At 41.4% G+C, this 72,089-nt stretch overlaps 2 protein-coding genes across 10 annotated transcripts in view; both read left to right on the top strand.

The window, feature by feature from the left end:
- Window positions 1–10,468, top strand: part of LOC125378560 (phosducin-like protein 3) — an 11,378-nt gene extending 910 nt beyond the window's left edge. The window contains exons 2-6 of the mRNA XM_048393993.1: window positions 3,375–3,504; window positions 4,790–4,880; window positions 6,149–6,292; window positions 7,903–8,111; window positions 9,153–10,468. Coding sequence (XP_048249950.1) covers window positions 3,375–3,504; window positions 4,790–4,880; window positions 6,149–6,292; window positions 7,903–8,111; window positions 9,153–9,289 — 711 coding nt within the window. The 3' untranslated portion in view covers window positions 9,290–10,468. The remainder of the gene's footprint in view (window positions 1–3,374; window positions 3,505–4,789; window positions 4,881–6,148; window positions 6,293–7,902; window positions 8,112–9,152) is intronic.
- Window positions 10,469–20,103: 9,635 nt separating this feature from the next.
- Window positions 20,104–69,869, top strand: LOC125378529 (calpain-3-like). Of its 9 annotated transcripts, XM_048393976.1 has the most exons (13): window positions 34,497–34,762; window positions 35,911–35,932; window positions 41,119–41,147; window positions 47,446–47,675; window positions 59,123–59,312; window positions 60,640–60,793; window positions 61,177–61,396; window positions 62,026–62,097; window positions 66,203–66,294; window positions 66,895–67,778; window positions 68,354–68,568; window positions 68,663–68,880; window positions 69,111–69,869. In XM_048393976.1, exons 4-13 carry the CDS (start codon window positions 47,469–47,471, stop codon window positions 69,121–69,123), a joined length of 2,265 nt encoding a protein of 754 aa, XP_048249933.1. In that variant the 5' UTR covers window positions 34,497–34,762; window positions 35,911–35,932; window positions 41,119–41,147; window positions 47,446–47,468; the 3' UTR covers window positions 69,124–69,869. The 9 variants fall into 9 exon arrangements, 8 of the variants coding, with proteins under 8 accessions (XP_048249924.1, XP_048249920.1, XP_048249933.1 ...); XM_048393967.1 differs by lacking the exons at window positions 34,497–34,762; window positions 35,911–35,932 and adding an exon at window positions 20,104–20,350; XM_048393963.1 differs by lacking the exons at window positions 34,497–34,762; window positions 35,911–35,932; window positions 41,119–41,147 and adding an exon at window positions 20,104–20,350.
- The last annotated feature ends 2,220 nt before the right edge of the window (window positions 69,870–72,089 follow it).

The following is a 72,089-nucleotide window of genomic DNA, read 5'->3' as shown; positions in this document are numbered from 1 at the left end:
TCAACAACAGTTGTCTAATCTAGACTTGCTTTAGCCAAGATTGAAAATTGTGAGAGAAAGGACCAATTTATTATGTAATTGACTCTCTCTGAATTTGATGGGCTTTTCACACATCCCACTCGCACATCTTGTAAGCTGTTCTCATAAACAAGCACTGTGTTCACAATATAGATTGATAATAAGAATGACCACAAGTCAACGGTAATGAAGTGTATTCTCCTTGTAGTTGACAAGATAGACACAATTTTATGGATAACAACTTCTTTAATACTGTAAAAAGCGAACGTTTCGGTATAGATCCTTATACCGTTGTCTCCTTGTAGTTGTTTACATCTTGTGTGATACAGTTTCCCGCAATATCCAAAGTACACATTATCTCGTTACGTCATATGATGACGTCATGTATCGATGAGTTGTCTGAGTAAACTAGGATGGCTTCCTTCCATGTTCTGTTGTGTTTGGCATGGCACACGAGCGTGCATACTCCCGAGTACAAATTTGTGAATACACGACAGGTAGCATACCACATATATATTACAGGTGCAGGCCTAGCTAAAACGATCAAACTCCTAAGCAGTTACATTTTATAAGGATTTAAAGTAAATACAACTGCCAAGATCAATATTGTTTGAATAATAGGGTTCACTTTTCTCACAAACATACTTCTGCTTGATACATGAACTCTCACTTCCATGAAATGAATAGGAAGAAATGTCCTGTTTGAGACATATTCAAATCACACATGTCAGGTCAATCAGTGATCATGGTGATGACTGTGAAGTTTCCAGGTGTTTTGACTGTAAATATGCCATGGTATTTCCTTATTACAGCATAGCCACATCTGCTGTTACTCTGCTAGGCATGTCATTGCTTGGTTAGCAGTTTATGGTCTTCAAATGATAAGATTAGACAAGCTGGCAGTGGCATGTACAATGTAAACATGTCGACTGTACCCGATACATGTATTTTGTTTATATTAGAGTTGGCATTTCCCCAAAGCGTTTAGGTAGTATTGTACTTGTAGACACATCTTCAATCTTGACTTTTCATATGAGATATCAAAGGATGTTACTATTTGCTCAAAATCTGATTTCTGTCTAATTCAGACTACTGTTTAAACAGACATGTCCTAGGCCTACTTGCAAAAAGTGATCTTAGCGCTAAGATGATCGTAACTCCAATACTTTAACATAGGCTTACGATAGTCTTAGCGCTAAGATCACTTTGTGCAAGTGGACCCTGGTCTCATTCAAATACTGTTTAGACATACCATTGTACACTGACCCCGTGATGACAAGGTCTTGAGTATTATAGTTATTTGGGATATCCTGATTAACTGGGATATTAGAACAGAATCTGGCAACACATGCATGATCATGATGGTATAGCTGTTGCACACTATACAAGCTATGCATTGCCAATATAGCCATCTGTTATCATATGCTTAACATACTATTGTCATTAATAATGTTAATAAATATGTATATAATGTATTATATTATAAGATAAGACTTTATTATCCCAAGGGATATTCCGTGGTCTAGTGGTAGAGCGTCCGCCCAGAGAGCGGAAGGTCTGGGGTTCGATCCCTGGCCGCATCATACCAAAAGACATTAAAAGATGGTACTTGTTGTTACCCTGTCTGGCGCTCGGCATAAAGGGGCTAAAACAAGGACTGGTCAGCTCGGAGTCAGTATACTGTGTCTGAGTAGGGTATTCATGTTAAACTGCGGCATGGTATCTCAGTGAGCTAGCACTCTAAATCGGCATTAGTCTGGACTAGTACAAGCAGCCACACATACACACACACACACGTGTATGCACGTCGCTATATAAGTTCAATAATCTTTGACGCGACGTTAAACCCAATTTCACCTAACCCAAGGGATATTCATATTGCACAGTTGCTGAGCGCTAAAATATGGAAAAAAAAACCTGTATGTTATTAAAATATGTACATAAGAAAATAAGACACTTACTTATAAAACTACAGATAAAAACGTTGTTATATTTAGGTTTTGAGTATGTGTATGTTTACTTTTTGAGAATTGTTTTTGGAGTAATTTATGTCTTAGCCGTTCAAGAAATACTAGATGCCTGCTTAGCCATATCTAGGGCCTGCTCCACAGAGCTGTCTAGCGATAATGTAACGCAGACTTCCATACTTTAACATATTGTACTATAGAAAGTGAGCGAGCGAGTATGGTTTTACGGCGCTTTTAGCAATATTCCAGCAATATCACAGCAGGGGACACCAGAAATGGGCTTCACACATTGTATCCATGTCGGGAGTCGAACCCGGGCCTTCGGCGAGACAAGCGAATGATTTAACAACTAGGCAACCTGACCGCCCATGAACTACAGAAATGTTTTCTGATTTTCCCATAAAAACCGGTAATCATGTATGGTGGTATTATTCCTGATTAAAAAGACCATATCATGTGGGTAACAGGTGTTTCACTCACCGCAGGTATAAGTTGTCCTTGGGGGTTTGATGCCATTCATGGTGATTAATCATACTGGTAAAGGATAGGGCTGAAATGATCCACATAATTCATAACAATATGATATATAATATATTAATACATATTGATAACTAAATCAGGGGTTTATCAAGATCTGCTCAGAGGTTATAATTTGGCTTAAAACCTGTAGTCTGTAAAAATTCCCAAATTGGTATAAACAAATTCCCAGTGAGTGAGTGAGTGAGTGAGTATGGTTTTATGTCGCTTTGGGCAATATTCCAGCAATTTCATGGCGGGGAACACCACAAATGGGCTTTACAAATTGTATCCATGCGGGGAATCAAACCCAGGTCTTTGTTGTGACGAGTGAACACTTTAACCACTAGGCTACCCCACCGCCCCTAACAAATTCCCAATTCATGTTAATATAGTTACAGCAAATATATGGCTTATATTTCACTGATAACTGATAAGAAGAAGTGGCATTATTGTATTAATTGCAATGTTAAAATACCTCTATATTTAAGAATAGAACACATGTTAATTCATAAAATTCCAATTTTGCGAACATAATTATTTTTCCAAATTTGCCTGACAAGGGCTTTGGTTTAGAATACTACGTAAATCCATGTAAATGCACTGCACTGTCTTATTTCAAAATTGTCTAAATTACAAGTATCATCACAGCAAGTGAAATAACATTCAGTAATTTAAGCAATGTAACTTGAAGATAGTGACTCATATGTAGAACCATTGTGTAGCGAGTATTTTCAAGTCAAATAACAAGAAAATGTAATTCTCCAGAATATTCAAGTTCTTAGAACGTGTATGAAACTATTTATCGACTCTCCAACATTTTCATTGCTGAGCATGTGGAGCACCTGTTGTTATGTGATGGTGTTGTTGCAGGACCCAAATGCCGACACTGAGTGGAATGATGTACTTCGAGCTAAGGGCATCATCCCGCCCAAAGAGAAGGAAGTCACCGAGGATGACCTTGTCAACATGGTGGAGCAGACCATCCATGATAAGAGCCAAGGTCAGTACAGTACGGCTCAAAAAGCATGTTTACCTGTAACATTGTTTTATTGGCCTCATCATACCAAAAGATGGTACTTGATGTTGCCCTGCCTGGAGGTTGGCATTATGGGAATAAAACAAGGACTGATCGGCTCTGAGTGGCTATACCAGTCTCGAAAAAGCAGACAGACACATGCATGCATGTCTATATAGCAGTACAATAATCTTGAACGTGATGTTAATCCCCTTTTTACCTTACCTCCAACTTTGTTTAATTTGTGTTCTTTTTACATACCCTTTGAACAAAGGTCGAGTGGCCAAGTTATTGAAGGCACTGCAACATGTTTTGCAGAGTTGCATCCCCTCATCGTAAATTATATTGGTTGATTGCAGGACTTGCAAAGACAGTGCACGGTCATCTTCGCTCTAACAGATATTTTCAAAATCTTTTCATGTTTTAATCAAGGTGCTCACTAGGGCTGGGACGGGTAACTCGGGTACTTGGGTCGGATGGGTACAGAGTAGAACCTGGGTACCAACAGGACTACCCGGACCCATGATTAGTCACATGATATATTGTTTAATGACAAAAAATATCTAGAACTCTATGGTTACGCTGCAAGTTACTAATGTTCGCATTTCTTTTTGACTAAGCACCATTCCTTCTGACCTTTATAGGTTTGAATAAAGATAAAACTTCAGTCAACTTCAGTGTATGCATGACCAGATCGTTTTATGCGTGTATCCAAATACACTTTACCAGGACTACGATCAAACTATTCCCAATCGGACATTTTGTGCCCAACTAGGGTTGGGTAAAAGCGGGGTGGGTACCTGGGTAGTAAATTTGGACTCGTCTCAGCCCTAGTGCCCACGTAATTTGATGCACCCGTTTTTTTACAAGATAGATTTTTTATTATCGATCAGATCGTATTGACTGGGCGCCACCATTTTGTTTGAAGCAGTGCAAGTGATATAAGAAGTGGAATCTGATTGTCAATAGGAGGGACATAGAAGGGACATAACTCGTAATCACCACTGGTGGCGCTACGATTGAGCCCAGAAATTTCAGCCAAGTTCAGCAAGGGTGGAAACTTGACTTTTACAGTCAGTTAACTCCCTTGCCTCGTGAAGATGTTAACTCCCTTGCCTCATGAAGATGCATCCCATAGACGTGTTGCGATACAATGCATATTTCCATTTTTGCCAACAACCCATTCATAAACATGATATACTCAAGTCAGTCCCTCAGCCTCAATTATAACATTGCCTCCTGTAGCCCTCATTGTGCCTTGTTATCTTAGGGAAGGCGTTAGCAGACATGAATCTGGACGAGCTGGATGAAAATGAAGATGACATCGATGAAGAAGAAGAGAGAATGTTTGAAGAATACAAGTGAGTGCTGAGAGTATATGGACACCACGGAAACTGAACGTCCATTAACTGCGATGGTTGTTGGTTAATTAAGATCAACATCACCTTCCTTAATCACCTGGATGGCATGGATTCTGGATCAACAGGGTCCAGAGTACAAGGGTTTCAATGTACATGTATCTAGATTAACAGGGTCCAGAGTATAAGGGTTTTAATGTACATGTATCTAGATTAACAGGGACCAGATTATAAGGGTTACAATGTACATGATGTCTGGATTAACAGGGATCAGAGTGTAAGGGTTTGAGTGTACATGGTTTAGGTATCATATATTTCTTATTGTATTTGAAGTCTGACATTTGACATAGCTGTGATTGTACTTCGGTATGCAGCTTAGGATAACTCAGGCCTATTTCTGAACTCACCAACTGTAGTATTGCAGGAATTGCTATTAGTAGTGTAACACCATACTCACTCACAAGAATGACTCTGACCGTCTCCATGCTCTTGTGGATAGAGCGACTGCCTTAAGAGTGAGTGAGTGAGTTGGGTTTAACGCCGCTTTTAACAGTATTCCAGTTACATCACGGCGTGTCAGTTTAATGTGGGAGGAAAGCCCGAAGCGATGCAGGTCTCAGACGTTAACCAATTCGGTGAAACCCACGAGCAGAGAGTATGGTGCTGACAAATCTAGAAACATAATCGGGGCGAACCGGGATTCGAACCCACAATCATAGGTTTCTGGCGTGTCCAAGGGACGCAACTCTGCACAGCGAATCACTGCGCCTTAGAAGACTGGGCCACCTGTGCCCCCGACTGCCTTAAGAAGGACAGTCAGTGGTTCAACCCCCAGATGGTACTTGTTGTTGGCCTGCCTGGTGCTTGGTATTAAAGGGATATAAAAGGACTGGTCGGATCAGAATAAGTATAATGTGTCTCAGTTGATTATGCAGCATGGTATCTCAGTGGGTTAGCACTATAAACCCAGCCCTTAATGGTTCATTATTGTCTTGAAGGCAATGTTATACACAATGTTAAATACTACCGAAACAAAGAACTTTAAAAAAAATCCAAATGTTGAACAAAATAACAATGTTTTCTCAATTCGCCTACCAGGGGCACCCAGCTTGGCATCATCTGTATATCCATGCTTGTGGCCAGTAGCCGCCTCTGAACAGGTCTTCGTGAAACCAGCATGCAGTAATGGCAGCTCAAAGACACCATCAGCACTGACTCTGGAGGACAACATCAAAGCCTTTGATTCACTTGGTGTTTCTCTCTGCTTCCAGGAGACAAAGAATAGCAGAAATGAAGGCAGCACAGATGAAGAGTAACTATGGCGACGTCTTGGAGATCACAAAAGCTGACTGGGTGAAGGAAGTAAACAAGGCGGGCGAGGGTGTGTGGGTGGTGGTGCACGTGTACCAAGATGGGTAAGATACATTTCTTCCCATGTGGAGGGTGGTGCAAGTGTAATAACTAGAGCTGAGACGATACACAAACAGCGCGATCCGATACGTATCACGATACCTTGCTCAGAGTCAGATACATATTGCGATACTTGCATACATGTGCTCTTATCTGTGGTGCGTAAGACAGGACGGCCAAATACCTGACACTAACGATTTACAGTTGGCAGTGTTAAGTATAGCGCAGTGGATGAAAATATTTACGTTTTTACTACTCATTTTCACTAGTAATTAGTGTTTGGTGTAACATGTTTTAAAGAATACATTTGAGGTAAGAATTGATCATTTTCATTTAGTGTGCCATTGTGATCGATACTTGTATGATCAGACGTAAAACACCATCTTCCCGAGGCAAGGGAGTTAACTGACTTTAAAAGTCCAGTTTCCACCCTTGCCGAACTAGGCTGGTATTATGGAGTTACATTTTGGCTGGACTAACGAGTCTATGCATAGTCCAATCAAAATGGCGCACTGAAATCGAAATCGGGTTCGTAAACTGTCGTGCAGATTTCGGTAGATTGCAGGATTTGCAAAGCATGTGCACCGTCAACTCGTTGTCAGCAGATATTTTCCAAATCTTTTCATGTTTTTAATCAAGGTGCTCACGTGATTTGCTGCATTTCGCGACGTAAGACCCGTTTTATTACAATATAGATCTTGATTATCGATCAGATCGTCCTGACTGGACACCGCCATTTTGTTTGAAGCAAATGCAAGTGATATGAGAGATGGAATCTGATTGGTCAACAGGAGAGGCTTAGAAGGGACATAACTGGTAATAGCCACTGGTGGCGCTGCGATCGAGCCCTGTAATTCCAGCCTAGTTCGGCAAGGGTGGAAACAGGACTTTTATAGTCAGTCAACTCTCTTGCCTCGGAAAGATGTTAAAACACGCGATCCACCAATGCATCAGTGTATTGTCCCACTACTAGTAATAACCATACACGTGCATGCACGTCGCTATATAAGTGCAATAATCTTGGACGCGACGTTAAACCCAATTTCACCTTCACCTCACTAGTAATAACCAGCAACACCAGAGTCACAGCAACACCAATAGGTCACAGATCTAGTTATGAAATGCATTTTAATCTTTAAGTCTGTTCTCTTTGCTTCATCTTATGATTTCATTTGATAAAATATATGGCATATATATCTGTTGTTTTTGTGTATGTAGAACACTTATCGATAAAAATGAAAACGTTAGATAAATCATACATTTGGCCACACAAAACCAATTCAAGCCCTTGTCAAACACTGGGTAAGCTGTAAGTTTTACACTTATCCTATCTCCCACTTAGCATTTCTTCTTCGATCCTATGTGGAAACGTGCTTGAACAAAGTTTCCAGCTTCTAAAAAACAATTCACCCGAACACATCCCAGTTTAGCCATTATCATGCACCCAACAACTGGGATTACCCATGTAATCTGTGCGTAGTGACCTTACACAACCTGATCCTAAGATCGCTCTGTGGAACAAAGCCCAGTACTTGTTAGGATAGCGTAAGGAGTGAGCATAGTGGCTGTAAGGAATTCACTAATACAAATGTTCAATACCTGTTTTGATTTTCAGCATCCCTTTGTGTAAGCTGGTGAATCAACATTTATCAAACCTAGCCAGAAAGTTCCCAGCAACCAAGTTTGTGAAAGGCGTGTCTTCAGTCTGCATCCCTAACTACCCTGACAAGAACCTGCCAACCGTCTTCATCTATTGTAACGACGACCTCAAGAAGCAGTTTGTGGGGCCGATAGCATTCGGGGGGATGAACCTAAAACAGGATGGTGAGATTGACAACTGTGACTATTCTTGTGTCTTTTTTAAAAGAAATCCATAATCATTTTGCAAAAACAATGATCAAGTTGTGATATTTATTAAGCTGTGCAAAGCTGTGTCCCTAAGGCATGCCAGAAACCTAGGTTTGAATCCCAGATTTGCCCTGGTTATGTTTCTAGGTTTGTCAGTACCATAACTCTGTTATGGGTTTCACTGAAGTGATAAAGATCTAAGACCCGCATCACTTTGAACATTCCTCCACATCAAGCTGCCACTCTGTGATATTACTTTAATACAGTTCAAGACAGTCTTAAACTCACTCACTCAGGTGTTTAACATGTTAAAAAGATGTCAATTACTAACATATGGAATTGGAGACTTACTGGGTTTACAATGTGGAGTTATGTTACTATGGTGACCTGTCCGTTTGAGTTTGATGAAACTAAATTCGATTTGGAGCCATGCTCGCAAAATGAAGCAAGCCTTGCAAGGTTCAGTTCATCTTCCTGAGGCAAGGGAGTTTAAAAGTCCAGTTTCCACCCTTGATGAACTAGGTTGGAATTATGGAGTTATATTTTGGCTTGACTAACAAGTCTATGCATAGTCCAATCAAAATCCTGTAATGAAATTGACATCCTGTTTATAAACAATATGGCAACCGCCGTGCCGAATTGATGCACTTTGCAAGGTATAACCCGTTTTTCTAACAATAAAGATTTTTATTATCGATGGAATTGACTTGACTGGGTATTGCCATTTTATTTTAAGCAAGTGCAAGAGATAGAAGAGGTGAAGTCTGATTGGTCACTAGGGGGGGACATAAAAGGGACATAACTCGTAATAGCCATTAGTGGCGCTATGATCGAGTTACAAAATTCCAGTGTAGTTTGGCAAGGGTGGAAACTCCCCTGCCACAGGAAGATGGTTTCAGTTTTAAGTTCTAAGATAATAATCGTGGCTCAATCCCTTTTTTGCCTGAGAAGAAAGAGGAATGATAGACTTCATGACTATCAGCACTATCAGTGAACCGTAATGTTGTTTTGTTTCAGAACTCGAATGGATGCTTGCTCAGATAGGAGCCGTGAAAACTGACCTGGAGGAATCACCCAAGAAAGAAATCAGAGATGTCATGAACTTGGCAGTGCGTCAGAGTGCAATAAATGACGACAGTGATGACGACTACTGAACTTCTGTTACACCAATTTCTCACTGATATTAAGCTGCATTTCCCGAGCATTCCCCCAGTACAGAGAGGGGTGTGTATGTGTGTGTGGGTATGTGTGTGCGCACAGAGACAAGGGAGACCACTCCACTTCATCAAGACATCCACCAGACCATGTGGGGCTTCATACCACAGATTGTCACCCAGGACTCATACTTAGTCGGCTAAAATGACTATTTGGCCACGCCTACTAGTCATTGGATTTTCTCTTATTTGATGATTTATAGATTTTTCTTCTCAAAGCCCTCAGTTTATGGTTGAGATCAAATACCAATTTTTTTAGATTAGTCCTGTTATTGTGCGTGTTAAAAAGAAGGGACATGTTGAGAAATGCTTTTCTAAATTTTCGATATTTTAATAATGTGTCATTTTTGTGAAATGTGACGGAACTTTTAAAGTTTTTATACTGAAAACACAATCATACGCTGAATTGTTTTTCCGCATTTTTTTATTTGTGATGTTGGCAGTCAGCAAACCAAGCAATAAAAATAATAACCTGTACAATAACACGTGCCGTGCTGTGTGTGGGATTTTCAAAATACGATAGTTTCTGCTACTTTTATGGATACCTTCATCGTGAATATTTTTGGCTCAGGTCTTACGGCTATTGTTACCATGGTAACAGGTGTTAATTTCCGATGACCCAGATAAAGAGGATAATGTGTTGTTTTTATTTTAATGATTTCAAGGTCAGTGTATAATATTATTTCAAATATACTTCTTTATAAGTTGTTTATTCTTGTCTGATAGTAATTGATTTAAGTAAATGATTCTTTCAAAATCTTCATTTCAGTATTAGGTTGATATATACTTGGCGGTGTCACCATGGTTACTGCCCTGAGCAAATTACTTAAAATGTGCAGACAATGTCTGTCTCTTGGACTTCCATGTTTTCCTGTGTTAGTAATCAAATTGTTCTAGTTGGCAGGACTCGAAATGAAGTAAAACGTCCTGAAATGTATGCAGCTGAAGGTGTAATGCTGTTTTGCATAGTGCGCACATGTAAACAGTGACAGATGGCATCTTCCCGAGGCAAGAGAGTTAACTGACTATAAAAGTCCAGTTTCCACCCTTGCCGAACTAGGCTGGTATTATGGAGTTACATTTTGCCTGGACTAACGAGTCTATGCATAGTCCAATCAAAATCGCACCCTGAAATCGAAATCCGGTTCGTAAACCGTCGTGCAGATTTCAGTCGATTGCAGGATTTGCAAAGCATGTGCACCACCAACTCGTTGTCAGCAGATATTTTCCAAATCTTTTTATGTTTTTAATCAAGGTGCTCGCGTGATTTGAAGCATTTCATGATGTAAGACCCGTTTTATCACAATATAGATCTTGATTATCGATCAGATCGTCCTGACTGGGCGCCAGCATTTTGTTTGAAGCAAACGCAGGTGATACGAGAGGTGGAATCTGATTGGTCCATAGGAGAGGCTTAGAAGGGACATAGCTGGTAGTAGCCACTGGTGACGCTACGATCAAGGCCCGTAATTCCAGCCTAGTTCGGCAAGGGTGGAAACTGGACTTTTAAAGTCAATTAACTCTCTTGCCTCGGGAAGATGACAGATGGTGGTGTTGATTTCATTATTTTTATCCATCACATTCTGTAAAAAGAACAAGTTTAGCATACTGAGCTGAAGCTAGATTTTATGTTGCTTACATCATTTATAAAGTGCTTCCTGTCTGGTGTTGATGTGTACATAGATCTAGAGGTACCAGTGTGTTTGGTCATGGAGAAGTCCTGCTGGAAATAATGCTTAGCCTATGAGTGTAGATCAAAGAGTGACTTTCTGATATTGGTAGAAAATGTGTGCTTCAAAATCAGCAGTTGTCCCAACATTTACAAGGCAAGATTATGACATTCTTTGACGATACAAAACTCCTAGAATTGAGCCCCATGACAGTCAGTAAGAGATAGGAAAGCCTGCTCTATTTGTTTACTGGCATGCTTCCGGTTTGGAGAGTTCCATGTATTCAGGGTGTATGCCCCTTTCTGATGATTCCTCTGTTTCAACAACAAACAATCATTTCAACCCATTCCCACAATATAATGCAGGGATCTTTGCAGTACATTAACACTTACTCAAATATATGGACACTTTGAAGAAGTCGTACGTGAAATATGTATTTTGTATTATTGCTGCATGTGTCAATAGAAATCTTCCTTGAATATTGCTAGATTTAAGTACAAGATATCCATCACTTCCATTGTTACTTGAAACAGATTGCATCATGACTGTCTGTTGCTCTTTCTGCCTTTCATATTTCGCTTGGTTTTTGGAGTTACTAACCTTAAAAATTAAAAAAAATAAATAAAAAAGATCCGAATGACAGGGTGTCTTTTATGCTCCTGACCGCAAAGATAACATTGACGAGAAAAATAACCCGCATGATTTTTATGTGACCAAAACAGATTTTTTTTTTGACAATTAATCGTCTTTATATTTGATCACTTTTATATCAAAATTAAACTTTGAGATGGTTAAAATATTACTGTACAATGCATTTTTTTCTTACTTTTTTTCCAACCTACTAGCCAAATATTCACTATTATGATCTGTAAACCCCCAAAATAAAATCTTGACTTAGTTGTGTTTATCCTGTAGCAATATCCTGTCACCTGTCATTGATGAAGTATGCCTGCACCACTCTACAGTGTTTTATTCAAGGTACATTTTCCCGATGTACAATATTTAGTTGAAGCATGTTACATGTGAATGTAAACATTATTTTAAAGATGACTGATTTTAGATGCTGATCAAAGACTTTATGACTATTTTAATGTATGTCATACGTTTCATAATGGATGTTAGTCTTGACATCATTATCATGATTCTGATTCCGGAATTTTTTTAACCATTATGGAGACAATGATAGAGTTGTCTCCCTTTAAGTAGGACATACCCTGAACAAAATCCTGTAGATCTGTCTTAGACCATTGGTACAACCAAGATAGATTCCACTCTGTGCTAAAAAAGCAGTCTGTGTGCTATGACAATCATGATTTTAGACCAGCAATACACAGCGGTATTGAAAGTAATTTGCAAGTGTCCGGTGTTCGCCATCAGAGTGCTTGTTATGGGTTTAAGTGTTGTCAGTGGTCCCTCTTCCATACCGAACAGAGTTGCCTCCCTTAGTTGCTCAGGGGTTTTACCAAGGATAACCTTTATGATCTGCATCCTGTTGTGTTTTCTGCCATATTAACCTGATATGTTGTGATAAAGCTGTGTAAAGTGACCATTAGGCCCATGCAGGAATTGTACTGGGAGAATAATTGTATGAAGTTGCCATTCTAGTGATGACAGGAATAGGCCTAAGATCATTTCACATACCCCTCAATACATTTACATGTCGCAGTGCAAATGTTAGGTTAGAAATTTACTGCAAAACAAAAGTCTGAAATATTGTCTGAAATATTGAAAGAAAAGAAGGTAAGAAAAACATGCTTCAAGAGTGACTCTAAGTTTAGATGAACTATCTAGCGGATGTTGACAAACATATACTTTTCTAATTGTTTTCTTGTATCAATATCAGGAATGTTTTTTTTACATTTTGGCATATCATAATAACTGAGACATACCAAGATGTTAAAAGATGGAATTTGTTGTCATGCCTGGCGCTCGACAATAAGGCCTGTGAAGACAGTATGTGTCTGTGTGGGTATCCATGTTAGAGTGCATCATGGTATTTCATGATCAGTGGGCTAGCACTATAAAACCGGTACTGTTGCGTACTAGTACAGGCAGCCACAAGTGCATGCACATCACTATCTAAGCAAAATAATAATAAACACAATATTAAAACTCCATTTCACCCGAACTGATAACCATGACCCTCAAATAAGGACGTAGGTTTATATCAAGAACCAACCATTTTTTGCAATAAGGGGGTGAGGGTGTATGTTGGTAGAATGATGTAAATGAGATCGCTTGTGCTTGACTATGAGTTCTTACCCATATGTGTGAATGGTGTGCTCCTCTCATGCCTTGCGTTTAGTCTGTGGTGTTAGTAGGAAGCTGCTGTCTCCTTGATTACATGTACAGATGTTGAGGAGTTACAATACTCTGCTATAAATTATCAATCCATTCATGAAATTCACAAACAAGAATTTTTCTTCGATTGACCTGGCCCTTTCTTAATTAGTGAAATGTGGAAGATAAAAAGTATTTTTTTCATTGAATGCAAACATTCTTTTCCACCATGAATTGGTTGTGCATACAGTAAGGTGAGCGACAAAACCAACAAACTAGCACTGCTCACGTAATAGATAACTTTATGAAGAACAAAAAATATATACATCAAATGTCTCTTATTATTTCTTTCCCTTTCTACTGACCAGAGTCTTTCACAAAATAATCAGAAATTAAGGTCTGGTCCTACATGGGTCATCTTCCTGGGGCAAGAGCGTCCAGTACCCTTTTTATCAAAGTCTTGTTTCCACCCCTGCCACATCAAGCCCATGACCTGTGCTAAATATGATTGGACTATCGCACATGTTGATAGTCCAATCAGAAAACGTTTCACAAAAACAACATCCATGACTGGTACACCTTTGTATGAAAATGATTTACCACAGCCTGTCTTTGTTGATATGAGGATGTCTTTTTCATCTTTTAAACCCCCTGACGATTGCCTATGTTTTTGTGTCAGGGATGAAATCTCTAATGTTTTCCATATCTGAAAGACTAGGTCGTCGCCTACGGTAGTCACCATCTTTGTGAAGCTATACAAGATAAGAACAGCGATCTGATTGGAGATCGCATTTTCATTACAAGGGGCACAACATGTGATCTACAGGAGGGGCGCAAGGGTCAAGCCAAGAAAAGTGGCCTTGGTGCGACAAGGGTAGAAACTAGGCTTTGATATAGGCTTGTGGACACGCATGCCTCAGGTAGATGACATCTGAACATTTGCGATATATCACTGAGTAGGCTTATCATGTTATTGATGGTGTTAGTCTTGTCATTATAACAGCAACATAATATTTCATCTCTAATATGTACATGTATTCCCATTTTCTGTGTATTATACAAACTGTCCTGTATATACATTATTTATGTGTCGACTTCAGTAGCTATGTAGTTGATGTAATAACTCCTATGTAGGACTCCACTATCTAAGTTGTTATTTTTTATTTTTTTATTTGAAGAGTAGTAATTCAAATGTATTTAAAAAATGGGATGAATATAATATAACTCGCATTGAAATGTTGAGAGTATTTGAGGCCAGACCATGTTTGTTCTTGTTTAACAGGCTGCCCAAGCCAATATGCTAAAATATGAGGCTAATTCCCTAAGTTTTATTTCCTGATTTTTTAAAAACAAAATTACAAACATTTAGAACATTTTTAGTCAACCATAACTTATTTTGGGGCAATTGCAAAATTTGACATAGCAGGATAGATGTGTCCTTAAATCAAGAAACTAAATAGGTCTTAACTTAATACTGTAAAATAAAGTAGACCCATACACTCGGGTTTCTTGCAATGCCTTGTGGAAATATGTTCTGCTTGAAAATCCACGTCAACTTTGTATGTAAAACAATGTACATCAAGGTTGTCAATATTTAAAAGAAGTTTTGTGCAAAATGTTTGGGCATGTTTTGTCAGGAGGCTTTTTGCCTGAAAACCAATATATATTTAAATTTTAGTCATATTTGCAATTGTCTCTATTGGGTTCTATTTTGAGGATGTGCATGGCTACCCATGTGAATCACCAATGTGTGTAGTCTATTTTCATGTAGTTAACAAACTCCATCACATTTGTTTTTACATTGTATAAAAATGTGAAACAATATCTTTCTTTGTTGTTTTTCCCCCAAAGAATATAATTTGTGTGGAAGTGTAAATAACAGTGTCCATACTTTTGTGATAGCTGTTCAAACTACAGTATTTTATTCAGACCAATTTGGAAGTGGAATGAAGAAAGCATAAAGTAAAGATAAGCTGTAGAACAACTACTAAGCTTGAATCCAAGTGAGTTTGGTTAGCTTGTTTAGCAGAAATATTGGCTAAACATCAGTAAAATAGTCAGAACAGTGTCACTCATGACGTTGATGTGAGCAGAAAGGGATGGACAGCATCAATCATGACATTCCTGTAAGCAGTGATGACAGTGCAGTGTCATGCATTCATGACAATGATGTGAGCAGTGAAGACACGTCACTGTCAATCATGAAGTTGATGTGAACGGTGATGACAGGAGAAGGTCACTCATGACATTGATGTGAGCAGAGGGGCCAGGACAGCATCAATCATGACATTCCTGTAAGCAGTGATGACAGGAGAAGGTCACTCATGACGTTGATGTGAGCAGAAAGGGCTGGACAGCATCAATCATGACGTTAATGCGAGCAGTGATGACAGAAGAAGGTCACTCATGATGTTGATGTGAGCAGAAAGGGCTTGACAGCATCAATCATGACATTCCTGTAAGTAGTGATGACAGGAGAAGGTCACTCATGACGTTGATGTGAGCTAAAAGGGCTGGACAGCATCAATCATGACATTCCTGTAAGCAGTGATGACAGGAGAAGGTCACTCATGACATTGATGTGAGCAGAGGGGCCAGGACAGCATCAATCATGACATTCCTGTAATCAGTGATGACAGGAGAAGGTCACTCATGACATTGATGTGAGCAGAGGGGCCAGGACAGCATCAATCATGACATTCCTGTAATCAGTGATGACAGGAGAAGGTCACTCATGACGCTGATGAGAGCAGAGGGGCCAGGACAGCATCAATCATGACATTCCTGTAATCAGTGATGACAGGAGAAGGTCACTCATGACGTTGATGTGAGCAGAGGGGCCAGGACAGCATCAATCATGACATTCCTGTAATCAGTGATGACAGGAGAAGGTCACTCATGACGTTGATGTGAGCAGAGGGGCCAGGACAGCATCAATCATCACATTCCTGTAAGCAGTGATGACAGGAGAAGGTCACTTGTGACAATGATGTGAGCAGTGAAGACACGGCACTGTCAATCATGAAGTTGATGTGAACGGTGATGACAGGAGAAGGTCAAGCATGATGGTAGTATGAGCAGTGATGGCAGGAGAGTCAAGCATGACGTAAGTGTAAGCAGTGATTGCAGTGCAGTGTCACTCATGACAATGATGTGAGCAGTGACGACGCAGCACTGTCAATCATGAAGTTGATGTGAGCGGTGATGACAGGAGAAATCAATCATGACGGTAATGTGAGCAGTGATGACAGGAGAAGGTCAGGCATGACCTTAGTGTGAGCAGTGATGACAGAAGAAGGTAAAGCACGATGTTAATGGGAGCAGTGATGACAGGAGAAGGTCAAGCATGACGTTAGTTTGAGCAGTGATGACAGGAGAAGGTCAAGCATGACGTTAGTTTGAGCAGTGATGACAGGAGAAGGCCAACATGACGTTAGTTTGAGCAGTGATGACAGGAGAAGGTCAAGCATGACGTTAATGTGAGCAGTGAAGACAGAAGAAGGTAAAGCACGATGTTAATGTGAGCAGTGATGACAGGAGAAGGCCAACATGACGTTAGTTTGAGCAGTGATGACAGGAGAAGGTCAAGCATGACGTTAATGTGAGCAGTGAAGACAGAAGAAGGTCAGGCATGATGTTAATGTGAGCAGTGACGACAGGAGAAGGTCAGGCATGATGTTAATGTGAGCAGTGATGACAGGAGAAGGTCAAGCATGACGTTAATGTGAGCAGTGAAGACAGAAGAAGGTCAGGCATGATGTTAATGTGAGCAGTGAAGACAGAAGAAGGTCAGGCATGATGTTAATGTGAGCAGTGACGACAGGAGAAGGTCAGGCATGATGTTAATGTGAGCAGTGATGACAGGTCATGCGCTTTGCGATCGGGAGCCATTGGCACAAGTACAGGTGTAATCATCTTCCCAGGGCAAGAGAGTTAACTGACTTTAAAAGTCCCGTTTCCACCCTTGCCGAACTACGCTGGAATTCCTGGGCTCGATCGTAGCGCCACCAGTGTCTATTTAGAGTTATGTCCCTTCTATGCCTCTCCTATGGGCCAATCAGATTCCACCTCTCGTATCACTTCAAACTCGATAATCAAGATCTATATTGTGATAAAACGGATCTTACATCGCGAAGTGCATCATATCACGCAAGCAACCTGATTAAAACAAAAGATCTGGAAAATATCTGTTGACACCCAGTTAGAAGTGCACATGCTTTGCAAATCCTGCAATCGACCGAAATCTGCATGACAGTTTACGAACCGGATATCGATTTCATTGAGCGATTTTGATTGGACTATGCATGGGGTTTGTTTGTTTTTTGTTTAACGCCGCACTCAGCAGTATTCCAGCTATATGACGGCGGTCTGTAAATATTCAAGTCTGGACCAGACAATCCTGTGATTGTTATCATGAGCATCGATCCACGCTATTGGGATACGATGGCATGCATCAACCAAGTCAGCGAGCCTGACCACCCGATCCAGTTAGCCGCCTCCTACGACAAGCATAGTCGCCTTTTACGGCAAGCATGGGTTGCTGAAGATCTATTCGCAGTAAAAGAGTAAAAGAGTAAAAGATCTGATTTTAATGAGATGGGAGTGTGCCCGGTAGGGGTGTTCATGAGACCGGGCATAACGAACTGCCGCGGGGGTAATTGTGTTCGGGGGCGGCTGTATTTGTTAATGTGTCAGTTTTTCTTAACTTAATACAGTTTTTAGGGTAAAGATTAAAAAAAAAAATGCGGGATCATCAGATCTGGACTTCATCGGTCTGTGCGGTCATCTAGTCATGGCTTCCACCCACATACATGTATCAAATGGGGTTTAACGTCGCGTCCAAGATCATTGAACTTAAATGGCGACGTGCATGTATGTGTGTGTGTGTGCGTGCGGCAGACAGGGTAAAAACAAGACCATCGTTTAACGTTTTATTTGGTATGACGCGAACTTCAGACCTTCCGCTCTACCACGAGGCGGTCGCACCCTCTTCCGACTCCGAGGGTATAGAGTGGAATGGGGTGAGGGTAGAGTGGGGTGGGTTGAGGGTAGAGTGGGGTGGGGTGAGGGTAGAGTGGGATGGAGTTAGGGAAGAGTGGGGTGAGGGTAGAGTGGGGTGACATGGGGTGAGGGTAGAGTGGGGTGGGGCTAGTGACAGAGAGGGATGGGTAGAGAGTAGAGTGGGGTTTAGGTGAGGGTAGAGTGGGGTGAGGGTAGAGTGGGATGCTGTGAGGGTAGGGTGGGATGGATTGAGGGTAGAGTGGGGTGTGGTGTGGGGAGAGTGGGGTGACATGAGGTGAGGGTAGAGTGGGATGGAGTTAGGGTAGAGTGGGATGGAGTTAGGGTAGAGTTGGGTGAGGGTAGAGTGGGGTGACATGAGGTCAGGGTAGAGTGGGATGGGGCAAGTGATAGAGTGGGATGGGGTGAGGGTAGAGTTGGATGGGGGTGAGGGTAGAGTGGGATGGGGTGAGGGTAGAGTGGGGTGGGGTGAGGGTAGAGTGGGGTGACATGGGGTGAGGGTAGAGCGGGATGGGGTGAGGGTAGAGTGGGGTTGGGTGGGGTGAGGGTAGAGTGGGGTGACATGGGGTGAGGGTAGAGCGGGATGGGGTGAGGGTAGAGTGGGGTTGGGTGGGGTGAGGGTAGAGTGGGGTGACATGGGGTGAGGGTAGAGCGGGACGGGATGAGGGTAGAGTGGGATGGTGAGTTAGTGAGTGAGTATGGTTTTACGCCGCTTTTAGCAATATTCCAGCAATATCACGGCGGGGGACACAAGAAATGGGCTTCATACATTGTACCCATGTCGGGAATCGAACCCCGGTCTTCGGCGTGACGAGCGAACGCTTTAACCACTAGGCTACCCGACCGCCCCGTAGAGTGGGATGGAGTTAGGGTAGTGTGGGGTGATGGTAGAGCGGGGTGAGGATAGAGTGGGACGGGACGAGGGTAGAGTGGGATGGGGTGAGGGTAGAGTGGGGTGGGGTGAGGATAGAGTGGGGTGGGGTGAGGATAGAGTGGGGTGGGGTGAGGATAGAGTGGGATGGGGTGAGGATAGATTGGGTTGAGGTTAGAGTGGGATGTTGTGAGGGTAAGGTGGGGTGGGGTGAGGGTAGAGTGGGGTTGGGTGAGGGTAGAGTGGGGTGGGGTGAGGGTAGAGTTGGTGGGGTGAGGATAGAGTGGGATGAGGGTAGATGGGGGTGGGGTGAGGATAGAGTGGGATTGGGTGAGGGTTGAATGTTGTAGAGTGTGGAGCTTGTTCAGATTTTGTGTTCATTTTAATATCACGGTAATGTTATGTCTCTGAATGAAATATTGTGCTGTGAGTAATTATTCTTGTGTACTTAACATGTCAAAATCGTTTCAGAGATATTTTCACTGGATGATAAATTAAAATGAGCGAGGTTTTAAAAACAGTAATATATCAACGATGGCACTATTGATATGTAGTTGATGAGGAAATAGAAAATTTATTGGTCAAAAGTGGTAATTTACATGCATTTTAAATGTAAGCAGTAACTGAATCGGTACATTTTTGTCAACCAAGCAAGTCGATCAATGCACCGGTAAACTATCAGCTGTCTGAGCAGAAAGCATGTTGGGCACAAACGCTTCTGGCGATCGCAGAACGGATGGTTATCCGTTAAACAAACACAATAAATGACTACTTCATAATCTAACGTCCGTGGTATGGCCGCCCTTAGACAACAAAACGTTGTCATGGAAACTGATTTATTGAGTGTCGACAAAGGCAGGCCCATACCCAAGCAACACACGCTACAAAGCCCGAACAGATCAGTTCGGGTCACCAGTTATTATAACAGCATGTATGGAATCGATTGAGAATGTAGGTATAAGAAACATTAGTTACATCTGATATTCCGAGCGCATGCGTACAGGCGAGCACGTGCTGGTAGCTCAAGCTGCGAACGGCAGGTGTTCGTTTGACAGTTAAAGTCGTCTGCTCGTTTCCCTGTGCAGATGGTGAATGGGACGTCACTTAGGTTAAGGTTTGATGGACATTTGGACTGACGACAAATATGAAAGTGTCACATCGGTGAGTACTGACGTTTTCTACTTTAAATAATTTTATTGAAATAGTATTAGTCTGCTTATGTTGTTCTATTTGTATGCGCGTGGGTGCATGGGTGCATGGGTGCATGGGTGCATGCGTGCATGCGTGCATGTTGTAGTGTGTGTTGGGTGTTTGTATTGGAGGGGAGATACATTTTATAGTTTCTTTTCTTACTGCAAATGTTCAAACCATTGGTATCGATTACTCGTGATCTGCAAATATATTTTCGAAGTTTGAGGACGAGGTAATACGCGGGGTATGCTAATGACAAAACCGAATCCATACTGACGCATCACCTTCTCTCTGCTCCAGATTATTTTTGAGCCAGCGAGTATTTACTCACATGTTATCTTTCACGTTAGGTATTGATAGTTTTCTACGGGTATTCAATAGACTCTTACTCCCTTCGGGACAGTAGTTTGGATATATTTAAACCAATCAGTATACCTTTCCTTTAAATAATTTTGTTTACAATGCTACGGGTGTTAATGCATCTGCACCTGTTCGTGTGCTGCACTCGATAGGTAAATAAAGAATCCTTGCCGACAATCGGGTACGCTAAAAAAGGTTTCATCAGCTAATTACACACAGTGTTGTTCTATCCATTTAAATAACATTTGCATGCGTATTTGTTCGCAAGCAGCTCAAATTTAATTGGTGTTTTATTTTGCGTATTTTACGTAAATACGCAACTGTACGGGAACACTGCATTCTAAGCTGTTTACTAATCTATGTATATGTTTTCGTCTGTTTGTGTTTTAATAATCGATGCTTTAAGACGTTCAGCCGACCAATCTGTTTGATCACCACTGTTTACCAATGGAGACAGACAAAATACAATTATAGTCAGGAAGTAGGTGCTATGAATACAAGGGAATCAGGCTCCGCCCATGTAATATACGACTCGCATACACCGGATATTCCAGTGAAAGATGACTTCCTGCCAGGAAGGAGATATCCTGTTTATTTCAATTTAGCTAATATTCAGCTAACTATAGCTCAATATGTTCTGGCATACATGTATTTCCTACTGAATGTTTTCCATGCGACAGTTCTTCATTGATAAGCTGCCGGATGAACTGTCTCTGAATATTCTTATGAAAAAATAATAATACTTCTGAACTGAACTTTAACCCAGCCCGCTATCAGCTTCATTAGAGGTACAGCATTGATACAGCAACATATACATCACTATTTAAAAATACACAATATATATCAACATATTTACCTAGCAGTGGCTTCAGCAAATAAAGATACAGGATTCGGTTACGAGACATATTGATAGGGTTAAATAGCAGTATAATAATTTTTCAAAGTTTGGGTAATTTTCTAAGTGTTCCTAATCTTTTACTGTTAATACAAATTTATTTTGTACACATTTGGTGAAGAGTAAATATATTTTCTAATTAGCTGTTTTCTCTTATCTTGAAATAGTGGACAGATAAATAGATAGTGGAACTCATCACCTAAATCAAATGATTTACAAAATGGACATTTTCTTTCAGTTAAAAGTATTTTTTTTCCATCTTCCAGATTCAAATGTGAGATTGTGAATAGAGGTTCTAAATGTAAATAAGTCTCGCCAAATACTTACTTTCATATATAAATAATTCATTTTTACATAGCTCCTTTAGAAGATTCATCTCGTGTGGCTTTCCAGCATTGTAAATTGATATACTTTGTTTTTAACCATATTTTAAGATGTTTGGACTACCGTGGTGATTTTCTTTAAAAAAATATGATTGACTGGTGTTTTGGCGGATCTGCTTTTCGAAGGTTTTATTTCAAAGGAGTGTCTGCCATTATGACCGTTGTTTACATGAGGGTATTTAGCTTATATATAGTAGGGATTATATCGAAAACAATACACAGTCCCAGAATATTCTTGAAAAAAATAATTATGCTTCAAACTGTTGAAAAAATTGTCTGCCACAGAAAATCTTATATTTTGCACGACAAGGTTCAGAATTGTCCAAGTGAAATGCAAATTACGTTATATTGTATGCTCTCTATATGGAAAAGGGGAGAAAGTCCGTGGTGGTCTGAGGCGGTGCTTTGGCGTCACCCACCTGTTCTAACCACTACCTGTTGTACTGGAAGGCAAGGCATGTTGTGTATCTGGGTGTTATGTAACCGCGATGTGATCCAGCTTTAGCGGATAATATAGGTCGCTGTTCCTACATATACACGCACGCCTTCCTGATAAATTACGGTCTCGGTCAGTGTAAGTGTAGACGATGATATTAAACATACGTTAATTTTTGCATGAAACAAATCTGAAATTGTAAATTACACTAGGTACGTTTGAAAAGGTTTTGATTGCGGACATAAATCTTTAAAGAGAAAGTCTACCAGTATCTACATTCAAATGATAACGTCACTGTCATCATATTAACTTACCGAGAAGTGAATATTGATAATAATTATGATTATATGGGCTATATATGGGTACATAGACTCGCCAGACATCTAATGTGTACACAAGAAGCTACTGATAATCAAGGATAAATTAAACCAACTCACAAAACGCGTTTGAGCCAAGTAGGCGGTGCACAGAATTTGGGCAAACATATTTCAGTTTGTTACAGGTGGAAAGGGTGTAGGCATGTTGTGCAAGTGCAGGTCATGACACTGGAATTGACTACGCCCTCGTCGACACACGTGTTGCTCATAAGACTATCAAGAGATCGGCGTGACAAGTCGAGACCAGAATTCTCAAAAAGTCGTTTGATAGAAGTTAATTACAAACAAGAAAACATGTCAAAGCTAGATAAGCATGACCAAATCATACACCCTCAGGCTCGAGAATTGGCCTATAATGTCATGAATTACATGGAGAAAGAATGTACAAATAGATCTCAAGCAAAGTCAAAAGCTAGCATTGCCACTAGTCTATCTGTATCTACCCAAAGACGTATATACGTCTTTGATCTACCCTAAAGCGCATCAGAGCAGAAGGTATCGTCGGTGACAAAGGCGAGAGTAGTTTCATTAGCCCAAGTCAGTCGTGGAATCGTCCAATGATCAAATCCCAACTTGACGATTGCGACCAGTGCGTTGTTCGCAAATTTGTACACAATTCGTATGTAGTGCGAAAACAACTGCTCCATGACACATGATAAAAACTGATTTGAATTATGAGGGTTCTCCTAAAACATATGGGCTAAAGATGGCGTAAAACGCAGTCAAATCGCAAGGCGTTAATGGAACGGAGAGATATTGTTGCAAAGCGAATGCAGTACTACCTTGTACTACAACCATACCGAGATGGGAACCGGCCGGTCATCTTCATTGATAAAACATTTTGGTATGTGTACCTCACTGTCCCAAAATGTTGGCAGCTGGAGGGAGACATGGCTACGTGGGGTTGGAGGGGGGTTGGGAATCTTCCTGAGGCAAGTCTAGTTTCCACCCTTGCCGAACTAGGTTAGAATTATGGAGTAACATTTTGACTGGACTGACGAATCTATGCATGGTCCACTCAAAATGGCGTAACGAAAACGACATCCGGTTCGAAAACTGACGTGTAGATATCGGTCGATTGCCGGATTTGCAAAGTATGTGTACCGCGTTTGATATTGCGTTTGACAAGATGCTCAATGCCTAAATGCTGTATCTTGCAAAATCTAACAAATCCGTTTCCGTGTACCGTGTAGATACCATGCTAAACTAACATGGACATGCTGTTCTGCGTCTCCTCCTTACCATGCAGACTTAAACCCAAGTGAGTTTATTTGGGCCATTGCGAAGAATTTTGTTGCCAAACAAAACTTGCAGTTTACCCAAAAAAAACCACTGAATTTGGATCTGTGTGTGAAGAACGAGTTCTGCAATCGGTGCTAAGGAATGGTCTGAATGTTGTAAGCAAGTCCGATGTGTTGAAGATGGCTACTGTCAACAGAAAAATGCGGTTGAAAGAGAAATGGACATCATCATTGTCGAACTTGGTCTGACGAGTTGTTCAGTTACAGCAACCGCATCAGAATGTGAAGACTAGTACTATGGTTATACAACAATCTCAGTATAAATCCAGCTAGCAACATTACATTTACGGCATGCTGAAACCCAATAAGCCTTCACGTGGGATTAATTAAGGAGTATGTCATTGAGTCAACTATCACAACGTTACAGCCTCAATCTTCACAATCATTGGATGAATGGCATGACACCATTCATTATTGCTCTCTGTGGTTAAAAAGGATTCCATTTTCACAGCAAATGAATTCCCTTAATTGTCACGGTACTTCTCAATTGATGTCATTTATGCAAATTTGCTGTCACAATTTTCACTATCATCAGGTACCTCACATCAGCACGTACTATTAACTCGCTACTAGAGCTCGTTGTTAGCCGAGACAGGACACGCACACATCCATCGTACTACTTGTCGCGGACCACCCGTTACCTCTTTCTTCACAATGGTACGTGCAAGTGGGCGGACCTCATACATAGTCATACACAGCATATATCAAGTCACAATTCAACTTACCCTGGCAAATCAGTACACCCCTGGCAGGTTGATGTCGTTTATGCGCGAGGGGGTTAAGATGGCAGTGCACATCAAGTATAATTTTCTTTTGAAACTTTTGAACATCTCTAATATAGTGTGTGATTGGATATATGTGCTGTATGCTTTATTGTGTACAATTGGCTACGTGTGCAGTATGTCATATTGTGTGTAACTGGTTATGTGTGCGATATGCCATAATGTGTATAATTGGCTGTGTCCAGTATGCTATATTGTGTGTAACTGGCTGTGTGTGCAGTACGCCATATTGTGTGTAACTGTCTATATGTGCAGTACGCCATATTGTAACTGGCTGTGTGTGCAATATGCTATATTGTGTGTAACTGGCTATGTATGCAATATGCTATATTGTGTGTAACTGGCTATGTATGCAATATGCTATATTGTGTGTAACTGGCTAAGTATGCAGTATGCTATATTGTGTGTAACTGGCTATGTGTGCGATATGACATATTATGTGTAACTGGTTATACGTGCAGTATGCTATATTGTGTGTAACTGGCTATGCGTGCAGTATGCTATATTGTGTATAACTGGCTGCGTGTGCAGTACGCCATATTGTGTTTAACTGGCTATGTGTCCAGTACGCAATGTATGCATTTCCGCACTTAGCAGTATTCCAGTTATGTGACGGCGGTCTGTAAATAATGGAGTATGGACAAGACAATCTAGTGATTAACATCATGAGCATCGATCTACGCAATTGGGATACGATGACATGCATCAACCACGTCAGCGAGTCTGATTAGCCGATCTCGTTAGTCACCTCTTTCGACAAGCATTATCTCCTTTTACGGCAAGCACGGGTTGTTGAAGACCTATTCTACCACGGATCTTCAATGAGATCTATCTTCAACAAAAAACCACAAGAAAGATAAACTATAAGTAATCAAAGAAAACGGGTTCTGAGCAACGTGCTAATAAAACATCTCAATGTGATAAACAAGAACGTTGTCATGGTTACTTTTGCTTTAAGTAATTACCTATTGTTTATACAGTGGTTGGAAGCGTGCTTAATTCCTGTTTCTTCTCGTTATGATTAGGACCAGCGTTTAAATACAGTATGGTCGACATTAACTAAAGTCGCGGGTTAATTAACTTCATAATTTCATAGTCTCCGGGAATAACATGTGACATTTGTACCTTGCCAGCGTAATTAAACGCTACATGTAAAACTTATAGAGTCAGCGAGTAACTGTTGACATTGTACGGGTTGGCATTTGAGTAGCCCTGTCGGCGTTCGCTGATCTCGCCAAAACCCGGCTTCAATTACGAGATAAACATACTCTGTTTTCAATGAGCTAGGTTACTTGGAGATTTAACCGTACTAAATTGAATATGGAACCGAACGCGCAGCGTGAGGTTTCAAATGTTATATTTAGTGCGATTACATCTACAGGTAACCTAGCTTTACCTTGAAAACAGTATGTGTATCTCCATTCTACCATGACTAAACAAAACGCCAACTCTTTGGTGTCAGCAAATTTATTAAGGGAAGCGGCATGGGTTGAATCCAGTTTGTTTACACCGTATTACTTCATTTGAAGATATAACAGGCATTGAAAAGCGCTAAATTCTAAACTCTCTGTTGTCCCCCAAACTGGAAATACATTCTTTTTGTGGATTTCTGTCGTGTTTTCTGCACAATATGTATTGCCATACATCCTTTGAGTATTATAATAACCGTAAATGAATGAAAAAGAAGTACTATTTTATAAATATTAGCTTCCGCGATGATGTGGCCGTCAGATCGGCTGTTTCATTCAGAGGGGGTTTATTGTGATTTGATAACCTCTGATTGACCAATCAGAATCGAGTAATTTCTGAATTCTTGGTAATATAATGGTTACACAATGTCAAACCTAGTGTCCCACGTCGTGATAGGCTAATATACGCAGTAAAATCCCCCAATCACTCATTGTACTGACGAACAACTTTGGCAGTGTTAGCAAAATGGTGTGCTGTCACAGAGTCAGACAAGCGATGTCTCTCACAAACAAATCCTTGTTTCAAATCAACTCATTTTGAAAATGAAATGATTTTTGAGCATATATTATCAGGTCATTGGGTTATGGTGGCGCAAGATTTCCACGCTTGGTGACAGACAGGACTGCGGTTTGGAATTCCATATATACGCCGATTAGAATTGGTGGTCTGTCAGCGCCATACCATGCGTTTAACGGAAGTGGTGAACTTTGTTACATAATATAACTGATTACTGTTCAACAATACGTTAAATTCAAATAATAAAATGAGATGCATACTCCGTGCTGACGCTATTCCCGCTTCCCGCGTGGAACCGCTGAAGGTAGCAAATATCTGACATCGTACATGACTATATTGATAAATATATAGCACCACGCTTACCGTTATCTATTATGAAATTGATAATGGAAACCTAGATGAGTCCGTGGCGCGAAAAGAAAACACTTCCAAGTCTCGAGTGTTCATACCAGTGGATTACTTTATTGATCAAATCTGCTTTAGAGATAGCACGCGTATTGTAAGAGTGTCGCATAAAATCTTGGTCACGAACAAGGTGATATAGAGTATAAGGCATGGTCCATCATCGTGAAAAAGATGATATAACATTCTCTCAACACAATGATATCGAGAACATGGCATAGTCCCAGTATGATGTAAGAGGAGAGAACACGGTACCAACATAGTGATATAAAGAATAAGGCATGGTCCCATCAGAACGATGAAGAGAATAAGGCACGTTCCTAACTTGGTGATATAGTGAACAAGGCATGCCGCCAACATGGTGATTGAGAATATGGCATGGCTACAACATGGTGATATAGAAAACAAGGCATGGTCCCAGCATGGTGAAATGGATAATAAGGCACGTACCCAACATAGGGATATAGAGAATAAGGCAAGGTTCCTAACATGGTGATAAAGTAAATGAGGCATGGTTCCAACATGGTGATATAGGGAATAAGGCATGTTTCCGAAATGGTGATATAGAGAATAAGGCATGTTTCCAACATGAGAATGAGGCACGATCATATGATATTGATACAGTGAATAAGGCATCTTCCTAACATGGTGATATAGAGAATGAGGTACGATCATTTGATAGTGATACAGTGAATAAGGCATGTTCCTAACATGGTGATATAGAGAATAAGGCGTGATTCCAACCGTGATGGTGATATAGAGAATAAGGCATGCTCCAACATGGTGATATAGAAAATGAGGCACGATCCTAACATAGTGATATAGAGAATATGGCATGGTTCCAACATGGTGATATAGAGAATAAGGCACGATCCTATGATAGTGATACAGTGAATAAGGCATGTTCCTAACATGGTGATATAGAGAATAAGGCACGATCCTTACATGGTGATATAGAAAATAAAGTATGGTCCCAATATAGTGATATAGAAAATAAGGTACGATCCTCACATAGTGATATAGAGAATATGGCATGGCTCCAACAAGGTGATATAGAGAACGTGGCACGATCCTAACATAGTGATATAGAGAATAAGGCATGGTTCCAACAAGGTGATATAGAGAATAAGGCGTGATTCAAACATGGTGATATAGAGAATAAGGCACAATCCCAACATAGCGATACGGAGAATAAGACACGGTCATAACATGGTGATGTAAATAAATATGGCATGACTCCAGTATGCTGATATAGAGAATAAGGCGTGGTTCGAACATCGCGATAGATCTATGATTTGTAACACCGTACCTCGTAGCCCAGAGTCGTCGCTCATGGCAACATCAAGAACATGTAACACGTGACAATTGAGTACATCACACAGGGAACAGAAATAAAGCGACACCTGTTTCCCTCATTGTACGGTCGGGGTGATAAGAATATCTATTTTCATTAGCGCTTGACGGAAATAGAACGTGTCGTAGTATCGTTATGTTCTCCCCTGTCGTGTACTAACAGATGTCATAATTTCCTCACACAAAGAATGATAACATACTTCTTTAAAATACCGCGTATCGAGTTTCAAAGGACATTTCTATCTTCATCATTGTCAAATTATACTAGATGCATCAACCTTAGTGAACCTTCATGATTTGCTCGACGTCTATTTTCAACCAGATCGAATAAATTGTTTTTGCGTTTTTCACGAATCGTTGTTATGCAGCAGTGCGCATATTTCTACCATACACAATTATCTAATTACAAAGAGACACTCTCTTTTGTACCCTTAATATTCATACATTATTCAAAAGATCCGATGCAAGCCGATCAACCAGAGAGCATGATATGGAATTGTTATGAACTATAATGATGTAAATATCAACAGGGTGCCTCCTTAGGTGCGTCTTATCTGTTTACCGTATCTATATCCATCTTGCTTGCTCATAGAATTCAGCTAATGGACCAGTTTTGTCAAAACGGCGGATTGAATTATCACACACACCCAGATCAATGAAGATGTGTATAGAACCGTCATTTGCTGTGCTCGGGAGTTGTCGAGATTTATCGGAAATTACCGAACAAGAATACATTTACAGAGCTACATTGATATTACGTGACAGTGAATCCTATGATCAGTTGTATGCAGTATATCATTCGTTATTCACGTACGGTGCTTGAACGGTATAGTATCCAGTGCACGCGCCGGACACCGCCTTAACTGGATCTTGTAGTTCAATATTAATAAAGGGACGGCATGTTTGACAATCATTTTGAACGCACCATATAAGTATTATAATGACATTGTTCCACCCGATTTGTATGTATCGGTTTTGTATATGTAATGGAAGCTATTGTCATTATGGATAGTGGCGTTGTTAAAAATCGCCGAGTCATTTTATACAGATTTCCTTAGTTTGTATTTCACCATGGCTAGAAATGAGTACACATATCTCCGCTCACCTTTTAACCCCAGTGAGAAAAAGAACGCCATTTGGTCGGATTGATTGAATGGAAGCAAAGGCAATGGAAGTTCCCAATCCATCAACAACACTTCTATTTCAGATAATGCTGAAATCTATAACTATATGACATTTTCGGTCATTCATTTTGAATGTATGCACTTTGATTTCACGTTATGCCGTGTCGTGTTGATAGATGGTTGTCATGCATCTTGATTGATTGCTAGACTTTGGCTCCTGCTGTAGGCGAGAGCCCAGATGAGTATTATTGACAGAAGTCCATCAATACAGACTGAACCGCACATATAAGCCAACGCCCAGAATCAAATGGAAAACCAGAAGGAATAATTATAGTAGGTGATGCTCATTTGAATAATGTTTTCTGCTATTAGCGTATTGTTGGTGTTCAGCCGCCACATCACACACCCTTTTCATAAAAGCATCACGTTTTGTTTTCCTCTTTGAGGCCACTATATTTTCTATTTCCATTTTCTAATGTGGCCTCCAGAAATCACCTTCCTATATCGTTTGCAGTAATAAGTTCACTTTATAGATCTCAATAACCATATACAGTACACGATCACTTCATATGTTATTTAAAATCTCATTTTATCTAGTGTATGATTACTAAAAATAAAATAAAAAATGGTCGCCATGGCGGACAGAAAGCGAATTTGAAGTGACTCCACCCTTAAATTACCAGCCGCATCAAGAACAACCTTTGTACCAAGTTTCAGGCTTTTCTGATAAAAGCCACAATTGTAACAAATATCTACCGGACTGAAGCCTCTTTGGTCAAATACCACTCAAAACTCACTTTAATACGCGCCACGCTTCGACATGGCATCAAAATGACACAAGAAACTCAACTGGCCGTGCTCGACTCCACCCTCTGCAACCGCCAAAGAAAACCCAAATATCAGAATGTTCATACCAGGCACCTAACATACACATCCAATATCAGAATGTTCATACCAGGCACCTTACATACACATCCAATATTAGAATGTTCATACCAGGCACCTTACATACACATCCAATATCAGAATGTTCATACCAGACACCTTACATACACATCCAATATCAGAATGTTCATACCAGACACCTTACATACACATCCAATATCAGAATGTTCATACCAGGCACCTTACATACACATCCAATATCAGAATGTTCATACCAGGCACCTTACATACACATCCAATATCAGAATGTTCATACCAGACACCTTACATACACATCCAATATCAGAATGTTCATTCCAGGCACCTTACATACACATCCAATATCAGAATGTAAATAGCAGACACCTTACATACACATCCAATATCAGAATGTTCATACCAGACACCTCACATACACATCCAATATCAGAATGTTCATACCAGACACCTTACAAACACATCCAATATCAGAATGTTCATACCAGACAGTGGTTTAAGCGTTCGCTCGTCACGCCGAAGACCCGTGTTCGATTCCCGACATGGGTACAATGTGTGAAGCCCATTTCTGGTGTCCCTACCGTGATATTGCTGGAATATTGCTAAAAGCGGCGTAAAACCATACTTACTCACTCACTCATACCAGACACCTTACATACAACATCCAATATCAGAATGTTTATACCCAATCTCATTAAAATCAGATCTTAGTTCTCGCTTCAGCTCAACAAAGATCTGAGGACATCCCATTACGGGTCACGTCAGACCGACCTTTCGCGAACTTTGACCGACCAATGGAATGACCAATCAGAAGGCAGCTTTCTCGTGCTTTACGGCACTAATTTCAAACTGGCGACTGCGCTTCGAAACATATTTTGACAAATTCTCGATTACTAATTTGAAACCTGAACATAAGAGTGAGTGAGTGAGTATGGTTTTACGCCGCTTTTAGCAATATTCCAGCAATATCACGGCGGGGGACACCAGAAATGGGCTTCACACATTGTATTGAACATAAGAACATTCTAGAATGGTTAATAGATGGTCGAGATTGTATGGATTCAGTCGTTAAACCCGTAACTATCGTTCGGAGTTCAAGTTTTCGAGGTTGCATGACTAGAAAACCCATTCCGACTTTCTTAATCTGGTAAGCGATGCTCTGATTGGTCGGATGAAAGGTCTAAATGTCCATACCAGAATGTCTATATTCATATACTAGACACCCGATAATTAACGCCCTTAAGTACGTCATGGATTTCAGAATAGTTAGGCAATATTTATCATCCAAAACTGTCTCCCACAGGAGATATCGCTTGGGTGAGATCAAGCGATATCTACACTGTAGATATCGCTGCAATGAAATTGCATCCAAGGCTTTGCAGACCATTGTGACGTCATTGGTTACCATGACGTCACAATCAAATTGCATCATATCCTCTACGCGACACTCGACAACTGTCACTATGTGTCCAATGCCCTATATACGGTATGCGACAAGTGTCACTGAAAGTTCAATGCCCTATATACGGTATGCGACAACTGTCACTATGTGTCCAGTGCCCTATATACGGTATGCGACAATTGTCACTGAAAGTCCAATGCCCTATATACAGTATGCGACAACAGTCACTGAAAGTTCAATGCCCTATATACGGTATGCGACAACTGTCACTATGTGTCCAGTGCCCTATATACGGTATGCGACAACAGTCACTGAAAGTCCAATGCCCTATATACAGTATGCGACAACAGTCACTGAAAGTTCAATGCCCTATATACGGTATGCGACAACTGTCACTATGTGTCCAGTGCCCTATATACGGTATGCGACAATTGTCACTGAAAGTCCAATGCCCTATATACGGTATGCGACAACAGTCACTGAAAGTCCAATGCCCTATATACAGTATGCGACAACAGTCACTAAAAGTCCAATGCCCTATATACGGTATGCGACAACAGTCACTGAAAGTCCAATGCCCTATATACAGTATGCGACAACAGTCACTGAAAGTCCAATGCCCTATATACGGTATGCGACAACAGTCACTGAAAGTCCAATGCCCTATATACGGTATGCGACAACAGTCACTGAAAGTCCAATGCCCTATATACGGTATGCGACAACAGTCACTAAAAGTCCAATGCCCTATATACGGTATGCGACAACAGTCACTGAAAGTCCAATGCCCTATATACAGTATGCGACAACAGTCACTGAAAGTTCAATGCCCTATATACGGTATGCGACAACTGTCACTATGTGTCCAGTGCCCTATATACGGTATGCGACAATTGTCACTGAAAGTCCAATGCCCTATATACGGTATGCGACAACAGTCACTGAAAGTCCAATGCCCTATATACAGTATGCGACAACAGTCACTGAAAGTTCAATGCCCTATATACGGTATGCGACAACTGTCACTATGTGTCCAGTGCCCTATATACGGTATGCGACAATTGTCACTGAAAGTCCAATGCCCTATATACGGTATGCGACAACAGTCACTGAAAGTCCAATGCCCTATATACAGTATGCGACAACAGTCACTAAAAGTCCAATGCCCTATATACGGTATGCGACAACAGTCACTGAAAGTCCAATGCCCTATATACAGTATGCGACAACAGTCACTGAAAGTCCAATGCCCTATATACGGTATGCGACAACAGTCACTGAAAGTCCAATGCCCTATATACAGTATGCGACAACAGTCACTGAAAGTTCAATGCCCTATATACGGTATGCGACAACTGTCACTATGTGTCCAGTGCCCTATATACGGTATGCGACAATTGTCACTGAAAGTCCAATGCCCTATATACGGTATGCGACAACTGTCACTATGTGTCCAGTGCCCTATATACGGTATGCGACAATTGTCACTGAAAGTCCAATGCCCTATATACGGTATGCGACAACAGTCACTGAAAGTCCAATGCCCTATATACAGTATGCGACAACAGTCACTAAAAGTCCAATGCCCTATATACGGTATGCGACAACAGTCACTGAAAGTCCAATGCCCTATATACAGTATGCGACAACAGTCACTGAAAGTCCAATGCCCTATATACGGTATGCGACAACAGTCACTGAAAGTCCAATGCCCTATATACAGTATGCGACAACAGTCACTGAAAGTTCAATGCCCTATATACGGTATGCGACAACTGTCACTATGTGTCCAGTGCCCTATATACGGTATGCGACAATTGTCACTGAAAGTCCAATGCCCTATATACGGTATGCGACAACAGTCACTGAAAGTCCAATGCCCTATATACAGTATGCGACAACAGTCACTAAAAGTCCAATGCCCTATATACGGTATGCGACAACAGTCACTGAAAGTCCAATGCCCTATATACAGTATGCGACAACAGTCACTGAAAGTCCAATGCCCTATATACGGTATGCGACAACAGTCACTGAAAGTCCAATGCCCTATATAAGGTATAAGCGACAACTGGTTCTGTTTGTCAAATATTCTAGGCACGGCTTGCGACAACTGACACTACAGGTCAGATAACCTTTGGTATGCGACAACTGTCACTTAAAGGTATGCGACTGCCGGCACTAATTATCCAGTACCCTATATACAGCATGAAGCACTGGACTCGTGATGTCCATTACCCGATATGCGGCACGCGACAACTAGCGCTAGACGTCGAATGTATCATGTTATTCTTAACGTTATACGCTCGATACCCGACACCAATGTAAGGCACAAGATATTCGACCTGACACTTCTGCCGGTAATGTATGCAACCGCGAGAAAGTCGTCTAATGTAAGTGCCATGTTGCAAAGACTTATTCGCACGCTTTATTATCGCGGCTGCCGCAATAGAACAATCACGATATTCACAGGCGTACAACCCCGGAAGTGGTTACAAGAAAATCTTGGATATCATAGACAGAAGCCCAGTCTAGGCTACAGTATCCATGACCATTCCTCTGTGTTGAGATTTGTCAGTGTACCGTTGTTGGATTAATGTATTGAACTAAACTGGTTACATTTCAACATGGCTTTCCCTGGGAACACAAAGCGACCACAGGTAGGCAGCACTATCCTATACATGTATATATTCTTATACATACGGCTATCTTGCCGTTGCATAAAGATAAAGCTTATATCTACATACTTGTAGATAACGAACATGTGTTATAAGAATTTGTAAATCAAACAATTATATTTCGGGATGTATACTGGCTGATGAAAACTCCGAATGGTCGTTCTCGATTATCCAGTGTAATTAAATGAATGCAGATATGACACAATGGATAATCGAGGAAAACGATATATGAAAAAACATAAACCGTAAATTAATGACTACATACTATTAGGATTTGATTATTGTGCTTCGTGGTCATAATATGACTTTGTAGACAATAGAAACACGATTAGAAACTATATGATACAGAAAACAGAAATGGTTGACATTATGTGTTTGTCATGCATTGCCATGCCTCAGCAACCCATGCTTGCCGTATAAGGCTTCTATGCTTGTTGTAAGAGACAACTAACGGGATCGGGTGGTCAGACTCCCTGACTTGATGCATGTCATCGTATCCCAATTGCGTGGATTTATGCTCATGATGTCAGTCACTGAATTGTCTGGTTCAGACTCGATTATTTACAGATCGCAATCATATAGCTGGAATATTGTTGAGTGCAGCGTTAAACAACAAACAAGCAAATAAACCCTGATGTCTGGAACGAAAAAAATCATACCAGCAAAGCTTTTTTTACCGTTTTCATTTATCTTGCAGCAGATAGGACGCTAGGATTTTGTTAAAATGTCGTGTCAACTCTAAGTTGGCATGGGTGTCTCAATGGTCTGAGGCGCTACGATCTGCTGTTCAGAGTTGTTTCCCTTAAGCAGCTAGGATTCGATAGGAACGGATTCTTACTCGGCAAGCGTACGCGGAATGCGGCAAACAAATGGAAACATGGTAAACTCCATGATGCGATTCCATACGTCCGGATAATCTGGACTCCAGGGTGATTTGGTTAAAGAAACTACAAAGAGTGCCTAGAATTCGTATTGAAACTTAACTCACTAAATTGGTAATACTGCAGTTGCTATAGTTATATGTAGTTTGGTTGATAAAACCAGTATTGAACATTCATTTACTTATCAAATACTATTTACCTTTATCTACGTGTATTTGTATATTCTGTGGACCTCTTGTATCTTTGTAGCACGTCTTTGAGTACACTACACGTAAGTACACACTTTAATATGGATAGCATAGCCTTATATCTTTTGCAACGTCGCACTCACCATGTAGTAAAGCATATTAAGTGATCACAAGTAACGCAGTATTCTGAGGCGCCGAAATTCGTTGTGCAAGGTTACTCCAACTGTGCAGGATCCACTTAAAAGGATCCACTGTACAGGATCCACTTTAAAGGATCCGCTGTGCAGGATCCACTTTACATGATCCATTGTGCAGGATCCACTTTAAACGATACACTGTGCAGTATCCACTTTACAGGATCCACTGTGAAGGATCCATTTTGAAGTAAATACTGTGCAGGATCCACCTTGAAGTATCCACTGTGCAGGTTCTACTTTGAACGATACACTGTGCAGTATCCACTTTGAAGGATATACTGTGCAGGATCCAATTTACAGGATCCACTGTGCAGGATCCACTTTGAAGTATCCACGGTGCAAGATCCACTGTGCAGTATCCACTTTGAAGGATCCACTGTGCAGGATCCAATTTACAGGATCCGCTGTGCAGGATCCACTTTGAAGTATCCCCTGTGCAGGATCCCCTTTGAAGTATCAACTGTGAACGGTCCACTGTGCAGGATCCGCTGTGCAGGATCCACTGTGCAATATCCACTGAGCAGGATCCACTGTGTAGGATCCAGTGTGCAGGATCCACTTGCATGATCCACTGTGCAGGATCAACTGTGAACGATCCACAGTGTAGGATCCACTGTGCAAGATCTACTGTGAACGATCCACTGTGCAGGATCAACTATGCAAGATCCGATGTGCAGGATCCACTGTGTAGGATCCACTGTGCAAGATCTACTGTGAACGATCCACTGTGCAGGATCAACTATGCAAGATCCGATGTGCAGGATCCACTGTGCAATATCCACTGTGCGGGATCCACTGTGCAGGATCCACTGTGCAGGATCCACAATGTAGAATCCACTGGTCGTGTGTTCCAGTCGTCGTATCAGATTATTGTTCTCTCAGTACGATCCCACGCGCGTTGATTTCATCAAAGTTGTAAACGTCTAAAACCTGTATCACTGACATTAGTTGATTGATTGACGTCTTGCTCAGCGATATTCTAACTTTATGACGGCGGTATGTAAATAATCGCGTCTGGACTAGACAATACAGTGATTGACATCATGAGCATCGATGGGATACGATGACATGCATCAACCATCATTCTGATCCCCCACGTGTGTTAAGTGAAGTTTATTTCAAGTGTGACCCTTCTATGCAATGTCGTTTATTTCGTGTGTCCCACAAACGTTCAATGGGGTTTACGACACTTTGTGGTTGAATCGGAACCTAGAAGGTCAAGAAATGATCGCTATGTCAGAAAGCCCTGCTAACTACAAAACTTTTTTGTCATTGAGGACAGGGTCATTCTTGGATTACGCATCAGTGGTCTACTATGCTATTCAGCGTTCATGCACGTCGATATATAAGTAGAGACCGACGTCATTGTGATCCCGTTGTAGAAATAACTTTGACTAATCACTATATTTATATTGCGAATTACCAACTTTGTTTACCTAGATGCATTTTACCAAGTAGTTTAAATCCACCCCTCTTTGCAGTAGTGACATACCCGTGACATGCAAATGTTTTGATTCTTTGTTTTACATAGCAACATACTTAACTACGTTTAGACCGCTTCTGTGGTCTAGTGGACAGGGCGGCGGCCCGGACAGCTGAAGGCCTTTAGTTCGATCCCCGGTCGCGTCATACGAAAAGACGTTCAGAAATGGAACCGTGCCTGGCGCATTAAGGGGATAAAGGAACTGATAGGCTTGGAGTCACTACACTGTGACTGAGTGGGGTATTCATGTCAAAACTGCGGCCTTGTTTCTCATTGGGCGAGCACTATAAACGGGAATTAGCCCGGACTACTTCAAGCAGACACATACATGGGCACCACGCACGCACACGCGCGCACACACACACACACACACGTGCCTGCACATCGCTTTATAGGTGCAATTATATTGAACGCGATGTTAAACCCGTTTCACTCACCTAAGCGATGTTTATCGTGAACAAGAGGGCCAATAGAGTTGTGTGTAGAATGCACCCAACTATCCGGACGATGACTGTTAGGGACGGGAAAAATACATACCAAGGTAACACCCCACCCCAAACGAATATTAAATGGACAATCCCCAGTGACAATAAAAGTGGGGTTCTTGAAGCTTTATAAACGTTATGTGACATGCAGTAGCAATAAATCAGTCAGCAATAAATTGCTACCGACAATAACCTGCACAAGTATTTTTTCCCGGTCTTAGTAGAACTCAGTAACGTAAGTTATTACAGGGGTAAGGGCCACTTAACATATTCTGAAATTATGGTCCCGGGTATGTCTCTTGGACAGGATGAAACACGAAAGGGGGTTTATGAAGTTCGGGGAGAACTTTCGAGCGAGGATCAGCGGTGCCTTTGTCATCCACGATCACATATTGGTCTAGACTAGTAGCAGTTCGACAGCCTTTTCGGAGGATTCACCCTTCAAGTGTTCAATGAATTTTCGCCCCACACGTTTCGCATGGGTTTATTTCAGACGCCCCATGTGTTTTAGTGAGAGTTGTTTCCGATCTCCCACGTGTGTAACGTGAGGTTTATTTCAGACGTCCCATGTGTTTTAGTGAGGGTCGTTTCCGATCTCCCACGTGTGTTACGTGAGGTTTATTTCAGACGCCCCGCGTGTTTTAGTGAGGGTTGTTTCCGATCTCCCACGTGTGTTACGTGAGGTTTATTTCAGACGTCCCATGTGTTTTAGTGAGGGTCGTTTCCGATCTCCCACGTGTGTTACGTGAGGTTTATTTCAGACGTCCCAGGTGTTTTAGTGAGGGTTGTTTCCAATCTCCCACGTGTGTTACGTGAGGTTTATTTCAGACGTCCCGCGTGTTTTAGTGAGGGTCGTTTCCGATCTCCCACACGTGTTACGTGAGGTTTATTTCAGACGTCCCGCGTGTTTTAGTGAGGGTCGTTTCCGATCTCCCACGTGTGTTACGTGAGGTTTATTTCAGACGTCCCAGGTGTTTTAGTGAGGGTTGTTTCCAATCTCCCACGTGTGTTACGTGAGGTTTATTTCAGACGTCCCGCGTGTTTTAGTGAGGGTCGTTTCCGATTTCCCACACGTGTTACGTGAGGTTTATTTCAGACGTCCCGCGTGTTTTAGTGAGGGTTGTTTCCGATCTCCCACATGTGTTACGTGAGGTTTATTTCAGACGTCCCGCGTGTTTTAGTGAGGGTTGTTTCCAATCTCCCACGTGTGTTACGTGAGGTTTATTTCAGACGTCCCAGGTGTTTTAGTGAGGGTTGTTTCCGATCTCCCACGTGTGTTACGTGAGGTTTATTTCAGACGTCCCGCGTGTTTTAGTGAGGGTCGTTTCCGATTTCCCACACGTGTTACGTGAGGTTTATTTCAGACGTCCCGCGTGTTTTAGTGAGGGTTGTTTCCGATCTCCCACATGTGTTACGTGAGGTTTATTTCAGACGTCCCGCGTGTTTTAGTGAGGGTTGTTTCCAATCTCCCACGTGTGTTACGTGAGGTTTATTTCAGACGTCCCAGGTGTTTTAGTGAGGGTTGTTTCCGATCTCCCACGTGTGTTACGTGAGGTTTATTTCAGACGTCCCAGGTGTTTTAGTGAGGGTTGTTTCCGATCTCCCACATGTGTTACGTGAGGTTTATTTCAGACGTCCCGCGTGTTTTAGTGAGGGTCGTTTCCAATCTCCCACGTGTGTTACATAAGGTTTATTTAAGACGTCCCAGTATCTCCCTCGTATTTAATGTGGTTTATTTCGTGTGTCTCACAAACGTTCAGTAGGGTTTACGACACTTTGTGGTTGAATTGGAACCTAGAAAGTCTAGAAATGATCGCTATGTCAGAAAGTCCTGCTAACGTCCGTCAGATGGTGTTATTTCTGCCTGTTTTCACACAATAGACCATTTAACCGGACTAAAATGTGTTCATCCCTGAGGGGTTCAAGGCTAATCTGAAGAATATACATAACCTTTTGTCATTGAGTACTGGGTTATTCTTGGAATTTAGAATCTGCTAGTTTAACACCTCAAGGCGATTACCAACGGCTAGGCATCAGTAGTACACAATGCTATTCAGCAGTATACATCTTACTTGTCGCTGATCCCATATAAAGATGGCCGGAGGCATTGCTAATGTGGTGTGTATAATGAGGCCCTGCTTTCATATTGCTGAAGTGAAATATGTGATTAACCCTAATTTCATAGTAAGAAATCGTACAACTTTATACTACTTCTGTTTTTTGCATATAGCGACGTTTCAAAGTAGATTCTTACTCCGTTATCTGCAGCTTATATGCAATAAGCCAGAAGTTGTTATCCATAAAGTTGTACGTTTTCTTACTTACTCGCCGACTTCGAGAATGTCAGTCAAACACCTGCTTTCTTACCATGTGTCGCTGGTTTCCATTGATGCTTTCGAAACCTTTGACTGTAATAACAAGGTGTACTGAGTCACTACTGACCTCATCTCCCGGATCCCGTTTTACGCAGAACAGTGTTGGGGTTGCGACTATTTTATATCTGTGCTATATTGATCCCAGTTACGATATCCATAGACCTATGCTCGCTTTGAGCGGTGTTAGTGTTCGTGTTGCCTTATAGCCCTTGTTAATAACATTCACTTATTTGCCTATTCTGAATGACGTTGGACCTATGACTTGACGAAGTCAGATGACGTCAGATGAACAATTCTTGACGTCATTCGCAGTTTCAACACAGTGATACGACGTCTGTACCCTCTAACTGGGCCCAGAACGACTATATTTATAACTAGGGCGTGCCATGGCGAGTGTGAATCTGTCAGTACGATGCAAAAGCAATAATTAACAACGGTCTTCCTGTAAATATAGATTATTACACTTGAACTAATTTGCCTCTGTTTGAGAAGAATATATCCTATTCATTGCAAAATAGAGACATCAACGGTTAACCAAAGCAATTGAATGTAAAGTCGCTTTTGAACAGGAATAACTTTATACCATGATGATTGACAAGCCATTTTGAAGGCGGTTACATCCGTTGCGTGAAAGATATTAACATGATTGATAATTCAAAATTGTATTGCAATAAATGGAATTGGCAGGCCTGAGTGGTAATATACCAATACAGTTTACATTGTTTGCAGCGCAGCTGGACGTAACATCACCTAAGAACGTATGTATACCGGGAATTGCATGGCCCCATGGGGACCGGGGTTACACTGGGTCCCTGACCCTTGCTTGTTGTAATAGGCCACTGATTTCGGTCGGGCGTCCTCGCTTTACCGTAACAAAACGACGGTTTTCGACGTTGCTCACAATATCAACCAATTGTTTGTCTTGCCCTGACTCGATTATGTATATATACGGAATAGTGTTGTCTACGGCGTAAACCAACCAACAAAACACCTTCAACGTGTAATTATGTTGAAAATTTTCAAATAATTTTGTTTTATATTTTAAGAGCTGTGGGGTAGCCCAGTGGTGAAAGTGGTGGAATATTGCTTAAAGCGGCGTAACTCACTCACTCACTCACCCACCCAACCACCCACCCACCCACCCACCCACTCACTCACTCACTCACTCACTCACTCACTCACTCACTCACTCACTCACTCACTCACTCACTCACTCACTCACTCACTCACTCACTCACTCACTCACTCACTCATTCATTCACTCACTCACTCACTCACTCACTCACTCACTCACTCACTCACTCACTCACTCACTCACTCATTCACTCACTCACTCACTCACTCACTCAGACCGAGCTGGAATAGTGTTGTCTTCTGCGTAAAACCAACAGTAAAAATCTTAAACATGAAATTATGTTGAAATTACGTCTTCCTTAATGTTTTGATAATGACTTTGTATAGTGTATGTGGCGGCCCAGAGTGCTCTTACAGTAAATGCAAGAAATTGCAACCGGTTTCTGTGGACTTCACAGCGTTTTATCGTCATGTATTAACATCGCCTTCCGTTGTTTCGTTATAAACAATGCCGTGTAATCACGGTGATGAGACTATAGATTTGTTATGTGAAGTATCAGTTGGCCAAAGAAAGCAAGCTGTTAAAATAAATAGTTCCGTAAGGAATCAATACAAATTCATTTGCTAATTAGTTGGGGAAGAGTGATGGATACACCTGCGAACAATCATCACTTTCCGATGGATCGGGGGGCTCATCATCCAGGGGTCAAGGATGCTCATCACGTTCAACTATTGTTGCTCATATTGGATCGATCGATCAATTTTCTTCATAAGATTACAGCCTAAAGAGCAACCGGGCACCTGTTGCTGATATGGAAGTCGTAAGATGCAATTACCGAAACCTAACCTTGGCGATAACGCCAGCGAATTCTCGCTACAATACAATCGCAATCGTTATTTGTGTCTAAATATTCTAAGTGGACGAATTTCCTTTGTTGGTCTTGCCATAGTGAAAAACTTCTTTATTTTCTGGGGAATCTTAGGCACGCTTGGAGCACAATACACATTAATACAAGATAATACTATAAATAGAGGAATTTGTGGACTTGAAGTAATTGTATCAAGGTAATTTATTGAATTTGCACGTTTAAAAAATAAAATACAAAGGACACTACTCAGTACCCACAGTGCGTTAATGCGGACCCTTATCACGCCGGTCGATTTCACTGCGAACGGTACTGTAAGGACTAGCGAGGTACCACTGTATGTCAAATGGGCACAGCTACTACACGCGGCAACTGAAGGGTCGGTCAACTTGGCTCCAATGGAACTATACCATAAGGACTAGCGAGATACCACAGTATGTCAAATAAGCATAGCAACTCATCGCGGCAACTGAAGGGTCGGTCAACTTGGCTTCAATGGAACTATACCATAAAGACTAGCGAGGTACCACAGTATGTCAAATAAGCATAGCAACTCATCGCGGCAACTGAAGGGTCGGTCAACTTGGCTTCAATGGAACTATACCATAAAGACTAGCGAGATACCACAGTATGTCAAATAAGCATAGCAACTCATCACGGCAATTGAAGGGTCGGTCAACTTGGCTTCAATGGAACTATACCATAAAGACTAGCGAGATACCACAGTATGTCAAATAAGCATAGCAACTCATCACGGCAAGTGAAGGGTCGGTCAACTTGGCTCCAATGGAACTATACCATAAGGACTAGCGAGATACCACAGTATATCAAATAAGCATAGCTACTCCACGCGGCAATTGAAGGGTCGGTCAACTTGGCTCCAATGGAACTATACCATAAGGACTAGCGAGGTACCACAGTATATCAAATAAGCATAGCTACTACACGCGGCAAGTGAAGGGTCGGTCAACTTGGCTCCAATGGAACTATACCATAAGGACTAGCGAGGTACCACAGTATATCAAATAAGCATAGCTACTCCACGCGGCAATTGAAGGGTCGGTCAACTTGGCTCCAATGGAACTATACCATAAGGACTAGCGAGGTACCACAGTATATCAAATAAGCATAGCTACTCCACGCGGCAATTGAAGGGTCGGTCAACTTGGCTCCAATGGAACTATACCATAAGGACTAGCGAGGTACCACAGTATATCAAATAAGCATAGCAACTCATCACGGCAATTGAAGGGTCGGTCAACTTGGCTTCAATGGAACTATACCATAAGGACTAGCGAGGTACCACAGTATATCAAATAAGCATAGCAACTTATCACGGCAATTGAAGGGTCGGTCAACTTGGCTCCAATGGAACTATACCATAAGGACTAGCGAGATACCACAGTATATCAAATAAGCATAGCAACGCATCACGGCAATTGAAGGGTCGGTCAACTTGGCTCCAATGGAACTATACCATAAAGACTTGCGGGGTACCACAGTATATCAAATAAGCATAGCTACTCCACGCGGCAATTGAAGGGTCGGTCAACTTGGCTCCAATGGAACTATACCATAAAGACTTGCGAGGTACCACAGTATATCAAATAAGCATAGCTACTCCACGCGGCAATTGAAGGGTCGGTCAACTTGGCTCCAATGGAACTATACCATAAAGACTTGCGAGGTACCACAGTATATCAAATAAGCATAGCTACTCCACGCGGCAATTGAAGGGTCGGTCAACTTGGCTCCAATGGAACTATACCGTAAGGACTAGCGAGGTACCACAGTATATCCAATAAGCATAGCTATTCATCGCGGCAACTGAAGGGTCGGTCAACTTGGCTCCAATGGGACAGACCGTAAGGACTAGCGAGATACCACAGTATATCAAATAAGCATAGCAACTCATCGCGGCAACTGAAGGATCGGTCAACTTGGCTCCAATGGAACTATACCATAAGGACTAGCGAGGTACCACAGTATATCAAATAAGCATAGCTGCTCATCGCGGCAATTGCAGGGACACTTTTTAAACGCGTTAAGTAGTTGGTTTACAAGATGACCTACCGAGGTGCAACTCGCTGAGATGTTCACGGTTGTGATTCTTAAACCTTGATTATAGCCTTTTTTCATTCAGCGCCATACCCGTATTTCCACCCTGAAGCAGATTCAAAATTGGGCTATTTTGGCTTATAGTGAAGCTGTTATGCTGCTATTGTTAAACGTACAATGTACGGGGCATCCGTCAAGGTTGTTTCCTACAGCCATTGTTCTCAGCGGTAACTGTAATACCTGTTAATTCCGCATGCCACGGCCTCCTGTAGCCCCGCCGTGGAGTCAAGACAGATATGTGTGACGTACCAGTTGTTATCATGTCGGGAGATCAATACGACTTATGATGATCAGCACACACGAACAGGAGTAAGGTGTCAGCAGTGTACTGCGTTGTCTTGGAGTTGGAACATCAGGACAGGCTGGGACAGATAGCGGAGACATGCTACCTCAACCACTGGGCAGAAGGGATGCGTTGTGATTCTTGGATGGCTGGATACTTGTAGAGGTACTTGGATGGACGAATACTTGTAGAGGTACTTGGATGGACGAATACTTGTAGAGGTACTTGGATGGTGGACTGTTTATTAGTAAGGGGCTACGGAAGGCGCGGTAGTCGAAGGCACATCTATTCGCCGTTGAGTTGCGTTCCGTAGCTGTGTCAGAGTCAGCTGATCGTAGGTTCAAATTACAGATTCTTCCAATGATGACCCTCGGTCTACCATCGTCATACTCATGCACGTCGGTTTAATCAAGGAGTGAAACAATCCTGACCTGAATCACTTCGGGCTTTCCTCCAACGCTAATCTGACATGCCGCAATATAATTAAAATACTGTTTATAGAGACGTTAAGCCTGACTCACTCACTAGCTTAGTGGTTCATGGTACGGAGAAACATATTCCTAGTGATCATTGTTTTTTTTGTTATTATCTCTCATAAGTCGTTTGGGTACATTCAACATTATGTGGGGGCACGATTCGCTGTGCAGAGTTGCGTCCCTCGGGCACGCCAGAAACCTATAATTGTGGGTTCGAATCCCGGTTCGCCACGATTATGTTCCTTGGTTTGTCAGCACCATACCCGTGCTCGTGGTAAACGTCTGAGACCTGCATCACTTCGGGCTTTCCTCCCACATTAAGCTGACAGGCCGCGATATAACTGGAATACTGTTACAAGCGGCGTTAGACCAAACTCACTCACTGAACATTATGTGATACTAAACGTTTTGTTGTTGCCCACTTGATATGTTATATGCACCCTAGCCGTAGCATAGTCGTAACGTTGTTGTAGCGCTGTTGTAGGCTCGTTGTATCTTAGTCGTTGCGTCGTCGTAGCGGATTCGTCGCGGTATTGCTGCTTTCACACGAAGATTCACTTTCCTAGTTTCTTAGAGATGAAACTCGAATTATGCTAAGTGGTATACGCTGCCTTTAACACATACATTTGCGAAAGCATGCATTGCAGGAACATGTCTGTAACATATTTACTTCATTGCATCGTTCCAGAAACTGACCTCATTGTAACCAGAGTCTTAACTCTGACACTGTTTGATTGGAACTAGTCCCTGTTTCCAATATCAATTAAAAATAATCATATACAACATTAGAGATGTATATTTTCTAACGTCCCTGGTGTGGCCCAAATGCATAAAAATCCCGCTGGAAACAGTTTCTTATTAGTGTTTGGTACAATTTATCTTATTATTATTTTGTGAGTGAGTATTGTTTTACTTCGTTTTTAGCAATATTCCAGCAATATCACGGCGGGGGGGGGACACCAAATATGTATAGTTTTGTGAGCATTAAAGTATGTGGTATTTATTTTAGTAATTTAATTTTTACACTTTATCTTAATAAAATTAACCATAAGCAATGACTTATAGACGATACGATTGTTTTGTGGATATCCCTTGACAATGTATCAGGTATGCCTTCAACAATGTATGTCAATCTATAAATGCTAAACAAAGATAGCGCATGCTAACCTACTGTCTAGCGCACTTCTAATCCCCCGCATGGGGTAACTGTATCACTAGGATGATGGCCATATGTGCGTCACCTGCAGCACGTTATTTGTAACAACGCTACAAGGACGACTTGGGATTCGCGTGCAGCCAGTGGCAATTGCAGATAGGAGAGCTCTCGTCTTTACTGCTGCGACCTGAGTGACTCACTAGGTAGAGTCTTACGCCACCTTTAGCAATAGCCTAGACTAACATCTAGTCTCGGAAATGAACATATCGTACAGAAAAAATTAGTTGTTAAATTATCTTAATAACAATTTAATAAAAAGGAGCCCAGAGACTTTCTTCATTTTCAGATACTGCAGAAATCTAGACTTGCCAAACATTATAGACTTGCATGGTCTGTATTTGATATATTTGTATCAGGGTCTGTAAGACAGTATAGCCATAGTCCAGCAAGATCTCATATTGTATCCAAGTGGTGTATCGAACCCGGACGTAGGGCGTGACGAGAGAACGCTTAAGCCACTCGGGTCCCCAACCGCCTTGCAACCTTGAGCCAGCCACTCTGTATATAATACGACCTTTAGTCCTTATAAGAATCCCGCTTACTAATTATGTTTGACTTGCAAATCTTACCATTTCTTTACTTTGTGCAATAATGCTTCTTATCACAAAACCATTACTAATTTCAAATCGTGCTGATGTTGCATATGTAATATATACTGATGATTTTCATTTCGATGTAATTGCTATGAGCATTGAACGTTGCCGTATTTATAAGTCGTACCAAAAGAAAACACTAAAAACAAACGGACAGTCCATTTAAACTACTGTTAATTAACTAGAAGTGGGCTTAACACATTATACCCATGTGGAAACTCCAGTCCGGAACCTTCGGCGTGACGAACAACGCTTTAACACAAGCATATCCCTCCACGTTACCATCATAGTTACCTATAGGCGGTTATCATTACAAACACATGGGTACTATTCTACTGCTAGTCAATCATGAGGACACAGGATTACAGTGAATGATAAGAAGGTTTGATCTGACCTTGGCTTTAACTCCACCCTCAATATTGTATTGCAGATGACGATCGACTCAGTGATGTAATGGCGGCACGAGGGCGAAGTCGGGAGACGCCATATCAGGATTTTACAAGAATTAAAAACTCTGTGTTTATCAGGAGAGCCGCCAGGGGACATTTGGACCGAGATGATCTTTTCACTGACCCTTCATTCCCGCCGGATTGGTCGTCCTTGACCTACGTGTACAGCGGGGATGACAAATATGAAAGAACCGTTTTTAGGAGACCCACGGTGAGATATGTTGTCATTGGCTTGTTCACGCCTAGTTTCACTGTTTTCATACTTGTGAAGGTCCCCTAGCAACGCATTATTTATTCCTCGTAAATCACGATGGCCATGGACGTTCACACTTACTGCACTAGGGACACATAATCCGTAATTAGACGTAGCTCGCGGGGTATACTCAATGTACCATGGTAGCTCACTCTGAGTGTTTGGGGTGAGGTGAGGTGAACCGGGGCTATAGCTGCCTTTAAGATTATTGTACATATATACTAGCGATGTGCATGCATGCATGCGCGCGCGTGCGTGCGTGCGTATATGTATGTGTGTTTGTGTGTGCTTATGTGTGTGTCCTCTTGCACTACTGTGAACTAATGCTGGTTTTAATGGTGTCATCACTGATTTTCAGTGATCCAGTGATATAATTTCTACCGCTATTTTGCCTTTTACACAAAAGGAATCTGTTTCGGTGGATATGCGATTAATGTTTCTCTCTCTGGAGTTGGCGTTCTGTATTAACAACGCTAGCCCATTGAGATACCATGCTGCAGTTCAACATGGATACCCTATGACAGTATACTGACTCCAAGCCGACCAGTCCTTGTTTAACCCCGTCATGCCATTCGCCAAGCAGGGTAACAACAAGTACTCTCTTTTCAACGTCGTTTGATATGAAGCTCTAACGGCTGACGCTTTATCTACTTGACCTCGTAGTGCTTGGAGGAATATGAGGAGGAATATGAGGCTTCAGCGTTTATCTTCACATTGTTCTGGACAGTGGGTTATAGACACCAGTGTGTAATTTGTTCAGCGATAATAAAACCAAAACGCCCAGCAATAACTGCACTAATAACATATACTAATCAGGTCCTATTCTGAATCGCACAAACGACTGTCATGGCTAAGTTTAAGTGACCGAGAGAGTCGGGTTAAACGCCGCTGTGAACAGTATTTCAGTTATATCACGGCATCTCAGCTTGATATGGGAGGAAAACCAAAGGTGAGGCAGGTCTAAGACGTTTACAACTATGTTGAAACCCACGATCACAGGAATTGTGCTGACAAACTTAGAAGCATGATCAGGGCGAACAGGGAGTTCGACCAACGATCATAGGTTTCTGGCACGTCTAAGGGGCGTGACTCTGCACAGCGAATACCTATAACACGTATGGTAGGGTATGTGACAGTTTCATCAATTATGGTTAACTTTTGTTTCCTGGATGACCTAGATTATAGAACAGAACTAACTAGTAAGTCATTAGGGAGCCCAAACCACAATTTTGGATGCGGTTAAAAAGCTCACTATTTACCGAACTGAAGAACGTCTCTTTTAGTAATAGCTCGTCTATCAATAAACCTCGAACATAATCTAATCCCTAGTACATTACATTGTAATACTTCCTGGTCCGGAAACTAGGTCTCTATTGTCGGTAATGAGAACGAAAAATCCAATAAGCAAACCACTAAAAAATCGGCCACAAAGCTTTAGATGTCCTTGAACAGAAAATAGATCGCAGTGATAACATTTATGACTCCTCGATCAGGGTTAGACTTACGAACGAGATACCCCTAGCAAGGCTAAAGTACCAATACAAGTTGACGTTATTATGGAACTATACAGGTGTACTTAAGAGCAGGTGCGTCGTCAGTGCTGTCTGACGTGAGATTGGTTTAATGATGCTAGACTCTCACAAGTATGCTCGAGGGTCACTCTTTCACGTTGTACCATACTTACAGAGCTACGGACATCAGCTGATGTTTACATAAGCTCTCCAGCTTTTATGAGACATCAAACTAGCGTTCAAAACTTGAAACGGTTGATAAAATATTAACACGAAAATAATCCATATGACAAACCGGAGAGCCACGGTCCTCTACAGCTTTAATTATCGTATATTTGAACGGACAACAAAACATCGCAATGACTCGGGGAACGTCTGTTGTAATACTGTGTATATTGATGAATATCGGTCATACACTGATTATGATATGCAATTAAATATCCATAGACATTGATTATGATATTAAAGGTAAACGAAATCAACATGAAAGCTAACCCGTGAAGATCCGGGGTAGAATATGTCTTCAGCAACCCATGCTTGCCGTAAAAGGTGACTGTGCGGCTAACGGGATCGGGTGGTCAGGCTCGCTGACTTGGTTGATGCATGTCATCGTGTCCCAATTGCGTGGATCGATACTCATGATGTCAATCACTGGTTGTCAGGTCCAGACTCGATTATTTACAGACCGCCGTCATGTAGCTGGAATATTGCTGAGTGCGGCGTTAAACAACAAACAAACAAACAAATAACATGAAAGCTTTTCATGCTAATATATCTTTATTTCCATTTACAGACCTGTATAAAAAATATTAACTGAATCTTAAGCTTGTGGTAGCATCTAACAGTTTCAGCATCAGCTTAATGTGGGAGGAAAGCCCGAAGTGGTGCAGGTCTCAGACGTTAACCACTTTGGTGAAACCCACGAGCACGGTATGGTGCTGACAAACATGAAACATAATTATAGGTTTCTGGCGTGCCCAAGGGACGCATCACTGCATGGCGAATAATATGATTATGTTTCATGTTTGTAAGCACCATACATTGCTCGTGGGTTTCACCAAAGTATAAACATCTGAGACCTGCATCACTTCGGGCTTTCCCCCAACATTAAGCTGATGCTCCGTGATATGACTGGAAAACTGTTAAACCCAACTCTCTCACTCACTAATATTTGATATCTACTCTTACTAAAGCTCAAAGAACAGGCGTCAGGGGTTCAGAGTTACCTACCCTGTCAGCTGGTACGACTATATCAATGATGTTACCACCCGCTCAAGATTCAGTTAATTTCTTTTAGACAGGTTTGTAAATCGAAATAAAGATATTAGCATAATTAGCTTTCATGTTGTTTGTTTGTTGTTTAACGCCGCACTCCGCATGTTCCTGCTGTATGATATTCCTGCCTGTAAGTAATCGACTCTTGACCTGACAATCCAGTGACAGACATCATGAGCATCGATCCACGCAATTGGGACATGATGACATGCATCAACCAAGTCAGCGAGCCTGACCACCCGATCTCGTTATCCGCCTCTTACGACAAGCATAGTCACATTTTACGGCAAGCACGGGTTGCTGAAGAGATATTCTACCCGGATCTTCACCGGGCCATCCCGCATAAGCTCTATTGGGAACATTTCAGGGGAGTCAGCAGGCTGGTCCATTGTCCGTCAGCATTCTCGTCGGAGATTAACGGTGAAGACCTGGGTACGATATGGTCTGGCATTGTCATCTTGCCAAGAGTTCAAAATTTCTGCGAATGGAAAAACGACAGGACCCAACATTTCGGCAACAAACACGTGTTCGTACGTCTTCTCGTCGGAGATAAACGGTGAAGACCTGGGCACGATATGGTCTGGCATTGTCATCTTGCAGTTAAACATTTCTGCCGATAATTTTAGCGAAAGGAACGACAGAACGCAAACTGTCGTCGAACATATCGCTGGCCACTCCAATGTCAATTCACAATGACCAAATCAGTTCACCTGTCATGTGTCATACCGCCCCACACCATGACACTACTGCCTCCATACCGATCAGTATAGTTGCCCTGACATACCGTCGCCAACAACGTTTTCTGTCATCTGTGAATCGGAGGCAAAACCTTGACCCTGATGTTGCCAAGCCAACCGCAGTCTTTGCCACCTATGGTGACCCCCTTCACGGGACGCCTTACTTTCAGGCGGGCTGCATAGAACCAGTTTTTAACGGTAGATTTGGCATTCGCCTCCCTCTTCTTGTTTGGAATTCTCTTTTGATAACAGGATAACAGATTTGAATCTGTTGCGTAGTGCAATTAAGGTCTGTTCAATGAGATACTGTTTCGGAGGCATTTTAAGGCGCGTGCTTAGCTCAATTGCATTAGTGATTGTAAATTTCCCTATAGACGGACACGATTCTGTGTACACGTGCATTACGTGATGTTCATGCATGATGTGAAATTTCGTTGTGATTAGATGCTGTGTTCAGATGCAAGGCCATGTCACATGTACAATGTTATATCAGTTCCCTTACTATTTGTCGGTATGATATAGATGTTTATCAAACTAGACACGAGGTAATATTGGGACACCGGGTTCACTGCCCACGTACAGTTTCTACGAGTTTAACGCCGCTTTTAACAGTTTTCCAGTTATATCGCGGCGTGTCAGCTTAATGTGGGAGGAAAGCCCCAAGTGATGCAGGTCTTAGACGTTAACCACTTCGGTGAGACCCACGAGCACAGGTATGGTGCTGACAAACCTAGAAACATAATCGGGGCGAACCGGAATTCGAACCCACAATCATAGGTTTCTGGCGTGCCCAAGGGACGCAACTCTGCACAGCGAATCGCGGCGCCTTAGCAACTGGGCCACCCGTCCCCCCGATTTTCTTCCAAGTACAGACCCAATGTAATTACGCTTGTTCACAAGCTGACCAGGGGCAACTTCATTAAGCTGGCTTTATGGGATAAAACTATTAGCATCCTTATTGCACGCCAGGTATGATAGCGGGGCTTTTCACCTGTGGAATTACCTTGCATTCCGAGTTTAATCCGCGGTTGTTTGCGACTCCGTGATCATGAACTGATTATTCGTCTGGTTAATTGTATGGGGTATTAGAGCAGAGTACACAGCATTGCATGTGTGAGGGGCAGTTCTGTAGACTGATGGATGTTTTGGTGCTGCACGGTAGTTATCAGGCTAATGAGTGCCAGAGGACGATGTCACCCTATTGCACAGTTAATTCCTGTGTATTTGCCATTAAAACATAGTTTCTGTATGTTGGTATTTAAACAAAACTTTAAATGAATTAATAGGTTGGAAGGGTTACATACATGATAGTATCCCCCATCTGATATGTGATATTAGTGAGTGAGTTTATCTGATAGTAGCGTGTGTGTGTTTGTGTGAGTGAGTGCATGGCGGTTATATCTGTAAGTGGGTTTAGTTTATGTGATAGTGTTTGTGTGAGTGATTGAGTTTATGTGATAGTGTGTGTTTGTGTGAGTGGGTGAGTTTACGTGATATTAGTGAGAGTTTGTGTGAGTTAGTTTATGTGATATTAGTAACAGTTTGTGTGAGTTAGTTTATGTGATAGTTTGTGTGAGTGAGTGTGAGTTTATGGGATAGTGTATGAGTGAGTGAGTTTACGGGATATTAGTGAGAGTTTGTGAGTCAAGTCAAATCAATGGAAGTTTATTGCACAAAAGGCCTCCGGCCCATATACAAGAGAGAGGTACGCGTGTAAATATAATCATACATGTTACACATGGGGATATACACGTTATTTGATCTTTTGGCTAATGTATGTTTTATATTAAAGAAAGATTAAATATATTAGATTAGTTCGTTGTCGTCAGAACAGCTACAAAGGCGTTTGTGTGAGTTTATGTTAGTAATAGTGTGTGTTTGTGAGAGTGAGTGAGTAGGTAGGATATTAGTGTGTTTGTGTGAGTGAGGTTAGGGATGTTGTGTGATTAGGTCTGAAGTATCACCTTGAATTACACAGCAGTTACTGAAGTATCACCTTAAATTACACAACAGTTACTGAAGTATCAACCTAACCTTGAACTACCCAACAGTTACTGAAGTATTCGCCTTGAACTACCCAACAGTTTCTGAAGTATCAGCCTTGAATAACCCAACAGTGACTGAAGTATCAGCCTTGAATTACCCAACAGTTACTGAAGTACCCGTCCTGAATAACCTAACAGTTACTGAAGTATCAGCCTTGAATAACCCAACAGTTACTGAAGTATCAGCCTTGAATTACCAAACAGTTACTGAAGTACCCGTCCTGAATAACCGAACAGTTGCTGTAGTATCAACATTGAATTACCGAACAGTTGCTGAAGTACCCGTCCTGAATAACCCAACAGTGACTGAAGTATCAGCCTTGAATTACCCAACAGTTACTGAAGTACCCGTCCTGAATAACCCAACAGTTACTGAAGTATCAACATTGAATTACCCAACAGTTACTGAAGTATCAACATTGAGTTACCCAACAGTTGCTGAAGTACCCGTCCTGAATAACCCAACAGCGACTGAAGTATCAGCCTTGAATTACCCAACAGTTACTGAAGTATCAGCCTTGAATTACCAAAAAGTTACTGAAATAGCAGCCTTGAATAACCCAACAGTTACTGAAGTATTCGCCTTGAATTATCCAAGTTTTTGCCTTGAATTACTCAAGTTTTTGTACCACGACAATAACACAAACATATATGTACAAATGTTATTAATGAAATGACTGCCTGCTTTAAACAATTACGACCATGTCTAACGCTTCTCAGTAGTAACTGTTAGATCCATGTGTAATTTCCTAGTCCACTTTTGGGGTTCGAACCACGGACCCTTTGAAGGCGAAAGCATTGTCCACATGAACAAAGAGGTCAGCAAGAAGACAAGGTACGGATGTTATCTGTGAACTCCACACCCTGCTACACGTACAGAGAGGTGACGCTTGTACTTTTAATAACCGTTGAAAAATACGATTATTATAATGGTGTTAATAGGATAGCTACGCGATAAATCGCAAAAAACAAAAACAAAGAACGAAGCGTGTTTTTTCACGATAAAATATTGTTCTATTACGACATCATTTCTGGAGATTTCGAAGATACGCTCGCATTTTGATTACGTCATATATTGGAAGACATTATATTTGAGAGGGAAGTGAGTTGTTTCCCATAGATGTAGCTTGACTACGCAGATAAACACAATGGCCGAACGATCACATCCAAAAGAGAGCGAGATATGGCAATCGGTATTTGGTGTAAAGACACAGAAAATGGACGTGGGAATTATGAGAATATGCAGGAAATACCAAACTTAACTCCCCTGTTCTTAAAATGGACTTGTCCGACAAGGCCGAGGTTGTATTGTTCTTAAAGCTTGTACATTTTCTTCACAACCTTAGAGAGGCTGTACAAAATTTTGATATCTCATATAAGAAATAAACGACTCGTGGTCATGGTCTATCGTACATTTGGAACCGAACGCGCAGCGTGATGTTTTAAATGTTAAATTTAGCGCCGTTAGATCTACAGGTAATCTTGCTCTACCTTGAAAACACAGTATGTTTATCTCCACTCTACCATGATTAAATAAAACGCGAACTCTTTGGTCTTATCAAATACATTGAGTGAAGCGGCGTGGGTTATATCCATTGTCTTGAGTGGGTTGTCGATCAGTATTTACGGAATCGCGGACAACAGCCTTTAAACAAAATATGGAGCTCAATATGCTCAAGCAGTTTGTTTGCACCGTAATACTTCACTCGAACTTATGACAGGTGCTGAAAGCATGTAGCACGGCAACTTCGTAAACTAACATGGGGTGGTCACCCCCAAAGAAAACCAAGTAAGCCTTGCAAAAGTTTCATTCTACACACCACACGTCACTATTATCACGGCATGTCCCTCATTGTGACGCAAAAGATAAGACGTTACAGTCGTTTATAGAAGGCACCAAATAGCCGTTGTCGTCTCCGTCTCCGTTGTCCTCAAAACATCAAACACATTCTCTTTGTAGAGTTTCATCGTGTTTTCTGATCGAAATGTATTGCCACACATACTTGGAATAGTTCAGTAACCGCATCTTTGCATTTTGTAGGCTATTATTATACATATAATTATTTAAAGTTGCCTACCAACAATCATTGTAAAAGAAGTACTGTTTCAAAAATAGTAGCATCCGCGGTGATGCGGCCGTCAAATTCATCTGTTTCAATCATTGGGAGTTTATTGTGATTTGATACCTCCGATTGCCCAATCAAAATCGAGTATTTTCCCAATTCATGGTATAATGTACAATTAACAAATCCCACTCTTAAATAACAAAGGTGGATGGAAACAGATATTCTCCTACATAAAATGATATCTACAGTCACGCTTGTCAAATACATTTTCACAACATGTCCAGACTTCGTAGCCAGGTGAGAGAATCCCATATATCTGATTTATGTTAAATCTCCTTTTATTCTTGGATTACTTGGTGCCTGGGTACCTTCAGGGTAATTCCTCTTCGCATATCTATCTATTTTCGAGTGTATCATTACTGAAAAACACGGCATGGATAACTAAGATTAAAAAAAGACTTGGACGTTTATTACATTTTTTAATCATTTTTCTGGTAGGCGGATGTGTTGATCACACAATACACATTTGAATAACAACGCTTCATTGTCTTCAGCTATATGTCTTCCTGGTTCAGTAACAGGAAAGCTAATATCTATCCGTCTCTCACAAGTAATTGCACTGGTGGCTATTGATTGAGAAAGACACCTGATCGAGTGTCATTAAGCCTTTGTCCACTAATTGAATCTGGGCCCAGTGTCCCCGAAACAGATAACGTTTTCTCAAAAGTGTTTCAGCGGTTATAATTGCTCTTGTAATCACCGTTTCCGCCTTAATGAGATTGTTTAGGGCAGGCGTCCTTACCCTAAGGTAGACAGATGGATTATTTTCTGCAATGGATTAGCTGTTGACTTAACTGAATGACGAATACTCCTCGACTAGAATCGAACATATATAATAATATATGACAATCTTCAATAATGCATCAGGATTGTGGAACAAGACCAGGTGACATCCAGGTGGTACCCTGCCTTAGATAAAGAAAAACAAAAACATATGCAAAGAGTTACTTCTCTTCCCTTACTGGGCTACAGTAAACTACGCTTATAACGAACATGATTATAACGAACTGACGGATAAAACGAACTGTTGTTTTTTTCCCCGTCCATTTGTTGTACATATGTTTTATATATGCGCATAAAGAACGTCGGTTATAACGAACTAAAATAAGTGGTACAATTCGTTATAACCGTACTGTACTGTACTTTGAATTTGTTTCATTACTGAGTGAGCGAGTATGGTTTTACACCGCCTTTTCAATATGAAATGGGCTTCATATATTCTACCCATGTGGAAAATTGAGCCACTGGGCTACCCTATCGTCCATGTTTCATTACCGAACTGATTCCGGGAAAACAAATGACGGATTCGTAAACAAAACACAGAAAACAATCCCTATTGGCTTTACTACTATTGGAGAAACTGTTTGTGATAACTAATCTGGAAAGACAGACAGAGAGAGAGAGAGAGAGAGAGAGAGAGAGAGAGAGAATATTGTTTATTAAAGTGTCACATGTTATATACACTTCGTAATAAGATATATACAAAACAGTAAAATATACCCTCCGGCCAAATATGACCTACGAGACACTGTAAAACATATCAATCATAAAACTATTCAGTTGAAACAGAATAAAAAATACATACCTCGTGATGCAGGCGCGGAGCACGGCCGTGGGCGGTTTCAGTGAGGAGCGCACCAGTATGCCAGGATACAGGGCAACTGACTTCGAAAGTCCTAAGTTAAACAGTGCGCTCCCCCTTAACTCCCCCCACCGCGTTGCGCCGCCCCCGCTCCCCGAGTGCGTGCGTGCGTGCACACACACACACCACGTCATACATACATACATACATACATACATACATACATACATACATACATACATACATACATACATACATACATACATACATACATACATACATACATACATACATACATACAAGTCATACATACATACTTGGCTTAAAATGAAATTGCCTTCTTTTAACCATGTTGTAAATTGATTTGGCTAAAATACATTGGAGCGATTCTTCGTTCATAATAAAAATAAACTTTTCTAAACTACTCATATAATGAAATGTTTTATCTACAGAAGTTGCTTCTTTAGCTAAGTTGTATCTTAAATCATCATAAAATGGACATTCTATTAAAAAGTGACATTCATCTTCAACATAATTTACATGATCATTAGTAGGATTGGCGTGACAAAATTTACAAGTCCTATCCAACAGTGGGGTAGGTGGCTTGGCGTAGCGGCCGGTCTCAACATGTAAAGGTAAAATACCACAGACATATGAACTTCACATACGAAACCATGCACAGTTTTAAATAAGATTTTCTACACTTCATGTAGTTATCATAGTGACCACACACATGGTGTAAAAATGCTGCTGTGCAACCAGGAATGGAGCAGGAAGCAGAACGTGTTGAAGTGAAACTAGGGTTTCACAGCTAACATTGTATTATTCTTACTTTACTTCAGGAAGGAGGCCGCTTTAGTTCTGCCTAGGTTGACCATCATTTACTAAGTGTCACATTTTTTTCTTTCGTTGTTGAATCGAGGAGTTTGTCATTGTATCCTTTGAGTCTTCTAATTTCGTAGCTAAATTTCCCATCTCTCACATTATATTATATTATGTACATATTTTGTATATATTGTATATAGTGTCTCATAAGCCAATGTCTGGCTGGTCGCACTCCATACACCTTTTATCTTATTGTTCATCGAATTTATATTGTACATGTTGTGCGTGTGACACTTTAATAAACATTTTACTACTACCATGTAACTGCGGTGAATTATGGAGAATGCATCAGCTCTAGTTATGGTGTAAACCATGTACATATAAGGAATATAATAGCGCCAATGTGAGAACCTCGCTGAAGTCTCTCCCCCCCTCCCACCGAATATCAAATGGTCGGTCACAGTCTAGTATGATATGTGCTCACACGTACACATTCAATGAAGCCGCGGTCATCTGCTCCCACACTTCATACTGATTGAGCCCCGATATCCATCTTCGCTTTTGAAACTGAAGCCTCATCCTGAACTGTCAAAAGGTGAGGTGCAATGGGGTTTAACGTCGCCTTCGAGATGATTGCATTTATATAGCGACGCGTGTGTGTGTGTGTGTGTGTGTGTGTGTGTGTGTGTGTGTGTGTGTGTGTGTGTGTGTGTGTGTGTGTGTGTGTGTGTGTGTGTTTGTGTGTTTTGTGGTGTTAGTGTTAGTGTGTGGTGTTAGTGTTAGTGTTAGTGTGTGGTGTGTGTGGTGTGTGTGTGTGTTGGTGTAAGGGTTAGTGTTAGTGTGTGTTAGTGTTAGTGTGTGTTAGTGTTAGTGTTAGTGTGTGTGTGTGTGTGTGTTAGTGTTAGTGTGTGTGTGTGTGTGTGTGTGTGTGTGTGTGTGTGTGTGTGTGTGTGTGTGTGCTAGTCCGGACTGATGCCGGTTTTATAGTGAAAGCCGATCGAGATACCATGCAGCAGTTTAACCTGGATACGCCACGAAGACAAAGAATAACCCTTTATTCTGCGCACCAGGCAGGGTAACAACAATACCACGTTTAGGTATGACATTCTGTCCATTAAACCACGGAGGTAGTCGAACTGTCAAAAGACCAACATGGTGTATAATACATGCACATCTCTACCCGACCATCAGACGAGTTGAACACTTGGAGCTAGAGCTGCATTATTCTGTACGATTAGTAGTTTTTTAAGCCGCCAAGCTGTGTCAAAATTTAAAGATATATGACGTATAGTGTCGTCTTACAGGAAATATGCGAACAACCTACATTTATCGGTGTTGGCGGCGTGATTGACGAGCCGTTCCCATGGAAACAATGGCGACAACGAGGCTGGTTCCAGGCAGCGGTGATGATCATCTCGCTCAACGTGAGGTTCCTGGACAGGCTCATTCCAGGGTATAAAGTCTTTGAACAGAACTTCGATTCTGATTATATTGGTGAGTTGATGAGTGAAGAGTCCTGAGTTGGCTGAAGACTGTGTATCTGCATGCACATTCGTCACCACTCCACACTTTCATAACCTTGTCCGAAAAGATGACGAGGAATATCGTATTGTAATTAGGGGCGTGTCCTATGTTGATGGAATGGGTGTGACTCAGCCCGCAAGGGTGTGTGGGGTGTTCTGGGTGGTGGTAGTAACACACAATTTTGGGTATGCGATAACAAAATGGTCAGTGTTTTATGGTTGTATTATAAATAATACATGTGTGATTTTCATGATTACCGATTACATTGGCAATTTCTTTCTATGGGGAGGGCAATGAAAACCTTCGTGAGAATAATATGATCAGTTAACTACGACAATAGGTAACGATTCTCATACGGACACCTTTCGATAACGTTTTAAGAACATTTGTAAACAGTTTCGTTCATACGACTGAAAGAACGTTTGATTATTCGACTTTAGGAAATTTGCACGCGTTAACATACACGTACGTTGATTAAAATGTGTGCTTTGATCGTAATTGCTTCGTACGATCACTTCAGCATCCAGTTTCCGAAAGTGTTCCTTGAACTGTGACTATCGTCCCATCTAGTTGCTAGTTATCGTACCTTTCCTTGTCGTCGGAAGATCGTTTGCACATAAATGTTCGGCTTCTCCCGTGCATATCCCGGAATCCCGTTTATTTGTATGCCAATCTCATTAAAATCAGACATTTTACTCCGATACGAGACATATAAGCGTTAAAGTCTGACGTCACCTCTACCTTCTTTCGATCGTACACAGCATGATGACGCTGCCTTATTGTTCTACACTCGGAATTTGTCAGAATGTTTTGCCCAATCGTAACGAGAAAATAGAAGACCGGACGCTGATTGGCTGATTAGAACGTGAAGCCGAAAAGGCCTACGATGGCGGTGTTCTCAGATCTTCACACTGAGAGGTATCCTAATCTGGTTTTAATGAGATTGTATGTATGCATTCTGTATTCATTTCCAAGCAGTATACAGGATGACCTTGACCTTGTGTCCTTACTTGCAAGAATCATGATCATAGATTCGGATTCCTTGGTCCGTCAGCACCATACTCATGCTCGACGGTTTCACCAGTGGGATACACGTTTACCACCTGCATCCTTATATCTGCATCGGATTTATGAATCCCACAAACTGAAATAACTAAGGGAGCATCGAGCATTGATTTGTATGTATACAACAAAATGTCTCCCCCCCCCCCCCCCCCCCCCCTTTGAAATCAAACGGATGCTCCCGGAATATTTATAAAAGGGGTGTTAAACCAAACTCACTGACTGACTGTTGCAGGTGCATTCCGATTTACCATGTGGCGGTTTACAGAATGGGTTGAGATTATCATAGACGACCACCTACCCATGCTGGACCACGCCCACTTCTTCTGCAGGGTCATCGGTGCCCCGCCTGAATACTGGGGAGCTCTGGCGGAGAAGGCGTACGCCAAGTGAGGATAAGTTGCAGTCATGGCGTCCTTTCATGCTTTTCACACAATATGATTAGGCTAGTCAACAGCTTTATATTGAAAATTGATATTCCTTACACTTAAAAGGTATACGGTCTTCGTTGAAACGAAACTATTTTCGAACAACAAGGTTGTGAATGTTCGCTTTGACTAAGACTACCGTTAAGATCACCAATTATGACAAGGATGTAAAACTATAAGAATTAATATCGATACACTTTGACCCGCGCCATGCTCTTACAATATCATACTCATCAAATTTTCAGTCGAAAGTCAATTCTTGATTCTATTCATACACAAATGAAAGTTTGGACGTTCATACATCTTGGCACACTGAGCGTTACAACTGTGAACTCTATTCGCAGATGTAAAAAGACGTTCCAGGCCATCGAGTACGGCAACATGTTGGACGCCCTAACCGACCTGACAGGTTGCGTCTGTGAGTACTACACACCCGACGTCAACCCTGCCGACAACCTCTTCCACATCATGTACAAGTCCAGTGTCAACAGATCCATGATGGTGTGTTGGCGGAACGAAAAGAGGCTGACTTCCACTGGCTTTGACTTAGAGGATAGTCAGAAAGTGAGAAAACCGTGTTGATATGTTCTCCCACCCCCCTTTGTCATTTTAGAATGGTGTATTGTGAAGTTAAGGTCTGCATATAATCAAGTCTGGACTCAATGGGGTCACTGATATTTGTTTGTTTGTTTGTTTTGTTTGTTGTTTCACGCCGCACTCCGCAATATCCCAGCTATATGACGGCGGTCTGTAAATAATTGAGTCCGGATCAGACAATAAGGTGATTGACATCTTAAGCATCGATCCATGCAATTGGGATACGTTGACATGCATCAACCAAGTCAGCGGGCCTGACCACACGATCCCGTTAGTCGCCTCTTACGACAAGCATAGTCGCCTGTTATGGCATGCATTGGTTGCTGAAGACCTATTCTACCCCGGATCTTCACGGGTCTGTCACTATTAAGTGGGATAGATGACACATAACCACTACTAAGCCGTCACGAGTTTTGTACCAATACTCAAAATACCAATGCTTTTGAAAACTGTTTGTCACAGTTAAACTGCACTTAGAGATCTGTTTAGTTGCACAGAAATAAATAAAATTTAGCTTGTAGATAAAATAGCGATTTTGATTTCCAGTTTTGAATTCGATGTAACGTAGAAATTCCATGTAATTGTGTCCCCTTCAGGCGCACAACGACTACGACGAACATGCGGCAGAGGAACGGCATTTCCTACATCTGATCACAGCCACGACTAAGGTAGGCAGAAATGCATTAAATGTATACTTTATAGGGTTAAAATACCACAGGAAAGCTGTTTGTAATTCTTTGCCGCCGCAGGGTATCGACGTTTATAATCGTGGGTTCGAATCAAAGATTCGCCACGATTACGAGTCTTTTTTTTACCACTATAGCTGTGGTGATGGATTTCAGCAAAGTGGCAAACGTCTCCGAAGTCTATTCATATACCTGTGTTACCTGTTTCAAATATAAATTGTAGTGTATTTGGTGCCTAAAGGTAGAAAATATAGTTGATAAGGTAGTGAAGATAGCGATAGTACATAAAGGTAGGAAATATAGTTGATAAGGTAGTGAAGACGGCGATAGTACATAAAGGTAGGAAATATAGTTGAAAAGGTAGTGAAGACGGCGATAGTACATAAAGGTAGGACATATAGTTGATAAGGTAGTGAAGACAGCGATAGTACATGAAGGTAGGAAATATAGTATTATTTACTGTTGATAAGGTAGTGAAGATAGCGATAGTACATAAAGGTAGGAAATATAGTTGATAAGGTAGTGAAGACGGCGATAGTACATAAAGGTAGAAACATTTTTTGATAAGGTAGTGAAGACAGCGATAGTACATAAAGGTAGGAAATATAGTTGATAAGGTAGTGAAGACGCCGATAGTACATAAAGGTAGGAAATATAGTTGATAAGGTAGTGAAGACAGCGATAGTACGTAAAGGTAGGAAATATAGTTGATAAGGTAGTGAAGACAGCGATAGTACATGAAGGTAGGAAATATAGTATTATTTACTGTTGATAAGGTAGTGAAGATAGCGATAGTACATAAAGGTAGGAAATATAGTTGATAAGGTAGTGAAGACGGCGATAGTACATAAAGGTAGGAAATATAGTTGATAAGGTAGTGAAGACAGCAATAGTACATGATGGTAGGAAATATAGTTGATAAGGTAGTGAAGACAGCGATAGTACATAAAGGTAGGAAATATAGTTGATAAGGTAGTGAAGACGGCGATAGTACATAAAGGTAGGACATATAGTTGATAAGGTAGTGAAGATAGCGATAGTACATAAAGGTAGGAAATATAGTTGATAAGGTAGTGAAGACGGCGATAGTACATAAAGGTAGGAAATATAGTTGATAAGGTAGTGAAGATAGCGATAGTACATAAAGGTAGGAAATATAGTTGATAAGGTAGTGAAGACGGCGATAGTACATAAAGGTAGGAAATATAGTTGATAAGGTAGTGAAGACAGCGATAGTACGTAAAGGTAGGAAATATAGTTGATAAGGTAGTGAAGACAGCGATAGTACATGAAGGTAGGAAATATAGTATTATTTACTGTTGATAAGGTAGTGAAGATAGCGATAGTACATAAAGGTAGGAAATATAGTTGATAAGGTAGTGAAGACGGCGATAGTACATAAAGGTAGGACATATAGTTGATAAGGTAGTGAAGACAGCGATAGTACATGAAGGTAGGAAATATAGTATTATTTACTGTTGATAAGGAAGTGAAGACGGCGATAGTACATAAAGGTAGGAAATATAGTTGATAAGGTAGTGAAGACGGCGATAGTACATAAAGGTAGGAAATTTAGTTGATAAGGTAGTGAAGACAGCGATAGTACATATAGGTAGGAAATATAGTTTATAAGGTAGTGAAGACAACGATAGTACATAAATGTAGGAAATATAGTTGATAAGGTAGTGAAGATAGCGATAGTACATAAAGGTAGGAAATATAGTTGATAAGGTTGTGAAGACAGCGATAGTACATAAAGGTAGGAAATATATTTGATAAGGTAGTGAAAACAGCGATAGTATCTGAAGGTAGGAAATATAGTATTATTTACTGTTGATAAGGTAGTGAAGATAGCGATAGTACATAAAGGTAGGAAATATAGTTGATAAGGTAGTGAAGACGCCGATAGTACATAAAGGTAGGAAATATAGTTGATAAGGTAGTGAAGACGGCGATAGTACATAAAGGTAGGACATATAGTTGATAAGGTAGTGAAGACGCCGATTGTACATAAAGGTAGGAAATATAGTTGATAAGGTAGTGAAGACAGCGATAGTACATAAAGGTAGGAAATATAGTTTATAAGGTAGTGAAGACGGCGATAGTACATAAAGGTAGGAAATATAGTTGATGAGGTAGTGAAGACGGCGATAGTACATAAAGGTAGAGACGGTTGTGCATAAAGGTATACAAGGTAGTGCCAAAACACTGCGAAGGTTGTGTATAATATAGTTGTGTATAGGTAGCGTAAATAGAGCATGAATGAAGCGAAGGGATCGATACATTGGTCACCAACTCGTGGTGGACTCGCACCCCTCTCGAAGGTTTCCATATTGGCGTATGAACACGATAAATAACTTCAAACAAGAACGATAACTCTTATTCTACCCGCGTCTTGTAACATTGATGTATGTATGACAACATCGCTCGCTTATTCCTGTTGTAAACTATTTAACCTCTCTGATACTTACATACATGTATTCTTTTGTACAAAAGTTTATTTGGCAAGCCATCCAACGCATTCTTTCTCAGCTGTTTATCTTTTATTTGCAATTTAACATTAAAAGAAATTAGAGGAAGAAACCTGACCTGTGTTTTTCGGATTTAAGTAATTTCGAAAATGAATTTCTAAGTCATGATCAGTTAAGTATAACAGATTTGACATGTCTTCTTAATGCTTGAAACGACATTCTTTAATACTAATTTATTTCATGACACCCTCTCCTTTCACGAACAGCCTTAACAAATAGTACACCTATTTTATATGAATTAATTACAATAACATTATAAAGGAATATCATATCCACAATGTCTAGAGATGTATAGAAGTATTTCTAAACATATACCAACAATGTAATGAGACCGTGTAAATATTCAAACCGAGCGAGGAGCCCATGCTTGTCGGAAGAGGACAGAATCGGAAGCTTATGTCACGAGTTGGTGACCAATGTATCGATCCCTTCGCTTCATTTATGCTCTATTTACGCTACCTATACACAACTATATTATACACAACCTTCGCAGCGTTTTGGCACTACCTTATATACCTTTATGCACAACCGTCTCTACCTTTATGTACTATCGCCGTCTTCACTACCTTATCAACTATATTTCCTACCTTTATAAAAAAATTGCAACACAATTGTTTTAAATACATTACCACTGCTCTAACTTTGATATAATCCACCTACACAAATCCAACCATTGATATCTAATAAAGCGAAGATACACATCATTAATTATAGAAGTTGAGTGTCTCTTTACATGTCAGTAGTAGCTGGCGTAATTAAATTTATACCCTAGAACTTCAGACAGAATAAATCCTATGACCCCCCACAAGTATCCCTCGTTCTCCCAACCTACACGTTATAATACCTCGGTTAAATACTTTTGACATGGTCATTGATTATAATGAAAAATATGAATGACCTGAGCAAATTCAGCCATCTTATATAGTTCATTTTGCAAATTTTAATATTTCGGTACACGTATTTTATTAACCTGTATGAAAGCTACTTTTTAAAAGTCTTTACTGGAGCATTGGCTACCTTAGTTTGTTACAATCAAATTTGTGAAAATCGCCAATGACCCAAAATATCCGCTACTCAGTATCACAATGTGAGTTTAATAGGAATCTGTTTTGAAATCTGTGATTATTGAATTACTTTAATACATTTTCAGTTCTTGGTATTATATACAAATGGACTTTTTTCAACAAACGGATATTTCCAAAAACAATTTAAATACTCGGGATTGCGCCGTTTCGACGCATGGCCTTTGAGAGACGGACGAGCCTTGTTGTAGGTTACAGAACCATGCGAGTGGTGACGAATAGGTATCGATAGTGCATTAAGGTAATGAAAGGGGAGCATAAAAGTGACGAAAGTAGCGATAGCGCACTCAGGTATAGACGGTAGTGGATAACGACAGAGACTGTACTGGATAACAGTTGAGACGGTAGTGGATAAAGGTAGAGTCGGTAGTGCATAACGGTTGCCAAGGCATCGACAGTAAAGGCAGCGAAGGTAGTTTCAGTGTATGAAACAGGGCCTATGATCCTCTCAATGTATTTTGGTATATGTTCCAGTTTCCCAGCACAGACGGGCGTCTGATCGAGATGCTCCGACTCCGGTGCCCGTTTCCCAAGGAACCAAAATGGCATGGAAAATACTCCGATAAGTGAGTTCCCAAATTAATGCGTCATAGAATAGGTGGCATTGCGATCTCTGAGACTCTTAGAAGAGCCTGAGAAGCTGAATATTTGGATTGGTTTTACAGTTGTATTTTTTAATGAAACGCCTAAGTGTGGTTCAGATTGGTCTTATGACTGTGTCGTATTTTACTGATCCCCATTAATGTGTAACATTTTACCATGGCCCCACCTCTCCCAATAATAAACATCCAGTCCGATAATAATGTTTCAATTCATACTTAATAAAAAGTGCGTCACCCCCTTTCGCTGTCTTGTTTCTTATGGCAACCCTCTATTCCCCACCACCCCACCCCACACACACCAATATTAAATGAACAGTCCCTAGCTTTGAACAGCACCGTGTAATCTAACACAGACAACTTTTGTTTGTTTCTTAACGCCACACTCTAGCAGCCAGTTAATAATCGAATCTTGTATTGGCCAGACAATGCAATGATAGCTATTATGAGCACCCATTCACCCCGTTGGTGTACGATGACACACTATATCAACCAAGTGCAATACGTTTGATTCTGCGAACAATCATCAACGCTCATTCATTGCGATGCCGATGCATATGTTTACAGTGACTCCAACTCTTGGAATACCGTAACGGCAGAGTTCAAGGAGAAGTACCGACCTTTATCCCGGAAGGAGGATGATGAATATTGGTTAACTGTGGATGACTTCCGGTGTAATTTCGGAGGGCTTGTGATCATCAGCAGCACTGAGGCGTTTAATTACGAAGGGCTCACTGTTGGCAGAAACTATTCTCTTGACAACGACTTTCCTTTAGGTAAAGATCGGAATAAGTTTATGATGGGCAATCAGACCCGCCCATGGATCAACTTTGAAAGGTCGCCCTCTTCCTGTGAACAAGAAATTAAGATTTTTTGTGACTCCCGACCAAATTCAAACAAAGTGAAGCTTCTGAAAAAGGCGCCATTTGTGAATAACTGTAGTGGGGGTATGGACATTCCAGATATTGACAGGACTGTTGTTCTTGACTGTACAAAAGAGCGGTTAAAAGCAGACGACAAAAGAAGAATTACAGAAAAACATGCAAGATCAGTTCCTAAGGGACCACCTCAAGTGAAAGAAAGAAAGACGAGTCTGCCCCCGGATCTGCGTGGGGCTGCATCGCCAACAGAAAGTATCAGAAGACAGTCGAATCCGTGGATGTGCAAGTCCCCCGGCCCGGTGCCCGTAGATGGAGACAAGAGACACAAACGGGTGGGCAGTTTCGTGAATCACAGTGAACCCTACAGCTCGTCTGAAATATCGCTCCACATACGAACTGCACTCTCGGTGGACGACAGTTGCCGACCCCAGAGTGCCCCGTTGCCACGCAACCACTCAACGGGATCACTGAGTTCACTTACGCAAATAAACTTTTTAGCAACAAAAGCCGACTTTTTCAGAGCTCATGGAAGGTGGCGGAACATTCTGGAGTACAAGGACAAGTGGTCAAGTGGGTACTGTTTACATATTACCAGTAGTTAATTCAACATGTCAACAGACAATATTCAGTCTCGATTATCTGCCGAAATAGATTCCACTGGGCGTTAAAGGTCATGAAAAGTATATGTTCTGCTTTACCAGTAGCACCAACTACTCACACAGTTTTCTTAAAGGAGTAAGTGTTTGTTGCGTAACGTCGCACCCACCAATATTCCTGCACTACAACGGCGGCATGTAAACGGCAATGTAAACTCGTATTAGTCACTGGTGGCGCTACGATCGAGCCCAGAAATTCCAGCCTAATTCGGCAAGGGTGGAAACTGGACTTTTAGAGTCAGTTAACGCCCTTGCCATGGGAGGATGATGACTTTGAGACCGTCGTCATGGAGCAGGGATGTAGCTGAATGCGGCGTTAAATAACAAACAAACAAACAAGCCTTGTCTCATAAAAAAACGCCTCCTCCATTATCCACTTCAGTATATCATTGATCACTATTTAGATTGGCGATATAATACACCCTATACACCCGATAATCAAGGATGATATTTTTCGTAAGTAATCACACGCACTGCTCTATTCACCAGAAAACCGGAAAGGCGTATCCAGATCAAACATCGAAGCTCATTCCAAAAGTCCTCGGATCCTGTTCCACGTGTCACGCGCAGACGTATCTGATGTCATCATATCTCCCGGCATGCAAAATAAACGTCACGTGCTGATATCAGTCCTCCAAGATTATCGTCATGGTCCCTCCACTGCTAACAGTCTCCTTGTTCCAGTTGGCTTTTGTATTTACAAGGTAAGAGGTTCGACATTTTGTTTCGGATTTAGTGAGATCAATAACGATCAGATAACGTAGCAGGGTGATTTAAAGACGTTGTGTTTGTTTTCAGACCAAGAATCCCGATCGAGATGAGAAACGACACATTTCCAAACTTCATCTGATTGGCGAGGTTGAGGGAAAACCGGAAATGCGGGAAGTGAATACACGCTTTGACCTCGAACCTGGAAGTTATTTCATTGTTCCCTACTACGTTGCGCAGGCGCACGAGGGAGAATATCTCATTCGTATATTGACAGAGGGAGACCCCCCAAGCGGCAAAGCGGCATGGTGAGGCTCATTTGTTATGCTATTTGGAGTGATTGAATTTGATATGACGCCGTTGCGAAAAGTATTTCAATTATATAGCGGCGTGTCAATTTGATATAGTAGGATATCCCAAAGCGACGCAAGTCAAATACGTTAACTCGTTACACATAATCACACTAGTAGTAAATACAATGTTTGGCAATGAAGATATATATATGTATAAATATATCGTTTTGCGCTTGTTTTTTCAGTACAATATCGTGAAGACACCATGGGTTAATATTCGTCACAATAAGTGAATATGTCCCTTGTACATCCGTGTGCTATAGTGACAAATATTTACAGCTACGTCGATGAAGTCATTCTGGATGAACGTTGCAGCCGCAGTGGTCTGACAAAAGTTCAGATATCACACCTGACGTTGGGCAATTCGCATTTCACAAGACGTTGTGTACAGACGATGAATCAACCGAGTCACTAATGCTTGCAGCGTAGTCTTTTCTGAATGACAACAGTGGTGAATGCATAGCAGCAGCAAAGAGCATCCAGACACCGTGATACGTCCCCACAAGGCCTTGTTTGACCTGGGCAAACCATTCAAGCACTATAAGTTATGGAAGCTCACATAAAATACAGCTGTGCTTCATGCTGGGTTCGGTTCATTGAAGTCTCACGTTATACCTTTTTTAACTGTGTTTGCAAGATGGGTCAGTGACAGTCCGATCCGTGGTACCTGTGTTTGCAAGATGGGTCAATGACAGTCCGATCCATGGTACCTGTGTTTGCAAGATGGGTCAGTGACAGTCCGATCCATGGTACCTGTGTTTGCAAGATGGGTCAGTGACAGTCCGATCCATGGTACCTGTGTTTGCAAGATGGGTCAATGACAGTCCGATCCATGGTACCTGTGTTTGCAAGATGGGTCAGTGAGTGTCCGATCCATGTTACCTGTGTTTGCAAGATGGGTCAATGACAGTCCGATTCATGGTACCTGTGTTTGCAAGATGGGTCAGTGACAGTCCGATCCATGGTACCTGCGTTTGCAAGATGGGTCAATGCCAGTCCGATCCATGGTACCTGTGTTTGCAAGATGGGTCAATGACAGTCCGATCCATGGTACCTGTGTTTGCAAGATGGGTCAGTGACAGTCCGATCCATGGTACCTGTGTTTGCAAGATGGGTCAGTGATAGTCCGATCCATGTTACCTGTGTTTGCAAGATGGGTCAATGACAGTCCGATCCATGTTACCTGTGTTTGCAAGATGGGTCAATGACAGTCCGATCCAGACCTGTGTTAATCTGTTACCTGTATATTTGTTCAAATACGACTGAGACAGATACCGCCAGAGACTGTGCAGAGGAAGTAAAAGGGGCTATGTGCATGTGTACACCTTTCGATATAACCCGAAAACTACAGATCAACGTGTTATTTCATTGTCTTTGAATGTCATGAACCACTATTTCTTTGCCATGATATACAACAAATGTGATGTTTTAACTTGCCACATTCAACCACATGTGTGTTTATTTCCGTCCGCACGCGTTCTGCTAAGTGAGGGAATGATGAACACTGAACACCTAGAAGACTCTAGGGCAGTGCGCTTTATCATGCTTTATGATACGCCACCCGTAGTCTCAGGTTCACCCTAGCGCACATAGTGACGTCCGTCATTGATATGTTGATATAATAAACTGTTAAAAAATAATAGAGGTGTTGAGAACCTGATGTCATTTTTTATCAATTTTGAGGATTGTTACCATTACGATGCCAAAGCAACCACACCGAATGTTCCGTCATTCGTGGTTTTTTAATGACCATTACGATCAATTATGTTCGCTCACTGATTTACAAAAGCAATTCGTGGTAGACCGGATGTCGTGATGCACCCGTGCAGGGAGAACGGTAGCCCAGCCAGCTAAATCATTGCTTGTCACACCAAAACCGGCGGTTAAAACGCGTGTGCACTATGGGTAAAGCGAATTCTTCGTGTCCCCGCTTTTTTCTTTTTTTTTTGGGGGGGGGGGGGGGGGGGGGGGGGGGGGGGGGATTGTTAAAAACGGATTAAACTCACCCTCACCCACTCATTCACACTGAATCGCCCTAGTTTTGTTTGTTTGTTGTTTAACGCTGCACTCAGCAATATTCCAGCTATATGACGGCGGTCTGTAAAATAATTTAGTCTTGACCAGACAATCCAGTGATTGACATCATGAGCATCGCTCCACGCAATTGGGATACGATGACATGCATCAACCAAGTCAGCTAGCTTAACCACCCGATCCCGTTTGTCGCCTCTTACGACAAGCATAGTCGCCTTTTACGACAAGCACTGGTGGCTGAAGACCTATTCTACCCCGGGTCGTATAGCCGTAGTATGACGGCAGGGAACAGCGTTACTGTTCTATTGCTTTCCTTGTTATGGGGGTATTATTACTTAGGCGGCCAACATGGTACAGCTCTGGTATTGCTGACGACGACGTAAAATTCAAGTCATTCTCAAACTCATCTTATCAAAGTGTACTCTTCTCAAAGACTTGATTAACACACAGTAAAATGCTAACTGATAACTGTTGTCCTAGGATATTGATTACTGGGAATCATAGGACAGCCGTAGCTTGGAACCACTGCACTGAAACCAGGAGTACAAGGAACCAATGTCCTAAGACACCGACAAAATTACACATTGTTCTGACGTTGAATACTGGAACTATTGTCATGGGAAACTGAAAACAATGCAAATTTGTTCAAGGACATCGAATACTAGAAACCGCTCTTAATGGACCATGGTCCGTCGGGTTTTCAACTTGAATGTGGTACTTTAAATTTGCAAACGTCGATTTGTTTTTGTTTAAACAACAGCAGAGCTAGGACCTCAATGATTCTTCAAGAAAAAAGCACGATAAACACCCTTAAGATACGTCTAATCGTCATCTCGGCCTCGTTGTATTGCATACAACGATATATTCAACTTCCTGCCCCCGGGGGTACATTAAGCAGGTACTCGTGTCTTCACTGCAGACAACAGTCAACAGACGGAGAAGCGCCCACCTGCCAGCATCTGTCCGACCACACACACTTGCAGGAAGAACGTACCGGTATACCTCGCTAACAAACAAAACATAGTCATTCTATTTTTAACGGTGTGATCAATGGATACTGTTTAATCACTTAGTCGAATAACGTACAAAGATCACCGAGTGAAGTCCGAGTGCGCATCACACGTTGCCTC

Source organism: Haliotis rufescens, unplaced genomic scaffold, assembly GCF_023055435.1.
Source record: "Haliotis rufescens isolate VD_foot unplaced genomic scaffold, xgHalRufe1.0.p SCAF_1, whole genome shotgun sequence".
NCBI lineage: Eukaryota > Metazoa > Mollusca > Gastropoda > Lepetellida > Haliotidae > Haliotis > Haliotis rufescens.
Note: the sequence above shows the minus strand (reverse complement) of the source record. Positions and strands in the feature narration are given on the sequence as shown.

Bases quoted from the DNA above. Each gene is read 5' to 3' on its own strand.
- LOC125378529 (XM_048393963.1), top strand. From the start codon at position 47,469: ATGGCGGCACGAGGGCGAAGTCGGGAGACGCCATATCAGGATTTTACA. The intron at 61,397-62,025 runs GTGAGAAAACCG...TGTCCCCTTCAG, and splicing joins ACTTAGAGGATAGTCAGAAA to GCGCACAACGACTACGACGA. The intron at 67,779-68,353 runs GTGGGTACTGTT...TCTATTCACCAG, and splicing joins GTACAAGGACAAGTGGTCAA to AAAACCGGAAAGGCGTATCC.